Below are 72,089 nucleotides of genomic sequence, written 5' to 3' on the forward strand. Positions count from 1 at the left end.
TTGAACTGTGGTGTTGGAGAAGACTCTTGAGAGTCCCTTGGACTGCAAGGAGATCCAACCAGTCCATCCTGAAGGAGATCGGCCCTGGGGTTTCTTTGGAGGGAATGATGCTGAAGCTGAAAGTCCAGTACTTTGGCCACCTCATGCGAAGAGTTGACTCATTGGAAAAGACCCTGATGCTGGGAGGGATTGGGGCCAGGAGGAGAAGGGGACAACAGAGGATGAGATGGCTGGATGGCATCACTGACTCGATGGACATGAGTCTGAGTGAACTCTAGGAGTTGGTGATGGACAGGGAGGCCTGGCGTGCTGCGATTCATGGGGTCGCAAAGAGTCAGACATGACTGAGTGACTGAACTGAACTGAATTGAACTGATAAGCTTGCTGTTTCTAGAGGAAGCATAAAAGACACCAGGAGAAGGTCAACCTCAGTTCATTTATAGACTTGTGAAAGTGAAGTCGTGACTGACTCTTTGCGACCCCATGAACTGTAGCCTACCAGGCTCTTCCATCCTTGGGATTTTTTCAGGCAAGAGTACAGAAGTAGGTTGCCATTTCCTTCTCCACGGGATCTTCAGAGAGCCAGAAATAAGTATGTATTGTTGTATCCCACTGAGAATATATAGTTATTTGTTAAGCAGAATTACTGTTGTGAAAGTGGCATGGCTTTGCTTTATTATTCTTGGCAGATAATTTTTTTTTCTTTTTTTACAAATTGAAGGCCCATGGCAACCCTACATCAAGCAAGCATATCAGCACCATTTTCCCAACAACATTTGCTCACTGTGTGTCTCTGAGCCTAGTTCTTGTAATGTTTCACACCCTCCATCAGCAAAAAGATAACAACTCACTGAAGGCTCAGGTGATGGCTAGCAATTTTTAGCAATGAAGTATTCTTAATTAAGATATGAACTTTGTTTTTTAGACAATGCTATTGCACACTTAATAGACTATAGAACATTGTAAACACGACTTTCATATGCACTGGGAAACCAAAAAAAAAAAAAAATGTGTTACTCTATTGTGGTAGTCACGTTGTTGCTGTGGTGTGGAACCAAACTGAAAGTATATCTGAGGTATACAAACGTGCAAGGTGAGAGGGAGACTTCCCAGGTGACTCAGTGATAAAGAATCTGCCTGCCAAGCAGGAGATGCAGGTTCCTTGGGCCAGGAAGATCCCCTGGAGAAGGAAATGGCATCCCATTCCAGTATTCTTGCCTGGGAAATCGCATGAACAGAGGAGCCTGCTGGGCTACAGTCCACGGGGTTGCAGAGTTGGTCATGACTTAGTGACAAAACTATAGCAACGTGCATGTATACATATATTTAAAGCAATAAATAGAAACATCTAGAAATTATTGCTTAAATAAATGCAGATATTAGTTTGACGTTCCACGTTGTAAGGGATAAACTCAAAATTTTAAACTGATTATTCAACTATCAAGAAATACTTGCCCTTTGTAATATAGTCGAATAGCAAGCCAATCTGTAGTTAGTCCTGACATTTTAAGAGATTAAGCACTAGGTTATAGTGTATACACCATCTTGTTAATCAGAAGGACTGTTCAGAAAAGTAAAAATGCTCACACACTTAAATATTTTATCTCACTATATTGCCATGTGTAGAATATCTGATTTATAAAACTGCTGTTTTTGTAAATTAAGTACTTTCCCCATAAATTATAAAAATATATATAGTTGAATTTCATTATTTCAGCCACTGCACACCTAGAATTTTACAGAAGAACAGAGAAAGGAAAAGACAAGAAAATCTTTGTTGTTTTCAAGCGAGGTATGTCCCTCAGAAACATTGTGAGTTTGACAAGGTTTTCTCAACTCAGACTTAACCACCTTTCCATCACACGCCTAACATCCTGCTTTCTTCTCAAAATCTTCTCTCAGTTCTTTGCTTCTCATTCACATTTCATTAACTGATAAAACTTGAAATTCCATCTTGAACAATTTTCAATGCGTGCTCAGTCACTTCAGTCGTGTCCGAATCTTTGCGACACTATGGACTGTAACCCACCAGGCTTCTCTGTGCATGGGATTCTCCAAGCAGGAATGCTGGAGTGGGTTGCCATGCCCTCCTCCAGGGGATCTTCCCAACCCAGGGATCGACGAGTCTCTCACGTCTCCTGCACTGGCAGGCAGGCTCTTTACCACTAGCGCCACCTGGGAAGCCCCGTTATTTCAATATTCTTCCCTATGTCTTTGAATCCTCTCAAGAGTGGCCCATCAAAGACTCCTGAAGCTAAGAATCTTGACACTTATTACTAAATCTCCAATCTTAGCACCATTTTATACCAATAACCTTCATTTACTGAGTACCTACTGAATGTCAGGATCTGCCCTAAACCTTTTATGCATTCTTTCACATTTAATCGTCACAACTGCTATCATGTGGATATTACCATGTGGTATGTAGACACTGTCTCTACATCTCTGACTATCTCTGCTTCATAGACAAGGTTTGAAAGTGTGTCAGTCTGTCATGTCCATCTCTTTGCAACCTCATGGACTGTGTAACCTGCACCGCTCCTCTGTCCAAGGGGTTCTCCAGGCAAGAATGCTGGAGTGGGCAGCCATTCCCTTCTCCAGTGGATCTTCCTGACCCAGGGATCAAACCTAGGTCTCCTCTATTACAGGTGGGTTCTTTATCATCCGAGCCACCAGGGAAGCCCAAGATAAGGTTTAGGAGGCACCAAACAGGTTTTCCTCTCAAGCTCACAACTTTTAAGCCACCGCCTCTAGAAAATATTATTCACAATCTGTGCATAGTTATTTTATTTGGTGGGAATGCTAGGGACTACAAGCCCGGGAGGCAGTATTTTAGTAGCTCTGAGAAAATTGTTCCAAGTAGGCAGGAGATGGGCTCAGGCTACACACAAGTTTGTATCAAAGGGGACAGACAGTCTGAACATCAAAGACTATTGTTAAGTAGTAAAGAAAAAACAGATATCAAGCTAAGGAATGTAGTGTTCTTCGGTGTATGGGAAGATGCAAGCCTCTGCACTCACTGAATTTGTTCCTTTCAGAAGCACCTCAGCGACCTGGAGCCGAATCCTGTTTCTTGATTGCTCACATCCTTAATTCCTTGTTCATCATAAGGGATGACGGGTGCAGTGGATGACTGCTTGTTGCATCCCCCTTCCCAGCTCCTCAGCAATCACCATTGGGGATGGGGTGGCATTTGCTGGAATGCAGGCATTGTGTTCCCTTTTGGGAGCCCTCATTCACATTTGGAGGCCAGAAATCACTGATAGCTGTGACATTTCTTGCCAACCAATATGGCAGGAAATATTTGATTTCACACCACTGAGCTAGTAAAGATGTGTTTACTGTGAGAGATAATGCACTTAAATTCTGTGCTGTTTTGTGGTCTTAAAAAGGCATCCAACACATGTTTGTTTAATACATCTATTCTAATATCAATTCAGTTCATCTTAATGAGAAATCTGTGGAAACTTTTGGCTTGAAAAGAGTCTCTGTTCCATCAAGACCTGTATTTCTCTTCTTTATTCCAGTTGTTTTTGCAAGGAAGAGACAATGTACCTTGTAAGCCAAAGGACTAATTGTGAAACTTCTCTTGATCATGATTTTATAGGCAGTATCATTCTTATCAAGTAGGTTTGAAATATGGCTGTACTTTAAACTGTCTGTCTTAATCAAATCTTTCTTTTAAATATATGCTCTTCTCTAGTATTTAAAGAGCACATATTGCTGTGGTTCTTAAGCTTATCAAAAGGTCACACTGAGATAAATTCAAGTAGAAGGGAGAAATGGCAAGGGGAAGGAGTGGGGATTTGTGAGAGAAGGAAACAGCAGACCCAGTGGGAAGACATCTGACTCAATGGGGGAGAGTCAGGGTTGATAAATGTAAGGAAGAAAGGAATCCAACGCCCATCAATGTCCACATTTGAAGGATGGAAAAGGGCAGGTCCAAAGCACAGGCCCTCCAAAGAAGGTTTTCTTAGGGTCCAGGAAAAGATCCTGCCTGAAAAGGGTCTGAATCCTTTGAGTACTGTCACTTACTAGATGAGATCTTGCCTTGGGGGAAGTATACTTCCAATAAATCACCCACGAATCCCCATGGCAGGCTTTACTTTAAAAACAACAACAACAACAAACCCTATTTAAGATTCCTTCTCAAAAGCTTTGGGCTTCCCTGGTGGCTCAGATGGTAAAGAACCTGCCTGGAATGCAGGGGACCTGGGTTCAATCCCTGGATCAGGAAGATCCCCTGGAGAAGGAAATGGCTATCCACTGCAGTATTCTTGCCTGGAGAATCCTATGGACAGAAGAGCCTGGCAGACTAGAGTCCAGAGGGTTGCAAAGAGTTGGACATGACTGAGCAACTTTCACTCACACACTCAGAGGTTTTCTTGACAGCTAGACACCTTCCCACCATTCTCCATCTCATTACCCTCCTTAATTTTGGCCCTAACTCATGCCATTCTTAAAGTATCTTTTTTTAAATTCATTTACTTAGAAAAATCTGGTCACCTAGACATGTAACAAACTCCATGGCATACCTACCTATGTTTGGAACAATATCTGCTGGTGTGTGGCCACATAGTCAATATTTGTTGAATAAATGGAATTCAGGCATTTAGACTTAAATGAAGAGGGAAATGCTTTATCTTTCTGGACTTTGATCTCTCGAACCTGGCTTCTGAGATGGGTAGATGCTTTTAAGAAGTTGAAGGGAAAAGGTGATCTTTGCATAGGGACATCAGCTAAGAGGAAGCCAAGGAGTTATTCTTAGCTATTGCCAGCAAATCAGGCTTCTAATGAGTGTGGGGCACCCTAGAAGATGCCTGAGGAATTTCTGAGCCATGTAGCCTCTAATAAAACTATGAGCCCAGAAATTTCCAACTAGGATCCTGAGGGCCAAATTGATCTGGAGATATTTTGCTGAGCTAACATTGATTGTTAAGCTGCCATTATGAATGCCAACATTAGAAAAAATTATGAGATTTCTGAGAAATGGAACATTTCCAGTCACAGCAGTAAACAAAGGATGGTCACAGTCATCAGCAGTTACAGCCACCGTGGAAGGTAATCTGATGAGCCCCGAGGAACTCAGGAAGGAAAAGAATACCTGTCCTCCAGCAGCTATCAGACTGCAACTACTCCCCAAGGTTGAACCCTGAGGAAACTCAGAATGCGGAAGCACAGGATACTGGCCCCAGCTGAGGTACATATAAAAGGAATGAATTCAGTGATCCCAGACTCTTGCATCTTCTCATACAGAAAAAAAAAAAAGCCCTAATTCCTTTACTTGATATTTGGTTTTCTTTAATTTACAGTGATCTTTTAACATTCAGACCACCTGTTCTTTGTTGCAAAACTTCTGTATAAACTGGCTCCTTCCCTTGCCTCCTAGGGGCAGTTCTCTCAGGTTTATTTGAGGTACCTGCCTTCTAGACGTAAGTCCTCCAAGTTTCTGCCAAATAAAATATAACTCTCAACTTTTAGGTTGCACTTTTTTTTTTCAATTGACACGTCACAAAAATATCAGGATTTTCAGCCTCTTGAAAAAAAAAATGGCATCATTCCCACGTGACCACTGTCTACTGGAACTAAGGATCTGCTACCCCTTTTCGGGGGGGCATGAGTTTTCCCTGTCACTGTATCCACACTAGGATATGGTCTTTCTTTTGCATTATATGCTTGGTCCCTATTTAGTTTCTAATCCCAGTAGTGGGCAGTTGATAATCTCTGTACTGAAAACTTCATCTATAATCTTGGATCCTTTCTGGGATGAATCTTTGCATAACAAAATCTTTAGTTGTCTTGTGGTGTGCTGTGAATGACTGTATGGAGGATTAGAGTGGTAAATAGGAGCTTGTAGAACCATCTCATAACTTCATGCAAGGTATAGCCTGCACAAAGGCCAGACTCCTGTGTGCCAAGCAATCTATCCTGCCATCTAAACTGGTAGGAACAATGTCCCTTTCAAATCTCATCTGCCGTTCTGTAATCCATTCGCCATGGGCAAGCCATAGATAGAAGCTATGTGTGAAGGAGAGCCATACCCCGTCAGGTCAGCATGGGATAGCACGCTGAAACTTCCAGAAGAAGCACTACCAGTGACCCATGGGTGGATTAGCTCCCTGGTACCAAAAACAGTAGAGGTCCTTTCAGTGACTCAAATACATATGGGAGCTAAAGAGAAGCTCCCCTCAAAAAAGTTGGATGCTGAGTCAGAAGGGAACTTCAGGTTTAACTGTTAGGTAACCTCATTCGACCCCAGAAAGAGAACGACCTATAGGTATTCTGGTTTTATTTGATTTTCAGGTAGCTTTTCAGTTTCATATATCCTGGATGTCTCACACTGAGATATACACAGGTGTTGATTCTTAAATAAATACTTGCACCAAATAATTACTCCACTCCTGCAGTGACTGCTGTTGCCATTGAGTAGCTGTACTGAATTTTCTGAGCGAGGTTAAGCATAGAGTAAGACACATACTGCCAAATGGAAGAAACCAGCGTCTCGAGTGATTTGAAATCCCAGTCACACAGCCAAGTACACTGGTTTCGTGCCCTTGTCTTCGGCGCTCATTTTATTTCTTGCTCTTTCATCTAGGATGTCTGCCATCTGATCCTTGAGGGGATTGACAACATGTCTTGTCAGACGGATTCCTTGTCAGCAGAATGGCCACGCGGTGTCTCTGTGATGTTTTCCTCGCTGTCCAGGATGAGCGTTCACCCTCCCATTTCTGACCATTGTAGCGGTGGGATCAGATGGTCATAGTCCTGCATGTCTTGAAGAAAATGTTGGGAAATCAATGACCACAAGAAGCCAATGGTAACAACATTTTGCAAGAGACATGTTACCCATAGGAAACAGAGTATTAAAAATAACTGCTTTGTGATCACTAATTGAACAAGCTCTGAAAAACAGAGAGCCTGGTAGACTCTCTTAAGACCAGAGGGAGGCTGTTATAGATTGAATTCATAGGCAAAAGTCCTAGCCTCTGGTACTTCAGAATGTGAGTTTATTGGGAAATAGGACCATTGCTGATGTCACTAGTTGAATAAAGATGAAATCATGCTGGACTAGGGTGGGTCTCTAATCTGATGTGACTGGTATCTTTAGAAAAGGAATTCCCACGAAGAGACAAACACACAGGGAAAAGAATGCCATGTGAAGACTGGAGTTATACTGCCATTAAGCACAGGAAATACCCCAGATTGGGAGAGAAGCCTGGAAACGATCATCCCCTAGTGCCTTCAGGAAGCACATGGTCCTGTTGACTTCAAAAACACCTTGATTTCAGATTTCTGACCTCCAGAACTGTGAGCCAATCTGCTGTTCTGAGCCACCCAGCTTGTGGTACTTCATTACAAGAGCCCAAAGAAACTAGCACAGAGGTGTTCTGAGCTCCCTGCATCTCAATTCTGAATTCATTAGGTGGGAGGCAGAGTTTTGCATAATGTGGGAATATATGAAAAGAAATAAAACATGATTCTTACCTTCAGTGAGTTCACTGAGGAACACTCAGTTAGGCACAGACAATGAGACAATGATAAATAAGGGCTATATGGAAATAAAAGTAACTTGCCAGTGGGCAGAGGAAAGCGTGACACACCAGCCCAATTCCCTTCCTTCTCAGGGCTCCTTTTCTCCTCACTCCACACGAGGATCCCAGGCAGTCACGTGGCTGCTCCTGCCCACCCCCACTCAAGGGTCTCCCTACTGAATCTACCTTTCCTGGAGAGCAGCTCTTCCCAATTACCACCCCTCCTGGAACTTATTTCACTTGAATCTGTCCCATCTAAGAATGAGTACTGTGGCATATCTGAATTAGTACTAGTCCAAGGTTCTAATCCTGGATGGATAAATCAAATACTCTCTGAGTCTTAATTTCTTTTTTTTAATTTGGAAAGAAAGTGGGGAAGGGGGATAACGATCCTTCTCCATTCTACCTTACATCACTGGAGTGAGGATCAATAAGAGAGAATATCTGGAGACACTTGGAACACCTGTTAATATACCATAAAATATTCATAGTTACTAGTGGTATGATATATTTGCATCCAGTTAATACTTCCCTTTTACTGGGAGCCCCTGGGTGTTACCATCATTCAAATGGAGAAACTTGAAATTCCTGCCTTTGCTTGACACCTCATAAAAAGATACAAAATATGCAAATCAAACCACCTCTCATTATATTTATTAGGGTTCATGAAATATGCATTGTGATACCCGTTTTGCAAATGAGGATACTGAGTTCAGAGAAATGAAGTGGTTTGGTTATATGTGATTAGAGGTATGATGTGGCGGCAAGTTCAATACTTGTCTTGTAGTTGGCAACCCCTAGTAAGGGGGATATTTTGGATCACCCAGCCCTTTCTATGTTGTTTTTTTTTTTTTTAAGTAAATCCCAATACAGGCAACAATAATGTCCACTGTTACTGATGAAGAAATGTGATTTTGACCTTGAAAGCTCTCTAGTGATACATCAAGTTTTCATTTATGTTTCTAGACACATCATAAATAACTGTGCTTTATCAAGAGAGAAAGGAAGAAATATGATGGGGAAAAAAGCACAACAAAATGATGGGGATACAGCCAAAGCTTAAGGTGAATCTACCCTTAAAGCGAGTGAGTCTATCGTTCCCCTGGTTGAATGCATCAATTTCCTTGAGGAAAGAGACTAACTTGAGAAACTTCTGGAATAAATATGCCCCTTGACATGAGAGAGAATGGGTATAAACCTTTAGTTTCATACAGAATTCTGAAAAAGAACAACAGAGTATTTTCTCAAAAATTATTGTGCATGCTTCTTTCTATCTAAAGTTGTGGGAGCCAGGGACAAGTGGATCACCCTGGCCTGAAAACATCATTCGAGGTGCAGAAAGCGTGAATTGTGTTATTTGTTAATATATTTTCATTATCCACCTCTTGCTCTGTGGTTTGAGTTGTGAGTGGATAGATATGGAGATGAATATACCAGACTTTTGTCTTGATATCTGTAACTATGCCACAATCCCCAGGTCATGCCATCTCTCCACACCTTCTCCCTCCCATATCTTCCTTGGCATTCTTGTACGGAACCTGCTTCCAGTCTCTCCCCTCTCCTCTGCAACATCTTGCCAGATGGAGTAACCACTAATCACTCAGGCCCCACTTAAAATTCCCTCACCTATAAGACAGCATCTGAACACCATACCCTGGCATCTATGGCACTGCAGAGCCAGCTAGCTTAATGCCCTATCTATCTTATCTCCTATGCACACTTGATAGTCCAATCATACTCATTCCTCCAGACACATGCTGTGGTAGATACAACCCCAGCATCTGCTAATGTTGGGGCCTCTGCTTCTGTGCCTGTTCTCCACTTATAAGGTTGTGTCTATGTGTTCAGTCACTCAGTCATGTCCAACTCTTTGTGATGCCACAAACTGTAGCCTGCTAGGCTCCTCTGTCCAAATTACTTGGACTTTCCCAGGCAAGAATACTGGAGTGGGTAGCCATTTCCTACTCCAGGGCATTTTCCGGAATCAGGGGTCAAACCCACGTCTCTTGCATCTCCTGTGTTGGCAGGCAACATTTTTACCACTGAACCACCTGGGAAGCCCCTTATAAGGTGGGCAAATAACTATTGCACTTTCAAAATCCAGTTCTATGTCTCCTCTCCCCAACTTCCTTTCTGGAAAGGAGAATTAATTTAATGAGCCCAATAATCTGCCTACCTATATGATTTTCTGTGCATATCAAATATGATCATTCATTTTTCCATTCATTATTAGGTGAGTTCTTTACTTATGTTAGACCTTGGATATAGTATAGAGAACTAAAGATATACTTCATAGCATTAATGGCTTAGTAGACATACATACTAAAGTTATAAACAAACACATGTCTAAGAGCAAATTGTCATAAATCATATGTAAAAGTGTTCTGAAAACTATAAATGGTATAAGGAATAATTGTGAATACCTTTTGTTATGCAGGATTTGATGCCCAAATGAAAGATTATTTATACACAAGTTCTCTTTCATTTGCTCTGAAGACATTCTGTACCTATTTCTATGTGTATCATTCTTCACCTCTAAACCATGAATTTCTCAAGAGCAGAGACCATGTTTAATTTATTCTTGTGTCCTCATAGTGTAATATAGGCCTGTACATAGCTTAATAGATGTTGGATGATGTAATGCATAGGCAATGAATAGGCACTGTAGCTCTTGAAAAAACATGTTTTAGCATGCTAGATTTAACCTTTAGTTGATTAGCATTTCTACATATTAGTTAAATTCCAGGTACACTCATTAACATTTGGGGAGTGCTAACACTAAATATTAAAATACTTACCAAGATCTTTCCTTCTTGGAGTCTTTGCACATACCAATTCTTCTTTTTGAATCTCTCTTCCAGTACTGCTCTGCCAGGCTAACTTCATCCCACCTCTGATGTCTCACACTGCATGTGACATCGCTAAAGAAGTTTTCCTCAACGCATTGACTAGACAGATCAAGCCCCTCATTTGAAACTCTCAGAGCACCTATACTTCTATCTCATAACATCTATCACAATTCTAATAGGTTTTCCTGTTCATCTTTTTTAGCATCTGTCACCCACTGTATTAGGTTCTATGAAGGCAGGATTCATTTAGTCATTTTCCCCCACCCTCTATATTCCTAGGACCAGCCATGTAGCGCATTATCAATATATGTATTGCTTGAAATATTAACTTAATGAAAGAGTGGTTTTTTAATCTCAAGAGCCCAGTTATGAGTCCAAGATATGACTCCAAGTTACCCTTCTACCACTACCTAGTTAGATAGACTTGAGCCTTTCTTTTTATTTTTCTGCTCCCAACTTCCCTAACTATAGAAAGAAGGGGTTTGAACATGCATTTCCATCTTTCCAGTGTCAAGACTCTATAACATATTCCATTAAACCAGTAAAAGGTGAGTATGACCTCTTATGGGAACTTCAACTCATGTTTTTCAAACAAATATTTCAGCTCACTGCAGGGCTTTTGGTTAATAAGTGGTTTCATGAGATTCTCAAATCTCAGGTCAGGATGAAAGAAGAACCACAGACTCAAGGCCACCAGGATGAAGCAAACTTTCAGTAGTGTCCCTTCTTTTGGCTATTGAGATGGATGGATAATTTTTTTTAAAAGTCACTAGAAAAGTAAGCAGGAAGTAAACATTTAGTCTTCTATTTAGCAGAATTTTGAGAACAATTATAATATTTCACCAAGTTAATTTGAGGAACTCAGCTGTTTATCAGTGAGAATGAAGTCAGAAAATTTCAGAGCTGGGAGGATCTTCAAAACCCATTTAAGATAACCAATCCCTTTATCCTCCAGATGAGAAAGTCCAAGCTCATTGAACCAACATGACTTGCCTTGGATTATATAAAGGGGGCAGTGGTAAAGAGTTTGAATCCAAACAACTGTGGGTTTTTTGATTGTTTTGTTTTCTGTGATCCCATTGCAGCTGGAATTGAAAGGGTTAATGAATCTTTTGAATAAGATCAAGTGGTGGCTCAGACTGAAAGCGTCTGTCTACAATGTGGGAGACCTGGGTTCAATCCCTGGGTCGGGAATTTCCCTGGAGAAGGAAACGGCAACCCACTCCAGTACTCTTGCCTAGAAAATCCCATGGACGGAGGAGCCTGGTGTCCATGGGGTCGCAAAGAGTTGGACACAACTGAAGGACTTCACTTTTTTTTTTTTCATACTAATTTCCACCCTGAATTCATGAAGAGAGACATGCTCCTCCACCCACCACACTCCTTTTTTTAATCTTCGACAAGCAGTCCAGTAGAATATGATGAGATCCGTCAGAATGATGGCTTTCATCTGTGACATTTATTCTCATGCACATTTCTGTTGGCTTTGTGCAGAAGAACTTCATTTGGATTCATAAATCTGTTCATAAATGTGTATAATTCTACCTTTACCTTGACTTTATAAAATAAAAACATTCTCTCAAAGCTATTGTATTAAATTCTGTGGCTTCAGAAAATTGTCAAATGCTCTTGAAGATCATGACAATATCTTCATTGGCAGCTCAGATATGAGGAAAAAAAAATCTGGAGAGAAATAAGACTAGTGTTCTCTGGGAATTATATCTTATCTGCTTTTCTTGCTTTAGTACTTCAAAATAAAGAAAATTACCATGAAAAATATAATAAAAAGCCACACATGAATTCTGAAAATAAGCAGTTATTCATATTTTCTCATATATGCTTCAGATCTTCTTTGACATTAAAAGATGACAATTATAAATTTCTTTCATTCTTTTCCCAGATCCATTTTCTTTCTTGCTCTCCAGATACAGCCTTAATGAATACTTTTGTATCTTTCCAATCTATGTATTTAACCTTTTACTATACACAGTATATAGTTTCTTAAATTTGTATAAGTATGCATTATATTTTACATAAATAGCAATGGTGCTTAGTTTTCTGCACTTGTTTTGTGTCACATAATTGATAAATACAAATACAAAAAAAATAATTTAGCGAACAAGTCTGAGTAATTTAGTTATGATCAAAAAAATTTTTCTCTAGAGATAGTTTCCAAAATGGTCCATTTTGATGAAGCTGGCATTGAAGTTACACTTGAAGCGTTAATATCTAGTATTTACTTAGTATAATGAGGAAGGGGAAAGGACATTTGTTAAACTCTTTACATGTGTGGCTTGCTGTACTAATAAGCTGTTATTTGATTAGATTGCAAAACCAGCTACTAATAAGGTATTAGATTGTCGTTTTACAAATGAAAAATTGAGCCTCAGAGGAGTCAAGTAACTTCCCAAAGTCATACAACTCTTCAGAGGCAATGGACAATAGTGATGAAGAGCACAAATCTAGAGCCATATGGCTTGAGTTCACTTTCCAACTTCACTCCATTAGTTGTATGACCACAGATAAGTCACCTAACTTCTCTGTGCCAAAGTTCCCTCATTTATATATGGGGTAGATAGTAGTATTTACCACAAAAGGGTATTGTGAACAGGGTTTTAATACATAAACCCCTGAGATTAGTGTCTGGTGTTTCATGAACTATAAATAATTCCTATTACAATTATTGGGCTTCCCAGGTGGCACAGGGATTAAGAATCCACCTGCCAGTACAGGAGATGCAAGAGACAGGGTTCAGTCCCTGAGTTGGGAAGATCCCCTGGAGTAGGAAATGGCAACCGGCTCCAGTATTCGTGCCTGAAAAATTTCATGGACAGAAGAGCCTGGCGAGCTACAGTCCATGGGGTTGGGAAGAGTCAGACATAGCTGAGCATGAAGGCATGCGTATCATAATTATTATATTTGATCACTCATTCACCCCCTCCTTCAAAATAAAATCAAAGGTAATAACACCAAAACAAACCAACAAACAGTAAAAGATGATTAACAAATGAAATGTCTTTAAGTTCCTTGAGAAGCAGACAAAAGTGCCATGGGGGTGCGAAGAGAGATCCCAGGTTCTTTCCTATCTAAGTGTTGACAGTGCTCTAATGCATCAGGAAAGGAATCCCTCAAACTCTTCGAAATGCAAGGATCTTTATCTAAAGCATGTTAAGCAGGGTAATAAAAACGAGAAAGGGATTTAACAAAACTGGAGAGGTTTCTTCACTTTGCTCTTGGTGATAGTCTAGGATTTTATTCAATAAAAGCTGCTGAATTTGGACAAGGGTCAGGGTGACAGTCCAGGTGATGTGGCTTTCAGATGCCTGCTGTACTCAGGGGAAAGCTTGGAGAAGCTGGAGCATTTTAAAGGACTGTATAGCATCGACCAACCTTCACAAATAAAGTGCTTTGGACAGCTGCTGAACGAAAATTGAGGTTTGAGGTTTTGCATGAGGATGGAGAGAAAAGCAGAAAAACCTGCTAATTATAACACCTACAGCAGAATTAAATGTCAATAGTCACTGTGCAGTTAAAAATTAGAGAAGCACTATGTTAATGAAGAGAAAAAAAAGTGAAAGAATAAAATACATAGGTCCTTAGAAACCCAGGGGAGAAGCACAAACAGAAAGAAATTTAGAGAACAAAAGGATGAGAAAAATCTTTCTTACCGGAAACTTAAAAAAAAAAAAAAATGACATGGGGAGCACATTGAAAGCAGCTCACTTTAGGTCTTTGGGAGTTTAAGAAAAAACCTTTCAGAGGGAGGTTAGTGAGTTTCTGGTATCCAGGAGCTTCTGTGTGGTCAGACTGGGCAACTGGGGTACCACCAATACCTCCAGAAGGGAAAAGGGATTCTAGGGTCCAAGAGAGAGGTCCACTTTTCTCTCCATCGTATCCTACCCTGACTGCACAGTGTAGTTGCTTAATAGATATTTATTGACTAAATAAGTGAACTAGTAAATGAACCCCAGAAAAGCTAATTGCCAGTAGCTCTAGGAACAATATCTTTATTGTTATTTCTATATCTATATCTAGACACAAAACAATATCACACTTATAGAAGTGAAAGGTCTTAATACAGGTGTATAGTATTTCATGTTCCCCCAAAATACCACTGGAGCAGGGAGACAAAGGTAAAGAGATGCAAAAATGAAATATTCATAATAATGAAGGCATAAACAGAGTAAGTATAGCCCATGTTATGTAATAGAATATTAACTATAGAACTCTAGTATTCAAATAGGAAAATATGCATGCCATACAATTAAATGAAAAAAATAGTTGGCAACAGCAGATCAAGTATGACTTCAAATTTGCAAATCACAAAGTATATGGGTGTTTCCTATGCATGTTTCACAGAAAATAGCCTAAAATGTTAACAGTGCTTTGATTACTCTTATTTTCACTGTTTTTAATACTGTTCTTCCTTTAATGAAGATCCCCTCCCCTTATCCTATATTCATAATCAGAAGAGTAATAAGACTTAAGAGCAAAAAGTAAATTACTCTCCTGCTATAGTCAGATAGTATGTATTCTTGTTCTAATTCTGCCTGGGGACTCTTTAGGAAGTTAATTATACAGCTTAGACCTAGTTACCTTACTTGGAGAACAGAAATACTAATACGGTTATGTGGCCTTTCAATTTTACAAAGCAGATGTGTGGATGGAATGAGAGAATGCATGGAAAACCATTTTGCAAATTGCAAAATACTAGATGCATAGAACAGTATAGATGGGGAAGGGCATTGGGATGAGGAAGAAAATGAAAAGGAAGATGACTTCAAATGTTTAAGATCAAAGTAAATGAGTGTAGCCCATGGTAACATTTAGAGGCATCATGAGAACAATTTTCTTATGGGAACTGAAAAAATTATATAGAGTGTTAGATTATGACATTTTCATTCCTGCTATCAAGTTGTATAAAGATGGCATGTGGGCCTCCTTAAAAATTAAACTAGGTCTCTGTTGTTTCATTATATACAAGATTACAGGAAGAGAAAATACACTCCCTCACCTCCCACTCAGAGGTTATGTGAGTAGTGAATACAAGGTAGTGGTTGAACCAGTAAATTTAATTCCTTAAATAAAAACCTGCCTGAAAAATAAAGGCAAAAGCATAACTAATCATACCAACTTCTTTCCAAATCCATAATATCCTCTGTGTCCTCTTGATCAAGTCCGTTTCCCTTGTTGACCTTCAGGGTTCTCATTTGTTAAATAAGAGGTATCAGCTAAGTCATCCCATAAGTCTCTTTAAATAGTAAGTTCTATGAGTCTCAGTTACCAATCTTATGTAATGATGATCACCCCCTCCTACATATCTGTAAAAAATGAGGGTCTCCCCTTCCTACATATCTGCAAAATAGGGAATCAGAGCAAATGATCATCTTTCCAGTGACACAGACATTCCTCTGGCTTCACTGAGAAATCCTGCTCAGTGTTTGCTGATTTGGCTGACACACTATACTAACATGTCATGACTCAATTTAACTTTGGGAAAGTTATTTAAACTTTTTGAGTTTTGGTTCCTTCCTTTGTAATCTGGGAACAAAAAGAGTACCCAGTTTGGAGGGTCCTTGTGGCGTTACATAAAATACTCAACACAAAATGATTAAAGCAGTTCAAGCACAAGGTACATGTCCCATGAAAATTCAGTAGTATCATTGATCTGACAAGTTTTGAGTTTTTTTCCTAATGTTTTAAAGCTTAGCACTAGTTATGAGAAACCAGGCACTGAAAGATAGAATTTGACTTAGAGACCTATTTCTTGATATAAAACTCTCTTTGCAGAATCCCACACAATCTAAAGAATGCCATATTCTTCCATTAAATCTCAAGCGGCTGAAAAGGCTAATCTTCTTGAGCCTACATTTGACTTCACTGGACTGTACGCAAGCTAAACTATACAAAGTTAAGCTACAACAACAACAAAATGACCCCAAATTAATGTACTGTTTTTGTGCAAAAGGATAAATAGAGCATTTTATTAACACTTTTTTTTTGCAGCAACAAAATGATAGTCCATATCTTTTCATTCAACACAGTAAAAGCGATGATCACATTACATCACTTTGAGACACAAAGCAAAAGATATTTTTATTATCTTAAGGTCAAGAATGGTTTGCGTTTTTAAAACAAACTTTATGTTTTATATTTGCAGTAGCAGGGCCTCCAGTCACTAGCACAATACAATGAACAGATCAAATATCCAGAATAGACAATTAAACACACCAATAATATTTTAAGTTGAATTGGGAAATGTATCATTGTCATTTTCAAACATTATAAAGAGGTCTGATGTTAACTTTTTAAAGGAAGAAAATCATTCCAATCACCCGAACAGCCACCGCAAGCAAAATGAAGATAATATACAGCAGGAAATTTTATGCATTCCACTTATTGCTCGGTACACAAATGTTGCAATTTCTGTTGAGTTATATTAAGAAATGACAAGCAAAATGCCTCTGCCCCATCTAAAATCTATGACTCTATGAAAGTAGAAATTGCAGTCCCCTAACCCAACATTAGGTGTATGCTATTTTTGGTTTTTTTGTGAAGATCGTTTATTATGTATATGTGTATGGATATGTATAAGATATACAGATATATATAGATATAGTTTTAATATAATTTATTGTCCTATATATTTAAGACAAATATTTTAATGGGAATTTAAATAATAAAATCATCTACTTACAATATCTCTATTAAGTTTACCTTTTCATATTATATATAGCTCTGTGGCACAAGTTTCATATATGTTTAATCAGTAAGGAAGAAAGATACTTCTATCATGTCTATTTCTTTTGCTGTTAATATTGCATTTTAAGGGCTATATCTCCATAGTAAATTTCTTATTAGATTCTTTATGGTGTATGCATCTTTTTTTTTTCCTAATGCAAGTTACAACCAGTACAAAGTTGTAATAAAAAATACATTGAATTCCATTTATTTTTAATATTTTTGCAAAAAAGTTATGTGATATGCTACATGAAAAGTCAGATTTTATTGAAGTGTGAAGTGTTTTATACTGTTAGGTAAATGAATGGAAGAACATGAAGCATACCCCTCACTCTACAACTTATTTTTCACAGATGAAAGTGTTTGTGCCCAAGCATTTCATATAAAACACTGCAAGATATTCCTCTTGAGAATCAACAAAATAGTCTACATTGTGTAATAACAATAATTATTTAGTACACCTTGCTAGTTGCTAGCCCACAACATTCTTCTCTACATGAGAGATATCTCAACTCTATGATTCATACTCAATAAATGTTGCCAACACCTGATGCAACCAACATGGCAACTTCAGCTTTTTTCAACAGGACTTCTGCACAATATCTTGCAACACAGTGTAACAAATATGTAAGTGCATTTTGCATGATCAAGTAGCTTTGGCTTCCGAACCTCTGTAGGATGGGATGTGCCAATTGTTTTAGTTGTGCTTTATTAAATGGTGATGAGTTTTAACTCATATGAATCTAATGAGTAACTACTTGCTTCTACAATTTTGACCAGTCAACCTTTAAATCACAAATGCAAAAATGGATGACTTGAATGGAAATGGTGGGATTTCACAACGTCTATAGATTGCACTTGATGGTAACTTCATGAGTTTGTTTTGATTTCATTTTTACAGCAAGACTTGCCTGGTTGATATGTGTACATGTTTACACCACATGTTTTAAAACTTTTGTGCAATCACAATTAATTTAATCACAAACACTAAAAATAAATCCAGCAGTTAGCTTTGTTATGAATAATCATCTCGGTCCTTATAGTTGTATGAGTCTTGTACTTCTTCTTGTACAAATTCCTCTTTCTTTTCCCAACCATTAGGCCAACCTCCATTGGCCTGTGTTGTGGCACCATAAGACTTAGTGGTACCATAATTTATATAATTTTGAGTAATGTCCCCTGTTTCTTCATCGAGCTCATCTTCATGGATAAATCCACATTTTTCTTCACTTGTTTCCTCAGGGTCTGCCCAGGGTTGCTTCTCTCCTGAGGCGAATATTGCATAAAATATAACTCCACCGTAGTGGACTAGGGCAGCGATCAGGAAGACATACTGCCACTCTTCACGAGACTGCAGTGACAAAAGTGGCACAGTGAGAACAAACCCCCTGGGTCTGAAAAGCCTAACATCTTCTCTGAATGTTCTACCGTTAAGCATTTCCTAAAATGCTACCTTCAGGGGAAACCCTTGTTCTGATTGTATTAAACAAACACTGTGAGAGAAACGTTCTATATTACTGTGACTCTCATTATTCAAAACTTTTTAGTCTAAAGTTCTGAAATAGAACTCCAAAGATGTCTATGGTCTGCTAATTTTTTTAAATTCCTAATCTCTCTTTAAATTCCATCGAGTTACTTAGTTTTTTCTCCCACTTCTTTTATTTCCTTTTGGTAAACCATAATTTAAAAGGTCTATCTATAAAGAGAAGTACTGATAACAATATGCTTGTCACCAGAGAAGCCCTAATTTAGAAACTCTACCTATAAAAACAAATACTGATAGCAATATTCGTCCATCAATTACTACAGAAAAGTTTAAATTGATGTTTACAAATAAAGCTGAGAAGATTTCCATTTGTCTGCTCAAATGAGTTAGGATGTTGTTTTGCCATACCAGGGATACCAGAAGTATTAGAAGGTGTTGAAAGTATAACCTTTATCAGCTGGAGAAGCAAACTCCCTCAGAGTTCTGAAAGAGATTTTCTTCTGAGCCTCAGTTATCTCCCCTACTCAGAGATGTGGTGACTGGACCACAAGCAGAATGCCACAGAGAACATACAGATGCTTTTCCTAATCATGAGAGAGAATATTCTACAAATGAACATCTCTTGCTCTGTCTTACCTTATTCTTTGTCATTGCACCAACAATGATAGGGCAAACCATTCCTGACAATGTGCCAACACCGTTCGAAATGCCCATTAAGATACTGGCATATCTTGGAGCAATATCCAAGTGGTTGACATTGAAACCTGAAATACACACAGAAGGTGTGACTCAGAGAATCCCAAACCTTACAGAAGTAGATGACTACAGAATATCCTCCACCACCCTCACCTTAAAAGACACCAGGTTCATAGCATGTGCTTAATAACTATTTTTGATAATTTAGCTCAGGGATATAATGAGAATAGAAAGAGGTATGATTTGTTATCCAATACTTAACACATGCTATTTACTCCATAGAGAAGAGGAGATGCTCATTAAAAAAAAAAAGGGAAGGGGGGGATAAGCAGGGGATAAATAAGTAGTGAATAGTAACGAATCCCAATGTGTTAGTCACTCAGTCGTGTACGACTCTTTGCGACCCCATAGACGATAGCCCACCAGGCTCCTCTGTCCATGGAATTCTCTAGGCAAGAATACTGGAGTGGGTTGCCATCTCCTTCTCCAGGGGATCTTCCCGACCCAGGGATCAAACCGAGGTCTCCTGCGTTGCACACAAATGCTTTACCGTCGGAGCTACTTTCATCGTTGTTATTTTCTAGTGGAAATACGTTGAGTAAACTTTCTCAACAGTCAAAATGTTAGAGGAAAGTAGAATATAAATTTCTTTTTATCACTAGCAAAAATCAGAATGTTACAAGTACAGTTTTTTAAAAAGTATCTTACCAGAAATAGCAAATCCACTGAATCCCACTGCAAGTACCAAGAATGAGATTGCTACCCCTCTAGTATGAGAATAACCAACAACCAGAAGCAGCGTTGCCTCCATGCCAAAACCTTCAGAAACAGACATATGAAAATACTTCAGAAATTTATGTAAATGTTTCCAGTGTCAAAACTATTAAAAATGATCACACTTATTTGACCTAGCAAAACACTTCAGGGATTCTATCTTCAAAATAATAATAACAGTAATTTATTCACAGAAGTTACTGAAGCCTTCTTTGTGTTTTAAGAAAAACAACAAAGACAACCTTAAGTTTAAATAGTGGGAAGGGTCAAGTTAGTTATGGAATTATCTAAAACTAGAAGTTATGAATATTTGAAGATGGGAGAATGATTCTGAATGAACATTGAAGGTGCAAATTTAATAGCATATGTGATATGCATAGAAAAAGCTGATTCATGTCGATTCGGACTTTGTTAAGTAAAAACATATTCTTAACATACTTACCACCACAATTCATGATCTTCCTTACTGTCGTAGTTGAAAGAATTTGCTTGCTTCTTAGAAAATCTGCAATCTGCCCTCCAATAGGTACAATAATGGTCATTACTAAGTGTGGCACAGCAGAGAGCATGCCAACCTGATGAAAAACAAAAAGGAGAGAAATACAGAAGGAGAAAAACAAAAAGGAGAGAAATAAGTAATGTGGGCAATTTATTGGCCTTGTAAGCTCTTTATGGACAAAGGAAGGAAAAACTACTGTCAGTAAATGACCACTTACTCATTCTCAGAGTAGGCAATAACTTCCACAGAATAAATGAGAAAAGTTAAGGAAATTTACTTTCTTTTTTCTCTTCTAGACGATAACACTTCTTTTCTGCTATGAGTCAGTAAATCTTGAGTTTCTGAGTAAACTATCCTGAATTTTATCACAGAATGATTCACATTTATGTGCCTATTTTATAGTCTTAAATACATTTGTAGAAATTCATCATTAGCAACAGAGGAAAAGAGAAAGAGAGACAGAATCAGAGAGAAGAGAAATACATTTGACAAACCTTGAAGAGACTATTTTAAAATTTGTTTTTAATTCACAATAAAGATAAAATCTTAATTGCATGCTAAATATATAGCTCTTATGAGTTTTATATTTAGTTTCTATAGATTAAGAGCTCAAAAAATACAGATTGATTCTCAGTTTTAGGCATTTTCCATGTCAAATACCAATATTTGGTTACACTGTCACATAGCATTCTTAGTTTCTGAACTAATTTCATACTAAATGGCCCAATCTAAAACCTAACCTGCCAGCATCAGTTCAACATACATTTTTTGATCAGCAATTACATGTAAAACACTGTCCTCTGGGCATCATGCAGGCAGAAATTGTGAATAAAATGTATTTCAATTGTGTATTACCACACATATGGACTTAGTAAATTTCATATACATCAATATATAAGGAAGATTTTTACTAAGCATACTTTGAAGAACAATTCCTAGAAAATAGTAAATACTAGATAAATGTTCATTATTTGTATAAATGTGTCCTTCCAAACTAGATTACTAAAGGATTAAGAAAAGATTCTGTTTTATTTTACAGTGCTGTATACTGTGGTGTTGCGACCATGGGTTTGGGATGATTAGTGACTAATTGAGATATTAAACGACTCTAAATAGCTTAAATATCCAAGCAATTTTTTTTCTTTCACTCCAGACAGAAACTTTTAATATTATTATCTTCATTGCAATGATGAAGAAACTATGACTTAAAAGGATTATGCCATTCTCAAGAGGTTGGGAAGTTTCATATATGAGTATAGGCTGAGACTCTGTATGTGTGTCTGTGTGTGTATGTATACACACATACAAAAAAGTCATTGCATTTGTGGTTTTATCTGTAGGATACTCAGTTTAACTAAGGTTGATTAAAACAATACTCTGTATAAATACTTTAGTTCACTTAAATTTTCCTGTGCTTCTGAAGCATGGTCTCTTTTAAAAATTAATTTTTATTGGGGTATAGTTGCTTTACAATATTGTGTTACTGTATAGCACAGGAATTCTACTTAATGTACTGTGGTGAAAGTCTTAATATTGTTATTTACAGATCAGAAAACTGAGGAGACTACTATTCAAGAACAGGACCAAGGTTATTTATCAATATTCTCTTGTGGAGCTTGGATTTAGGACCATGTCAGCCTGGATCCAAACCTCGTGTTTTATTGCCTCCATCATCTCCTTTTCACATACTTTAGATAAGTCAGTAATTTTTAAAAAGCCAGTATAATCAAAATCTTCAGGCCTATTTGTGTGTGTAGAATTTATCAAAATTGTAATTAAAATATAATAAGTGAATTAGATCAACATAAATGGTGATTACATTTAGGTTTTGCAAAATATCGTTTACTCAGGCATTTTCTGTTAATTGGAGCTAAGGGCCAGAATGACCACACAGTTTCATTAACATCAGTTGGTTCCCTCACTCTCCCCGATGAGACTAGACTTTATTAATAGCCTCTCAGTGTCATACTTGTCCTAGATTGTGAAAATGGACTCACACCTCCCAGCAGCCTTTGTTGAGACGTATAACACCTCTCAGAGCTCCCAAAGGCTACCCTGCAATGTTTGATCAGCTCCAGAGAGAAGAGCCCTGTCTAAAGCAGTCATTCTTCTCAGGCATGGAGGAAGCAGTTTCCTTAGAAACGGGGATTACAAAAGAGCTCTTAGAATAGCTACTCCTAAACTCGGGTTTTCTTCAGTTTCAGGCCTCAGATAGTCATTCAAAGAGGCATAATATGAATAGCGAGCCCAGCTGGACTTATGTAATGATATGAGAGAAATGGCAAGTCCATGACCAATGCAGACAAATGTATTCAGCAAAGCACTTGTCACAGAGATGGCATTGAGCAAATACTTGCTTCATGTTTAAATGAATTATGGTTTACCTGAATTTGAATGACATAGTAAAGGGAACTGAAACATAAACCGAAGGATATGGGCTTAAACTTAATTCTGCCGCTTATTGTTAGCTTGCCCTTTGATAATTTAAACACTTTCCCTAGCTTCTGTTTCTCCATCATTTCAGTAGAGATGATGATAGTTACTCAGTTGGTGGACAATACAGGTTATTCATGAATATGAGAAGAGCTTGTAAATTTCAATATATTGTAGTATTTTATGTTCATTTAATCCTTACAAGAATCTTAAAATGATTATATTTTCATACCTACAAATAAATGTCTGTAGCACTGAGCATCCTATGCTGTAGTTGGAAATGTTTTATTTTTGTCTACACCACCAAGCTGTGAACACTTGAGGAACCACATTTTTATTTCTCAATATAACACATAAATCTTCACATATCATGTTCAACAAATGCTTGCCAAATGATTAAACTGGATAAATAAGACACAAGATTGTTTTCAGATATTTTTGCTATCCTCAAATCTTTTAGCCAGATAGATTTCTGAGGGTGCTGAAGCAGAGTTAAATTGATAATTGTATAAATACAATTCCATTTACATGAAATATTTTTTTGTTCACTGATGTATTGCCTTTGGCCTGAAACTTAAAGGGAATTATGCTTGTTTACAAGAAAAAGGCTATGTTGTTGCCTGTCCCAACCAAGAGGTAAACTCTGTGAGGGCAAAGACTCGGTCTGTTCTGTTTATCCCAGCAACAGTTTTTAGCAGGCATTTAAATGCAGTAGGCACTCAGATGCCTAATTTAGTCTTGGTTTACTAGAATTCATTTGTAATTCTAATTTGCAAGATAAAATTTAGGAGATAAAATATTGGCAAAGGAACTTAATAGTCACTAAAGTACAAAAATAATGCTCTATTTAAAGAAGGATAATTTTTACATACCTTGCTGATTTCAAATCCAAAGACTTCCTCAAAATATGCTGGCTGACTAATGAGCAATAAATAAAAAGTCCAGCTTCTGCAGAAGTTTGCAACAATTATTGCATAGACTGGCATAGATGTAAAAAATTTTCTCCACGGAGTCTTGAATTTCTGAAATTCCAAAAGCAGAGCCATTCTGATCATTTGAAATATTTCCCAACTTAAATGAGAATCATAGATGCTTTTGCATTTTCATGATGTGTATGCTGAAGCATGAGTAGGAGATAGGCAGGAGGTAGTGAGTCATTAATTACAACAGTCCAGTTAACCTTAGCTGCGTAAATAATTCTTGGAAGAAGAAAAGACGATACGGTTCTCCTTCTGATTCAATTGTTTCAGTTTTCGAAATATTTAAGATTCTATTTTTCTCAAAAAGTAATTCCAAATGCACAGACCCTAGTTTCCAAGATTTTTGTTTTATTTTGTTTTGGCAGTAATAGATCAGGCCTCAGCTAAAACTCGCTGCCAAATCAATGACCTTGTTGGTATCTGACATATTTTATATAAAATGTTGAAAATTCAACGCAGTTAGGAGAAGAAAAATAAGAAAAATGTGCAGCATTCTAGACCCCATCAAGAGTTAATGACAACATTACCTAACTACAAATTCTCTTGGTAGCCAGTGGATATCAGTATAAATTCTATGACACTGGAGTGCAAAAGTCTTTAAAATTCACATGGTATACATCTGGGGTAAGCATTTGGCCACCCAGCACACCATAACTAGCCATTTAAGATATGCAAGACATTCGAAATTAACTTAAATATGATTGGCTTTACTTATGACACTCATTAAAAAATTACACTTGATATATTTAAAGATGCTGTGTATGCCCAACGCAATTATCTTCCCTCAAGATTAATATTTTTAGACCTTAAAAAATCTCTCATAGTTCAAACACTTTCTCAACTCTTTATTTTGAACACAGAAATACTCTTTAATGTTTATCACTAGTTTTGGAATTTTTTTAGTATTATTTATTTATTTTGGCTTTATTTATTTTAATATTATTTGTTTATTTAGGCTGTGCTGGGTCTTCGTTGTTGTGCAGGCTTTTCTCTAGTTGTGACGAGTAGGGGCTACTCTCTAGTTGTAATGTATAGGCTTCTTGTTGAGACGGCTTCTCTTAGTGAGGAGTAGGAGCTTAGCTGCTCCCCAGCATGCAGGATCTTCCCGGGATTAGGGATCGAAAACGTGTCTCCTGCATTGGCAAGTGAATTCTTCCCTTCTGAGCCACCAGGGAAGCCCTGTCGTGGATTCTCAAGCTGATAAGTTAGTAAAAGAGTTGGCAACCAGTTTTTTACAAGATTTAGTCATTATTGCTGAGTGTAGAGCCTCATAATTACTAGCAGTGGTTGTGAATCTAATGAAACTTTTTACAGATCACTTTAAAGTGATATAGTAGGAAGATACATTGTGGTGATCACAGGGAACAAATCAAAAAACAGAAACCTGTCCTAATAATAAATAGTGAGTATTTTGGCTTTAGGTAAAAGTTTCTAGTGACACCATCATAGATGGATTCAAAAAGTGCAAATTTAAAAGAATTTTTTCCTGATAAGTTCTAGAAAAATGGTGCCAAATAAATATACTTATTTCAAAGATAATAAAAATGACCAAATACAGGAACATCTATTATAGCATTGCATTTTAATAAGTAATAACTTCAGATGATTTTAAGAAGAAAATATTTTTCTTGACGAGAAGGTGTTGTTTTTAATTTATATCAGGATCATCTTCATTAAGTACTTTTTCTTCAGGCCACAAAGTACTCCATCAAATGTAAGAGAGAGTGTCTAGTCATCTCTCTTAAAAAATTGTTGGTGGCTGTAGGGGGACTTATGATATTTTGATAACATTCTATTTAATGAACTGGTTGTTTGCTTCATAGGTGTGTTTAATTTGTAAAAATTCAGCAAGCTATTTGCTTATGTTTGTACATTTTTCTTTTCACATATTTAATTATTTTGTAGAGAAAAATAACAGATTTAAAAGACATAAGAATCAACTATAATATGTGATCCTTAATTTGATCCAAACTCCACAAACAATGGCTACAAAAGACATGAATATTGATTAGATATCGATTGAACTGGCTGTCTGAAATTTCAACATGATCTAGTATTGGATAATGTTAGAGAATTACTTTTAGTTGTGTTAGGTATGATGCTAGTACTTAAATTATAAAGGAGAATATTATTCTTCTAGAGAAGCATGTATTTGTGGGTAAAGTATTATGACATCTCATTTACTTTAAAATTGCTCAACAAAAGGAAAAGTGAAGTAAATAAGGCAAGATGTTAAAAACTTTTGTTTCTATGCAGTGGATATACAGATATTCCTGTTACTTATTCTTTCTATTAAATGTTGAACTTGATCACAATAAAAAGTTAAAAATAACTAAAATACAAGTTATATTCCCACTTGATCTCATTTTTAAATTGACTTCAGGAGAGTAAAAAAAAAATCAGTAAGAAGTAAAATATTGTGTTTAGAAAAATAGTAAAGTCTAAGAAATGGAGAGTTTGAGTTTACCTATACTGTTTTGTCAATCTACTGATTACTCTCTTTTGACTCATTTCCAGAAATTGGTTTTCACTTAGACTAAATTTCTTGCTGTTTTAAAATATATATACCTCACCGCAACACCACACAATCTCTCAAGAACTGGTAAATAAAAGAAGCATATTTTGTCAGTGATGATATGGGCTAATCAGAATATTTTGGACTAGAACAGGAAGCTAAGTATGAACCTGCCCCGACATCATCATTTGTTTCTTGAGTAGCTACCATCAGAAAAAAAAAATTATCAGTTTATTTACAGAAGAAAACAGGAAGGAGTGCATTCTAATGCCAACCTATTTAGCTAATGGAACAAATACAATGTAAGATTTTTTTTTAAAGTACCGGCTTAATTTCCTATGTTACCCAATATGGCATTTTCTTATTCATTAAAGACCAAGATGCCCTCAGCAACAATGGGTGACAGACATTTTTTCCTAGAATGAGATGCCAAGGACAAGCCTTCCCTAACAAATAAAGTAGAGAATCAGAGCTGAAATCAAATACAAAATTGAGGGAAGCATAATGCATAAGAGTCATTGGTTAAATGCACAGTAACTTTCAACTCCTAGCAAAAAGAAATTGAGTTGATTAGGTCCTGAATTACTGAGACTGTCTACAATATTTTTGCTTAAGGGTTTTATTTTATTTTTATAGCATCAGATGGGTATTCATTAGTTGCTATTTATGATGTATTAATATGTGTACTAAAATATTCGTATTACTGATATAAAACTGCATTTCTTTCTCTATCAGCAAATCCTGCCCAAGAAACTAAATTATAATCAGAAAAAGGCTTTACAAGATTATAACACTTGATCTTCATATGATAATCCTAAAAATGGTAATATTTTATCAATAAGAGGGTTATATTAAGAATATTTTTCAGATTAGCTACCTATGGTTGGCATGCTAATGTTTTAGTATTTACTAAATTATATAGAAATACACATGTATAAAACTTAGATTTAGAATATTCAATGAATAAAAATATCTCCTTTCACGACTGTGTTAGGTGATTTGACATTTCTTGTAATCTAAATTTAACAACTATTGGTTGAATTTTGTTTCAGTTAGCTATGTTGAGCTATTTTTAAAAATTTACTGAGGTTTACAGCTACAGTATTAAAGCTATAATCCAGTTAAAATTTGAAGGTGCTTAAGAAAAGTTAAAGAAAAAAAGAAATCATAGATGGAAGAAGGAGCAATCATTTCTAAGTCAGGGAATATGCATGGAGTTAAAAAAAAAAAAAAAGGAATCATGACTGATACCAAATTAGTTTTGCTGAATAGGGACACATAAAACAATCTGCTTGGTCGAAGAGAGGTGAGATGGAGAACAAGAATAGGAATATACACCATAATAAAGTTCTTACTTCCATTGCACCTAAAAGATTTGCACTCTCTCCAATGCTTTCTTCTATGTACCTACGTTCTTCATCTGTAATAGTAGGATGCTTTGCAGGACTCTCATAGGACACCAAAAGCCAAAACATGTACCAGATCATTCCAAAGCTTCCTGAAAGTAAGAGTTCAAAAGGAGGAAGTCAAGGAAAGGCATACTCCCCTAACTATTTCCATTTAACAGTCAGTAGCTGGGATAAAACTACAGTAACCTTGTGACAGGATTATAAAATGTGAATTTGAGCTTATGCTTCTCCAAATGAACCTAGACATCTCTACTTGTCTTTTGCCACTAGACTTCATGCAATCTGAAGACTGGTGCTGTAATTTAATCTTTATCACTGTTAAACAATGGTGAAACACAGGAAACTCACAATAAATAATTATTGAATGCTATAGTTTGAAACATGTTCGTACATTCAACAAATATTTACTGAACAGTTACTTTTCCGGGTACTCTGCTGAACGAGAGAAATATGATAAACAAGAAAAAATTCCTGTCCTCAAAAAACTTTGCTGGGTGTAAATCCTTTTATTTGTGTCGGTCTTGAATATGGGTGGTCTGCATTTCCAGGGAAAAGAAATGCTTCTTCCCCTCTCCTGTTGGCACGTGCAGATCTAGTAACGTGTGTGTGTTAGTCACTCAGTCGTGTCTGACTCTTTGCAACCCCATAGATGAGAGCCCACTAGGCTGCTCTGTCCATGGAATTCCCAGATCTAGTAAACAGACTATTAAATAAAATCTAAAAGAATATTCTTGGGCTTCTCTCATAGCTCAGCTGGTAAAGAATTGGCCCGCAATTCAGGAGCCCCCAGTTCAGTTCCTGGATTGGGAAGATCCCCTGGAGAAGGGATAGACTACCCACTCCAATATAGGTGGGCTTCCTTTGTGATTCAGCTGGTAAAGAATCCGCTGGCCATGTGGCAGACCTGGGTTGGATCCTTGGGTTGGGAAGATCCCCTGGAGAAGGGAATGGCTACCCACTTCAGTATTCTGGCCTGGAGAAGTCCATGGACTAGTCCATGGGGTCACAAAGAGTTGGACACAACTGAGCGACTTTCACTTTCAATTTTCAGAAGAATATTTTAGCCTGAATAGATACCGTACATGAAAAATGGGCTTCTGTAACTAATGTGGTAATACTTAACAGTTTATGTGACTGTATACCACAGCATATTCTATTGCCTATTGATCACTATTTGGACAGATGAAAGTTATAAATTCTAATACAATAAACATGCTACTGCAAGCTCTATTTCATCCCTTTATTTAGCATTTTCACCATTAAAATATGCCCTTATTGTGCAATATAAAACTGCAGCATCAATAACAGAAAAAATTCACATAATGTATCCTGATTCTCATCAACTGGCCATTTCATTTTTTCCTCATACTGTTCTATTTCTCCCCTGGGTAACAATCTAATCCCTGATCACTATAATACTGTTTTGTTTTGTTTTTTTTCTGGTGGGGGGCTAGTCAGTCTCTGCTGCTGCTGCTGCTAAGTCACCTCAGTCGTGTCCAACTCTGTGCGACCCCACAGACGGCAGCCCACCAGGCTCCCCCGTCCCTGAGATTCACCAGGCAAGAACACTGGAGTGGGTTGCCATTTCCTTCTCCAGTGCGTGAAAGTGAAAAGTGAAAGTGAAGTCGCTCAGTCATGTTGGACTCTTCGAGACCCCATGGACTGCAGCCTACCAGGCTCCCCCATCCATGGGATTTGCCAGGCAAGAGTACTGGAGTGGGGTGCCATTGCCTTCTCCGAGTCAATCTGTAAGTGCTTCTTAATATCATAACTTCTGATATACTGTGCCCTTTTAAATACTGAATGTGATAGGAAACACAATTTGGAATCAGATGGTGTGTGACAGTTTGGTAGAGTGTAGTGGTTGTGGAATATGGTTCTCCCCTATTCAAATTGCAACTGTGTCACTCATTAGCTACATCTTCTAATCAGTAACTAAATCTCTGAAAATCTCTACTACCAAATGAGATAATTCATTTTTAATAAGATTTTTGCAAACAGAAGTTAAAGAAGGCAATACATTAAGAAACTAGCATAGTAGATGGCACAAAATAAGCACTCAATAAATGAGAACTCCTGTAATTGAGTAATAATTATAATTTCCACTAACTGAATACATCTGAAGTGCTAGACACTCAGCTAATTGCTATATATGCATTATCTTTTTAAAACTTAAGCTGCCATATGGGTCTTATCTCATTAACTTAAAAAAAATGAATATCATGTGGCTCAAAGACCAAGCTTTTGTCATATACAGCAAGTAAGTAAGTACTATTATTATGATATTTTCAGATTGCGCACGCATGTTAAGTCACTTCAGTCATCGTGTATGACTCTGCGACACTATGGACTGTAGCCCACCAGCCTCCACTGTCCATGGGATTCTTCAGGCAAGAATGCTGGAGTGGGTTGCCATGCCCTCCTGCGGAGGATCTTCCTGACTCAGGGATTGAACCGGCATCTCTTAGGTCTCCTGCATTAACAGGCGGATTCTTTACCACAGTGCCACTTGGGAAGGCATTCAATGATAAGTATTAAATGAGATATAACTTGAAATAATGAGGTAGGTTTTCTTGGGTCCTTTGTGGAAAATTCATCTTCTTCAAGTCACATCACATCTTCAGTTAAATAATGGACTAAGGCACAAATCAGAGAATTTAATGGATGGCCATACCAACTTTTGGAGAAGGCAATGGCAACCCACTCCAGTGCTCTTGCCTGGAAAATCCCATGGGCGGAGGAGCCTGGTAGGCTGCAGTCCATGGGTGGCTAAGAGTTGGACAGGACCGAGCGACTTCACTTTCACTTTTCACTTTCACGCATTGGAGAAGGAAATGGCAACCCACTCCAGTGTTCTTGCTTGGCGAATCCCAGGGACGGGGGAGCCTGGTGGGCTGCCGTGTACGCGGTCGCACAGAGCCAGAAATGACTGAAGCGACTTAGCAGCAGCAGCAGCAGCATACCAACTTTACTATATACCTTGTAAGTAAGTGCTTTAAATATCTTATAATCATGGGCTTTAAAATAAAATCAAACAAAAGCTATGGATTAAAATCTGTTAAAAAATTTCCCTAGAAAACAAAAATATGTTCAACTGTATATATAGCTCACCATTTAGGATATTCATGAATCCAAAACCCAACCATGGCTTTTAAACCAGGATAAGATCCTCCACTATTTATATTCTACAAATATAAGAATTTGCTTTGATGAGAGCATTTCAAAATGAAAATGGATCATAGCACATTTGGAAGCAGCCAAATTCTGTTCTGTTCTCCCACATGACTTCATTAATCTTTCAGATTCTCCTGCCCACGTCCAAAACTGGTATTAATCAGTGACAACATCAGTTGGAATCCAGATCTCTTATCTTTCTTCTTTTCTCTTTATTAAAAAAGTGTGTCTTAGCGAGAGACTATGGGATACTTTCAAGAGGTAAGATTCCATATTCTGGTTAGAAAGTGAATAGAAAAGGAGTTTGGATTTTGGGCTTCCTGTCATTTTTATTTCCACTTGGGGGCTTAATCTTTAATCCTGGGGAAATGTGGACTAAAATGTACTGCCCTTGCAGCGACTACTAATATTTCATCACAAGATTGAATGTTTGCATTAACACTAATATGACATTTCAGCTTCCTATCCCATTGAGTCTCAAGGAAATAGAATCAGGGAAATGACTGAGAAAGCAAGAATCAAAAGAGAAGTTGGTGCTGCCTAGCTTCTTCCGTTTAATCAGCTTTGAATCAAGAGCTAAATTAAATTTTTCATAATCAAGGGCAACACACACTGTACATTACAAAGTTTCCATCAGCAATGTGATTGCTTTTAAAAATAATAAAACATTGCAGAGAAAATCATAGATATAGAATATTACCCTTGATCTTAGATTATAAAGAAAAGAATCAATGAAAAAACAATAATGAGTAAACACAGAAGTATATTCATTGATCTATCACACTGCTTTAGTTTATGCACATTTCTTTTAATTCTATTGTACAGAAATGCTACATACCATAGACATAGAATACAGAAGACCAGCCAGTATACTGCACAAGAATGCCAGCTAAAGGCATTGCAATCACAGCTCCAGCATAGGAACCTAAAGTAGAAGAGAAAATGAGAGAAAGGTAAGTGAAATCAATAGAAATTCTTGACTTCATCTCATTTTCCTTGACTGGATCTTACAAACACAGCCTTGCACACTTGGATGTATATACACTCTCATCCTCATACTTCAAACACATATCCAGGAGTACAAGACTACACAAGTGAATATAATCTACACGCCCAAGTCAGAGATATAAAACTAGTACAACACTATAATAAAATACAAATTTAAAAAACTATAATAAAAATAATTAATGAATATATTTGAAAATTCAGAAGAAATGAATAAACTCCGAGAAAAATACAAAGTGTAAGAGGGAGTTGAATATTTCAGTAGACCAATAATAATTAAAGAAATCGAATGGTGGGTCAAAAACCTTTCCTCATGTACACATACAGACACACCTCAAGTGTTTTTACAGATGAGTTTTACCAACTTTCAATTCTTACAAAAGTTGTTCCTAAGCTTTTATGCACATAACTGTATCTGCACATAATACTCACCACAAAAGGAGGTGGTTGCCAATCGACTCCTCTCTAAAGGCGGAGCCCATTTGCTCCATATCCCATGACATGCTGGGTAGGTGACACCCTGTGATGGAAAGAGATATATCAGCACTGTTTAGAACCTTGGATCACAGGAAAATAAGTATATTCACTTCTCTGATGTGATGCTGTTTTCTTAGAATGGGCACAGGGTCTCCAGCTGCCATGTGAGGGCCTTTCTTTACTGATTCCATAAAATTCCATTTTAAAAACTTTCAGCCCAGACCAGATAAGACATGACCTCTTTTTAGTCACGTGTTCAAATTATTCCCACCCCTTAAGACTTCCTTCTACCTCAGTTTTCTTCTGATTAAGGCCAGAGAAAAGATCCCCTATTATTCAGTTCATCTGCAATTCTGAACAATTTGAGTGACAATTTTGTAAGGAGTTAAACTTAGTGATTCCCAAATTAAAGGAATCCCTACAGAAGAAAGTGCAGCTTAGATCCTTAACTTCTTGAAATGAGTGTCTAAAACTTAAAATCTTTAAAATATTCTTTTTTGTATTGTTTTGATCCTATCATTTTTTCTTTCTTTTTGGAAAGACAGGAAACTGTTTTCAGTGCCTTAATACTTTATCTGATTTATCTACTCTCACTGTAGTTCATGGAAAGAGAAAGGGCAATAAGTATGCCATTTTCAAGTTTTTAAGTGATATTCCTTCAAAGACTACAGGTTAATGAGCAAAAGTCAATCATTAGAGTTGATGCCCAAAGAATACATTCAATGAAATGTTTTTTGTGTTTTTTTAGTGAAAATTCAGATCACGATGTAAAGCCAACAGGGACTTGTTATAAAACTCTCCAAACATATTAATTCAGAGGATAGACTCAAAATTTTTTATCATGGCACATTAACAAAACTGTCTGTTCTTTTTTTAATTTTTTTTTTATGTCATTCACGAAACACTTCATCATCACTCAATTCCAGAGAAGTGGGAGTAAACAGCCACAGTGGTAGTCTATCATCATTTAAAGATATCTGGTTTATAACTTTTCCAATTTTTTAGCACTGTGTAGACACAACCTAATACAATATATTTATCTGTAGGTCAAAACACAGATAATCTTCTGATTCTTATTAGCATGCCAACCTTAAAATGATGTCATGCTATAGTTCCATACCTCAACAAGTCCCTGCAGTATCCTAACAAAGATGACACACCCATAATGCACTCTGGCTGCTGATGGGATTAGCATATTCAGGGTAGAGGTAAGAAGTATGGCAGCTCCGAAAACCCTGAAAAATAAAAGGAGTTAACAGATCTACATTTCTCAGATCAAGTTAATTACAAGCAATTTCAAGATAGAATTTTTTTTTTTTCTAAAAGAACAAGAATGTTCTGAACTGGATTGGCTAGCCATTGCAAATAGATATTGGACTATCTTGAATTGCTACATCATTTGAAGCATAAAACTCAACATTCAGAAAACAAAGATCATGGCATCTGGTCCCATCACTCCATGGCAAATAGATGGGAAAACAATGGAAACAGTGACAAACTTTACTTTGGGTGGGGCTCCAAAATCACTGCAGATGGTGACTGCAGCCATGAAATTAAAAGACATTTGCTCCTTGGATGAAAAACTATGACCAACCTAGATAGCATATTAAAAAATAGAGACATTACTTTGTCGACAAAGTTCTGTCTAGTCAAAGCGATGGTTTTTCCAGTAATCATGTATGGATGTGAGAGTTAGACTATAAAGAAAGCTGAGTACTGAAGAATTGATGCTTTTGAACTGTGGTGTTGGAGAAGACTCTTGAGAGTCCCTTGGACTGCAAGGAGATCCAACCAGTCCATCCTAAAGGAAATCAGTCCTGCATATTCACTGGAAAGGCTGATGCTGAAGCTGAAACTCCAATACTTTGGCCAACTGATGCAAAGAATTGACTTCTTGGAAAAGACCCTGATGCTGGGAAAGATTGAAGGCAGGAAGAGAAGGGGATGACAGAGGATGAGATGGTTGGATGGCATCACCAACTCAATGGACATGAGTTTGAGCAAGCTCTGGGAGTTTGTGATGGACAGGGAAGCATGGTCACAAAGAGTCAGACACAACTGAGCAACTGAACTAAACTGAATAAATCTGTTTATACATAATTTTAGTCACTTTCTTCATAGATATAATTACAAATTCTAAATAGTTAATTAAACACTGTATATGGTTTGAGTCTATATATCATCTACAATGTAAGCTGCTGAAGGGCAAGAGCTTGCTTTTCAGATACACTGCTGTATCCCTAATGCCTAGCACAGTGCCTGATACATAGGAGATACTCACTGAAGAGCTGCTGAAGAAATAGTAAGTGCCTAAATGGAGTTGTGTCTAGTTGTGTCTGATACCTTGAAGTATGGAAATTATAACTCCATTCATAAAATTTTATGAAGGGAATCATATGTAAATGCTCCCCAGATCTAATGATCAGCTCCCACAGGACATATTTTTAAAATAGAAAAAATTAGTACTTCATATATCTGCCTCAGGTTTGTCTTTCTGTGTAGTGGTTAAGTGGAGGGGTTTTGGGTACCCCTCTTTTTGCATGCATATAAACAATGCAAAATAGAATTGCTAACACCTTTATCCATCTACAAGTAAAAATTATATTCCATTATTAACAAAAAAAAATCTTTCCTAATGTAAAACTAAGCAGGAAATATATCCCCTTAACCAGGTAACTTTGGAAACTTCTCTTGCAGAGAAATCTGGGGACACATTGTCTCTAGTGAGTTAAGCTGTGTGTTCTCAGTAAATTTTTTCAAGGCAAACATTGAACCTTGAGTTCAGTCAAAATTGGCTGCCTCATAGAAGTTCTCATTTTTCCAGGAGCACGTTTAAATGTAACTGTTAAAGACGTGAGTTTCTGAAAGAGCCTTGATCATTATTAATCTGCGACTGAAATTTGAGAAATGACTTTATGAAAGGATGAAGTAGATCAGCTTTTTTCTATGAATCATAGACTGGGACACAAACATTTGTTTACTTGCTATAGCCTAATAATCCACCTGTCTTCAGTGGCTTCTCTTCACAGAGTTAAATAGTCACTTAAGAGGTGAATATTCTCTTCTGTTCTTCCTGTGTCCTATTTCCTGAATTAGGTATCTTTGGCTCTGAGTCAGAGTAACTTATGTCCTAAATGTTTGGCACAAAATAGAAACTTTTTATTTCTAGAAATGATTATCCCCATTAAAATGCCCAGTGATATTAAACTTCTGCCAACTATGGATTTATTTTCCAGAAATTAAATGCAAAAATCCCATATCCTATCTTTAAAATATAAAAACTTAAAATCATTATTCAATTCAGTTCAGTTCAGTTCAGTTCAGTCGCTCAGTCGTGTCCAACTCTTTGTGACCCCATGAATCGCAGCACGCCAGGCCTCCCTGTCCATCACCAACCCCCAGAGTTCACTCAGACTCACACCCATCGAGTCAGTGATGCCATCCAGCCATCTCATCCTCTGCCGTCCCCTTCTCCTCCTGCCCCCAAAATTGTTTAAAAATGTATTTTCATGCTTGATTATTTTCAGTTGACTTTTCACCTGTCTCAAGCCTGAAATCCACATGCTCTTATGTGCAAACTCCAGAATATTTTGGAGGTTTCCTTTAGGGCTGAGAAGAACTAGATACAAGGGAGTGCGTGAAGCAAGCTTCCTGGACCTAGTGGAAATGGTACCTGATCCCAAAGGCCAATGTCTTTCTCCTGTTCTGGGAGTTTGAATATTGAACCTGTGCACCAGAAAGGGTGAAAGCAGAGAGAGAAGATGACACAGGAGTTTTGGGCTTATGGGTAGGTTTCTGTATACTGAAAACTACTGTTGTCTCTGTAGATCCATCTTACTGTATTTCTTATGCTCAATAAAAATGAGACTGAGGCTACTTACAACATCAAGGATAAAGAGAACCAGAGCTACATAATGCTAAAGGAGTTTCAAAAGTGTTTATATGAGTTATACATCCAACTACTCCATTCAGCTCTTTGGAAGAATTCCTTCAAATTGTTGTCCATGAACCAGATGCATTAGAATTCCCTGGAGTGCTTATTAAAAATGCAGACTTCTTACTCCAGACTTTCCAAATCAGACTGTGCTAAGAGTGAAGCCTGGAAATTTGTTGTAATAAGCAGTCCAGGTGATAATTTTGCATGTGCATGCTAAGGTTTGCAAATACATATATGTATATAATGGTTTTTAAACAGATTTATCTAATAAGTGTCTTCTTTTCTAACACTTATTTTGAACGAATGATCATGACATTTATTTTATATCTTTCAATCATGAATATCTTTCTGCCTATTTGAAAGCATTGCTATCTCTAGATAAACTGGAGAGAGATTAATTTTATCTTTTTATAGTTTAGGGTTTCTCAACCCCCACACTGTTGATATTTTGAGATGAACAAAATTCTTTATTGTGGGATGTAGTACTGTGCGCTGTATGATGATGTAAACAGCACCTCAACCTTTATGCACTAGATGCCAGTAGCCCATGCCTGCAAATGGTGACAACCAATAATGTCCCCAGAAATCACAACATATCCCTTGGGGAACAAAATCATCTGCCAGTAAAGCCGAATCAATCATGAACTATTTGTTACTCAACTCATATTGTAGTCAGAACTAAATTTAATGAGTGACTATTCAACTGGTAACACATCACGCTTATACTTCACATACCAAAAATCTACCAACCCAATGACATGACATTATTAATATACCTATTTTCTAGATGAAGAAACTAAGCCTGAAGTAAGTGATATCACTTGCCCAAGTTGTTAAGCAGCTCTAAGTAGAGGAATCTTGTTTCAAATCTAGTCTATATAATTCCAAGGTCGGTGGGTTTTATTGCTGGGATTTACATCTAATTGTGCACATAATATGTAGTCAGTAATGTGTTTCAGAATTAAAACTGAAAATTTAAATACTCATTTTTCACAAAGTTACTTGAAATCACACTACTCCTGAGATTTAAAATGTCAGTAGATTACTTTCAATGTTTACTTTCCATTCTTACCCTGAATAGTGTTTCTAATTATATAATCTGTGACATTTCCAAATGCTTCCTAGTTTTAACTTTCTTAATTTGTTTAGCTATCCTCTTTATTACTAGTGGCAACTGCATTATAAAAATGGATTGACTTTTTCCAACTATTTAAGAATATAATTCATAAAACGTTTCAGAATCTAGTTTTTTCTAATTTTATGAAAATGATATCTAAATCAATATCCAAGTAATTAAAATGATGATGATCAAAATTCTTGGCCAATAGGAACGTCGTTACATTTTTCTTAATGTACTACAGATAGTCAAAATTGAGACAGCCACTTCATTCAACACTGATTTATGCTTTCACACTTCAAACCTCTATGAGACTATATTTAGGGTACTGTGATGAGGAGGAAAAGGGAGCCAAAATTTACTCGCTATACTTTCTCCACCTACATTAATTCATTTAATCCTCACAACAACTCTGAATTACACTTTCCTTTCATTTTACAAATCAGAGACTAGAGACAGACTGTGTAAGAGAAAAAAGCAAGTGATAGAGCTGGTATCTGAATTCCAAACTCTCTGACATGGAAATCTGTAAATCTATGCTCTTTTATCTACAAGATGTAACTTGTTGTTATGGCTGTTTAGTGGCTAAATCATGTCTGACTCTGTGACCCCATGGCCTGCAGCCCACTCGGCTCCTCTGTCCTTGAGATTTCCCAGGCAAGAATTCTGGAGTGGGTTACCATTTCCTTCTCCAGGGGATCTACCCAACCCAAGGATCAAATCTGCGTCTCCTGCATTGGCAGGTAGATTCTTTACTGCTGACCCACCAGGGGAGCCCACATGCTGCAACTAGACACCTAGAAAAAGACAAGGATGCTCTGTGTGTAGTAGAGGAGCAAAAGAAAGACAACTGGCCAAAAAACAGCTTATGCTGAAGGCCATAACCAGAGTGCACACGGAAAGCAAAGGAGGGGAAAGTCCATTTCAGCTGGCGTGACAAGGAAACAAGTCCTTCAGGGGGAACATTTAAAGTTGGGCTTTGGAAGATTAATTTGAAAAAGGATGAAGAAATTCCAAAGAAGAAATGAATCAGCAAAGTTTCAAAACATGGAAGAGATTACGTTACATATCCAAAACAAAGGCAGAATTGAAAATGGCTGAACATAGTGACACACGTGAGTAGAAGAACATCAGGAGTGAGATGAACAGGGAAATTGTAAGGAGGGTTTAAGTAGGTGTAGGGAAGGCAAGAGAAGAAATCAAAAGTTCATGGCATCTTGGAGCTGATAGAGTTTAGGGTGACCACAGAGGGAACGCAATTATGCCCCTAAAGTTAAGTAAACATGAAAAGCTTACTGAAATTGAGGGGGTAGGAAATGATGAAGTCAGGAAGTCAGAAGGTGAGAAGCATACTTGTGAGTTCAGATAAGAGGAAGGCTTGCAAGGGAGTAAAGTGGTCAAAGTCACTAAAGTGGGAGAGGCAAAAAAAGATGACATCAGTATTGTACAGAAATGTTTGTAAGATTCTAGCTTTGTTGGTTAATAACTATGTGACTGGAAAGCTACCTAGCCTCATTTGGCTTCTGATTTCTTGTCTAGAAAAAGGAATGTAATGGTCTCGATCATGTTTACTAGGACCAGACATCTGTGATTGAAAGTCCATTCCTGTCACTTACTACTTGAGTGATCTTGAACAGGGTACTTTACTCTCTATGCTTCTTTCCTCATCTACAAAACAGGGATATTTATAGAATCTATGATTTATTACCAGTTAAGGACCCAGAAGAATGTCTGACATATCCTAAGCCTTTAAAAGGTGTTAGGAGTTGGTCAATGATTGTATTAGTCTATTACACTTCATAGGATTGTTGTGAGGCTAAAAGAAACAATATGCCTAAAAGGCTTAGACTGGTGCCTGGCACATAAAAATAAATCCATAAATGTGAGTCAGTCAGGGAGAAATAATCACACCCAATGGTACTGTGCTAGTTGTGTGTCAGTCACTGTTCCAGATTTTCATTTTAAACTAAAAACTATATTGGAGGGCTACTACTACCATTCTTATTTCATGGATAAAATAACCAAGTCCTGGTGAGTTAAATAACTTGCTGAAGTCACATAGACACTTTAAATGGAGAATGTCTTATAATGACTCAGTCTGGTTGTAGATTCTAAATACTTAACCCCTAAGCTATATTGTACTTTAACAGAGGCAGAACTAATACCAGCCCTAACAGTGCCAGCAGCAGCAGATAAAATAACAAAAACTCTGAAAGACCAAAATGTTATTGAAAGATGAATGGTCACAGCAGTGGGGAGTGGGAGAAGAATTCTATTCTGTCCCTCCTATGGTTTGTCTGCTTATTTATTTTGTGTAGTTGGCTTACAACATTATACTAGTTTCAGGTGCACAACACAGTGATTAAATATCTTTATAGATTAAAATTCATGCAAAGTCATTATAAACGAATGCCCATATTTCCTGTGATGTGTTTTCCATCTTTGTAACATTTAATGTATACCGAGTAGTTTGATTTGAAGTAAGTAGTTAAATAGAGAGCTCATTTGAGGAGGGTTTTGTCCTTTTATGAACAAAATCTAAGCTTCAGAAAAGAAGTCAAAGAAATAGGAAAACTGAGGATGGAAAAAAAGTTCTGGAATGTAACGTAGTTTAGCACTGTGATTTCCAGAGTTCCTCATGTATGAACATCACCTTAAGGAGCATGTTCAAACAGAGGGCTGGACCAGAGCTTCTGATTTCCTAGCTTAGTACGGTGCCTGAGAGTTTGTATTTCTAACAAGTACCCTGGTGGTGTTGATGTTGTTTTCCTGATATGAGAATAACTGATTTAGCAGTATTATGCTAGATATTCCCCCCAGCCTTCACAAAAGAGACAGATCTGGGGCAAGGGAAAGGCCCAGAGAGAATGGAGCTTGTCATAGCTGAAATAAGAGCCTTGCTGTTTATTATAGAGGGGAGCAGCAAGGGTGAAGTGGAAACACCTACTGAAAAGGACAATCTCCTTGACAAAATACAGATTATACGTAGATCATTCAATCAAGGCCAAAAGAGAAGTCCTCTGACCTTGTTTTGACTGTCCTCATTAACTAAATGGGGGCTTCCCTGAAAGCTCAGTTGGTAAAGAATCCGCCTGCAACGCAGGAGTCCCTGGTTCAATTCCTGGGTCAGGAAGATCCTCTGGAGAAAGAATAGACTACTACTCCGGTATTCCTGGGCTTCCCTTTTGGCTCAGCTGGTAAAGAATCTACCTCCAGTGCAGGAGACCTGGGTTTGATCCCTGGGTTGGGAAGATCCCCTGGAGAAGGGAACGGCTACCCACTCCATTATTCTGGCCTAGAGAATTCCCTGGTCTGTATAGTCCATGGGGTCGCAAAGAGTCAGACGTGACAGCAATTTTCACTTCAGTTCATTAGCCAAACTGATTGAGTGCCGGCATATTTTTCCTTGGGACATATAAACAGTAGAACATAACATTAGTTAAGAATACATGTTCTATGGTTACACTGTATGAATTCAACTTCCAACTCTAATTTCTTACTAGATCTGATCTTGTGCAGTTGTTACTACTTGAATTCTCTAAGCTGTACCTTCTCCATTTGTTAAGTGGAAATAATGTGTCTTCATACTTTAAGGGATTATCATGAAGATTAAATGAATCAGTTATGAAAGGAGACAGTATCTGGTTAACAGTAAGTGGTTTGTAATAATATCAGCTATCATGATATAGAAACTCCCTAACATTCAACAGAGTTCTCCAGAGAACTGTTATTGTCTATCTTTTTTCTCCAGAATGTTTTTGCTCTAATTAATAATGCTATTTCTGTGACCATGGATTCGAAGTTGTCCTGTATCATCCTGAAATTCTGGAAACTTAAAGTGCCTAAATCTTGGTTCCCATTCCGAGGGTACATAGTATGGACTGAAATACATCAGTACATCAATCTGTGCCTCAACAGTCTATTTAAAATATCTGACAGGAAACAAGCAGACAAAAATTGACAGTCTTCTTCAGATCACTTTTACTTAGCTTGGTATCCCCTACACACTTGCCTTCAATACCTACCCACCACACACACACACATGCACACACATACACCGTCTTCTTTTCCAGCTGTCTCTCTCAGATATTTCTAAAGCACTGTAGATCACTTTCAAAAGACTTAACCCAAGATCCTCCATGTTATTTGTGTCTCTTGGACAACACAGTCTAGGTCTTTCATTTCTTCCAATTCCTAGATGGTAGCAGAATACTTTGCATGTGGCACGTGCTTAAGAAACCACCACCAGCTCCTTTTGTATAAAGATTTTAAATCTGGGGAAGTGATATCTTCCCTTCCCTATGTGTAGGTGATGACAGGTCTTTCTTCCTTGAGCCTTCTTTATCCCAATAGCCTTTAAGATCAGTTGACCATTTATTTGTTCTTGAGTCTTTAATGGGGACAAACCACTGTTCTGGGTATTCTAACAATCCTAGAAATCTGAGTTACTCCCTAGAATAACTGTAGGATAGTAGTTCTGGACTAACAGAATTGAGCATATTCCTGTGGATAAATCTGCACTTGAAATAGCAAGTGTGTGGCCCAGTTTGACCTCACCCTTAAGTCTTCGAAACAACACTGTGGGATATACTAAAATCAACTGCCATTACACTTTCTACTCAGCACATCTTCATCAGCTTCTGAAATGACTCTCTTTAAGCTCTGCTTTCAAAATCAAATTAGGTGGTAATGTTTCAGAGGTGATATACTGTCCTCCTAAAGAATTTCTCCACTTATCAGTATTTAATGTAGTTGTGCTTGTTGTATTATGCTTGACAGTCATCACTTTTGTTTGGCCTGATGTTACAGAAACCAACAAATATAAGCATTGAACATAAAGAAGTTGAAGAAATAGTAAATAGATTATGTACTAAGAAACATTTGCTACTCACGTGTGTTTTATTTCCCTAGCACTAGTCTCGACTTTGACACACAACTGCATTTGAAAATAACACCCACCATCATCTGTTTTTCAAGTTTATCCTCTGATCAAAAGACTTCTCTTCCTTTTACCAGGTAGTGATTTTGGGGAAAGTTACTCTGCTATTCTGTTCAGTTCTCTGATCAGTAGCACAATGGCTTTGAATATATAAGAATGTCTGCCTTACAGAGTTGCTATAAGGAAGAAAGATGATATATAAAAAGTTTAGTGATATGTCTATTTATTAATTTAATTCTAATTGCAATTGCATCTGCCTCCTGAAATGGAGAACTAAGAAAATTATGAAGACAATTTATATTTCATATCCTCTCTCTTCCCACCCCCAATACAAATGTACTGTTTGCACTGCTTAGGGAGAAGAAGAAATTTTATACCTGAATGATCTCCCTCACATTGATTGAAAAGCTCTTCTGATATTCACTCACCCCCTCTCCACTCTACATGATTGGAGTGTCTCTTCTGTGTTGCTATGCAATAGAGCTGGCTTTCTATTTTCCCCTATTTTAATATAAGAGCTAGATTTCTGGATTCATTTTATCTATGGGTTAGGAGAAGGTTGTACTCTACAATATCATATGAGTTAAACAGCCATGCTACTGCTTGACTTCAGGAGTTCAAAGGAAATATTTATTTTTCAGGTTCATTTTTATAACACCTTTGTCTTTTGAAATTCCACTGTAGCTTTTTTGCAGGTGGGTTTTCAGTGTCTCACCATAGGTTAAATGTTAAACTGTAAACTATAAATAGTAATGTATTTTATCTGAGAATATTTTAATGAATTGATGATTATAGAATATACATTTAAGATATTATTCAATATAATTAATCAATTACACATTTGTAAAATTAATCCAATTACAGATCCATAGCCTGAGTTTTCCATTTGGTTTTTTTTTTTTTGCTTTATAATCCATTTCAATTAAGAAACTCATGTAAGGTCTGATCACAGCTTCTTCCAAATAAAGGTGAATAATGAGAAGAAAAGTAAATATTGTATTTTACATAAAATATTTTGTAGAAATAAATTTCCCCAAATAAATATTTTCATTTTAAAATAACTTGCTTAATTTTCTGACTTGTAAATGTACATTATCAATAATATCAGACAATATTTATATCAGTATATGTAATATCAGGTAGTATATTTATGTCAGTATATTTATATTAGTATTATATATAAAAACAAGCAATCAATGCAAATTCTACTAATTTTTTAGCAATGAAATAAACTAAAATATTGCTTTATCTGAACAATAGTCAATATATGTAATCATTAATTAGATAAATATTGATGAACTTGAAGTTCCAAGTAATAAGAGGAACCGCAACTAAAATTATATTTTATTCTGTTTAAAGCCTTTGTCCTTATAATTGACAACTAAGGCGCTACCTAAAAAAAATCCACTCCTAGTATAAATTTTGGCTGAGGGAAAAAAGCAAAGAAATATGCAAAAGTAAATATAAAAAAATCTTAACTTTTCTATGCCTGAAGAACAGGATTAGAAACTAATTCAGGCTCTAAATGTATCAAAGAGCATCATTACAATATCTGTGAAATGAAATAACAGCCATTTGCTTATTAAGATTGCTTTTCAAAATGATGAACTACTTGAAAGCTACTTAAAATTGTTTTCCTCATGATTTCCTTTGCAGTAAATGACATACTAAGATGAATTTGATTTGCTTATTTTCAAGTTAAAACCTCATTTTACTTGTTTCTCCTCTGTTATACACACATGTACACACACACACCCTCCAGTATTTTCTTAAAGTGATTATATGTAAGAGAATATAAATCACTTCATACTGTAAGACAAAAAAAAGAGGAAAGGTGTGTGTGTCTGTGTGTGTGTGTCTGTGTAAGTGTGAGTGAGAGAGAGAGGATGTTCTATATTATAAACGGATTACCAGAACTGAGAAACATACAGTATCCCTGATACAGAAACATCTGAAAAAGCAAATGCAGTTGCTGAAAACCAGCACCACAACCTGCCTGGTGATTAATATTCAGTGTGACCCACAGTGAGTTCGCTGTGAAATTCCCAGTCACCTTCTTTTTTCTATGACCCATAGCCACAAACAACCTCACGTATCAAGCCCACCCGACAAGTATTTGCCTGGAAGAGGTGACAGGAACACTGGTGACTTGTCATTTCTACAGATGATATCTATTTTCCTGGAATCAATCAATCCATTTGGGTAGCGGCTTGTCACTTAACAAGGATCTAGTGTTTCTCACCCCAGGTGGGGCACTAATCCTCTTGGAGAGGATCTGTAGGAATAGACGGAGCCAGGCTGTTTAATGGATTTAATCTCATCAAATCGGGGCTTGGGTGCCTCCCTTTGTCACATCCGATGCTCCCATTCCCAAATTAAAAAAGGAATACACAAGCGCAAGCCAGCCCTCTGCGTCCCTTGGTACCTCATTATGTTGTAAAAATGACTTCATCACTCATGACAGAGAAATTAGACAGCCCCAACAGTGGCATATGGCAGCGGGAGCATCATGCTACCAGCTGCCCACCTGACTCTCCTCCTTCAAAATCATGTCCCTCCCCCCAAGAGGCTGCTCTGCACTGCAGTAGTAGGATGTGGCAGCCGCAGCGGAAGCCAGACCTAGTAAGGGCGGGAGGAGAGGAGACTGGAAGGCGAGAGAAGCCCGTGTCAGCAAACCACGTGCAAACCCTTAGGGACCCCTCCTCCCCAATACATCTATTCATCTCCTGGAAAGGGTATTTCTTTTGTCAGAAGAAAAGAAGGCCTTTTCTGCATTGCCCCAGATACCAAACCTATAGAGCCCACAATGGGGAAATGGCTAGATGCTTGATAGGCAGCCAGACGACTGAAATAGAGATAGTCACCTCTGGCCCTAAAGGACTGGATCACTATGAACCAGTTCCCTCATAGCAAGATGGTGGTATTTTGCAGCAGGCTTTATAGTCACAGTCTGAATTATTTTCTCACCAAAAGGAATTTGTAAATGCTTCTCACTGGAAGAGTTAAGAAACTCCTGCATGCAATCAGGGTTGCAATGGCTAAGTAAGTGTAGAAGACAAAAGATGATAAACAGGTGAGAGACAGAGAAAGAGAGAGTTTGGTGATGAGACTTAAGGATCTATTTCCAATGCTTATTATAATAAATATCTTCATTATTTTATTTTTGTGAAAGAAAATGACAGAATAGTACCAGTAACATTATTTCTCTCTAGGCTTAAAGTATGAAGGCATTGTATTTAAAGTATCTTTGTTCCTCTTTCTGAAAATCATTCTCACAAGAGGAGTTTTCATAATCAGGCAAGCCAGAATATTTACCTAAAGTATATCAAATTCCACTTTTATAAATACAAATGCATGTTAGTAAACATTTCTGTAATCTGTACATTAGAATTTGTTAGTTTTTAAGTATAAATCCTCTCCTCTTTATAGTGGTAGTACAAATTGAGCTGTATCAATTAGAGTTGCAAGCAAGAACCTCTTTCTTCTAGACAGAGAGTCTAAACTATCCCAGTCATGCTCAAATCTCTACAATCTTCTAGAAGCTCAAACTGCCAAAGGGCTGAGTCAGTAGAAAAACTTCCAAATACCACGTTTTTTTCCTCCAGAAAAATCACACTATTTGTCTAAGTCATTATCAGGTATGCATTTTGCCTTTTGCAGGGAAAAGAACAGAATCACTTGGGTTATGGCTAAATCATTTGGGAGCCAGTACACACACACACAGATATAGTATGTTTCTCCTGCCACAAAAATCTAAGAATCCCTGGGGCCTGCTAAAGGCTTCTCTCTCTAATTCATGGATTTCTGTCCCGGATTTAGGGTATGATAGATTGTAGGCACTCATTCAGAGAGTAGAGGGCTCAACTTGCTACTGGAAGTGAATATTGCAATAAACCATATAATATCAGGCAGAGATGTCAACTTTCAATGCAGAGAAAGGTTGTAGTCATGTATTACTGGACACCTGAGTTTTAGCCACAGTCTCTTTGTGACTTTGAACAAGTCACCACCTCCCTGATTTTCTATTTCCTTTCCCAACAGATAAAATGAGAGGATCAAATGAGTTGAACCCTCAGTTCAGTTCAGTTCAGCCACTCAGTTGTGTCTGACTCTCTGCGACCCCATGGACTACAGCACGCCAGGCCTCCCTGTCCATCACCAACTCCCAGAGCTTACTCAAACTCATGTCCATCGCGTCGGTGAAGGGATCCAACCATTTCATCCTCTGTCATCCCCTTCTCCTCCCGCCTGTAATCTTTCCCAACATCTGGGTCTTTTCAAATGAGAGTTCTTTGCATCAGGTGGCCAAAGTATTGGAGCTTCAGCTTCAGCATCAGTCCTTCCAGTGAATATTCAGGACTGATTCCCTTTAGGATGGATTGGTTAGATCTCTTTGAAGTCCAAAGGACTTTCAAGAGTCTTCTCCAACACCATAATTCAAAAGCATCAATTCTTTGGCACTCAGCTTTCTTTATAGTACAATTCTCACGTCCATACACGACTACTGGAAAAACCATGTCAGTAAAGTGATGTCTCTGCTTTTTGATATGCTGTCTAGGTCTGTCATAGCTTTTCTTCCAAGAAGCAAGTGTCCTTTAATTTCATGGCTGAAGTCACCATCTGCTGTGATTTTGGATCCCCCCAAAATAAAGTCTCTCACAGTTTCCATTGTTTCCCTATCTAGTTGTCATGAAGCGATGGGACCAGATGCCATGATCTTAGTTTTCTGAATGTTGAGTTTTAAGCCAATTTTTTCACTCTCCTCTTTCACTTTCATCAAAAGGCTCTTTAGTTCTTCTTCACTTGCTGTTCTTTCTGTTATCAGGAGTTCACTATATGCTACAGAAACATGTGATGGTCAGTTTGTTATCTGAATAAAGAACTGTTTTCTCTTTAGCAAAAGTCAAGTTAGAAACCCAAGAATACCTGAAAAGATAAAATGTTCCACTAGGAACTGAACTCTCTTTGAATAAAGGATAGGGGTGTGGGAAATAATCTTTAATTTTTATCAGAGAAGTCTAACCTCAAACTTATATGGATTTCTCTAAGCACATTTATAATGCCTGGCTAGAATTCAAAGATTCCATATACTGAAATTCTATAATCCCTATACTGTTGGCTAAAAGTATTTTTAAAGACAGCTATTTACAAGCCTTTACATGAGACTTATGGCACTTTCAGCAAACAATAATTTTAACTATGAATAATATATATGGGAAAATAATTTTAAAGGCAGAAATCTGATATGAGAAAAGAGCTATTTTTATCACAAGGGAAATAATCTTTTTGCATTACTAATTCTTAAGGCAAATTTAAACACAAGTGATACTGAATGATCAGGGCCTTTTTCTTTCATTTTTTTCTGAATGTAAAATGCTATGAGAAATAAGTAACAGTCAACAATTATTGAGTTCCAGACATGCTTAAGAATTTTACACATATTCTCTTATTTAGCCGTCATGATACTCCCAGCAGGTAAATAGTTTAACTAACTCCTTTTACAGAAATACAAACCGAGGCTCAGAGAGTTTAAATAATGTTTCATGCCATTCAGTTATTAAGTAGTACATTCAGGAGTCTGAACACAACCCTATTGGCTTTAGAATCTATAGTTAAAGTGTGAAACACTTTGTTGAGATGTTATTTCCTTTACTCAACAAGTATCTATCATGAGCCAGGCACTCTTTGAGATGCTAGAGATATAGTGGTGTTAATATATGACAAAGCTACTTGCCCTCCTGGAGCTCACATTTTACTGTAGAAAGCAGTTATTTCTTAGTTATAGATCACTAAGAAAAATACTGGTATGATAGCTGGCAGTGGTGCTACATAAAAAATTAAAGCAGAGTTGGGAAATCAGGACAGGAGCAGAATAGGGAATGTTTTTAAATAGTGCTTAAGTAATATTTCCACCTAGACAGAGGCAAGAATAGTCTCTGAATACAACATCATCCACTAAAAACATAATGTTGACCAAACTTCCTTTGATAAATCTGACCTTCTTTGGTTATGCCTTTGGAAAAATTTTGTTGTTTCTTCCATTAAGTCATTGACCAGGCTCCTCATCACTCTCTAAATGTAAGATAAAGATAGCTTTTAGTAATTTCACATTTGTAAGTATCTGAGTTACCATAAGCCCTACAGTCTTATTGTTTAAAGACAAAATTAATTTACCCCAATACTTTTTAATCACTGTATTAAATATGTTCTCATCTAAAAACATTACAGATTTTGGAAGAAATCTTCCTTTGATTCCCCACTTTAAAACCCTCTATAGAGGGAGTTGACCAAATTTTCCTATCCAGGGTGTGCAATAGCCCTTTAAGGCAAGGTAAAGAAAATAATGATTCAGGAGCTTTCCTGGAGACCCAGTTTCCTTCCCTCCACAACTCCCCTACCTCCTCTTCTCAATGAGCAGAAAAGCAAGAATTCTGAGAATTGTACCAGAAAAAGAACCAAGAAATCTGTATTCTGACCAAGAGTGGAGCTGTTTTTTGCTTAATTCATAAAATGGAGAAAGCCAAATCATTGCTGTTTGTTTTTCATTGAGAAATCTGCCAGGAGCTGTAACCAGAAGCCCTTCTCTCTAGGGGAGCTGTCTCCACAGGCGCCAGTTCTTCTACTCCAGATCCACCCACAACAGTGATGGCAAACACTTCCAAAGAGAGCTTTTTTTACACCAAGAGGGAAAGGACTCTGTCCCCAGCATCCCACTCAAGGGAAAGCTTGTTCTATTATTAAATGATCTGTAGGGGAGGCAGAATGGGTGCACAATGCTTGTAGGTGGAAAATTGGTCTTGCTATGTTGCTTTTGCTGTTTTGAAAATGGAAACACACATCTTTCAAGCCAATTCTAAAAATTTCTAAAACTTCATGTTAAAAAAACTCTAAGATAAAATTATATGCAGAATGTACAGGACTAATTGGACATTTACTAACTAGTCAATGAAAGTGTCTCTGGGTGATTAAGTTATGTATGATTTTTATTATCCTTTCTTTTTAGTATACTTTTCCTATTTGATATGTAACACTTTTATAATCAGAAAAGGAAATGTTATGCATTTTTAAACCTGTTTTCACAAGAGCTTTCCAGTGTATATTTTTCATTGTATGCTTTTAATAATATTTTTTAAATATTAAAAATAAAGCAGATAATCAAAATCTTAAAAAGTGAACGGGTTCACTTTCTTATCTGTTCACAATATTTTACAATAAAATTTGACTTTGTTTTCTTTGCCTTGGACAACACAAAACATTGTATATGAAAAATACTGTTTCTCTCTTCTAAATATCTACTTAAAGATAAGGTGGTTTTGGATCCAAATAAAAATTCTAAGTTTCAGGACATTTTCTCTTGAGGAAAATCTTCAAATAAATTAGAACCTGAGTCAGCATCAGCCTTTTCTTTACTAGACATGACACAAGTGATAGCAATGAGCTTTCATTTTTTTTAACCTAGAAAAACCTGTTTACTGACCTCCCAGTGTTAGAAAGAGTGAAATCGAAAGCATCCCTGATGTTTTTTCCTAGCAGGAAAATGTTAGCATTTTAACATTTGGCAAGCTGAAGGTTTTGACTCTGAAAAAAACTTAAAGGCATAGCCATTATATTTTTATTTCACCTTTTATTGAGTTTCCTTGTGTGTGTGTGAATTTATGCATGGTTTTCCACTGAAGTGAAAAATATTTTACATATGTATGTTTGGAGTATCTTTCTGGGAAGTTTATTTTGTTTTGGAAAATATTTTTAGGAAAAAATTATTGACACTGCATTATGGATATAAAAGTCAAAATGTAACATATTTATTGCCAGTAATATTTAATAAAATATTCCTTTAATTTTTTCTGCCTTATGTCAATTTTTAAAATTTATCCCATCCATAAAATAGGGTTCTCTACACAGTTAATAATTTTCAGTTTAAACTGATACTGTTTTTAAAAGTATATATATTTTTAAATCCTGTTGAGCCCGAGTATTAGCCATCACAATGTTAGGGTAAAGACAGTATTCAAGAGGCATAATTTCTATTCTATTGCACTCTCTTCAACATTTTGAGGACAAAAATCCTCACCCTAGGGGCATTAAGCCGAAAATAAATTCCCAAGAATCTCTCCCTAGGTCTTGGAGATGACTGAGAAATTTGGGGCTAGAAAACACCTCTCCTGAATGGGACTGTAGGTGACAAAAGCCAGGGAAGGGGCTTGGGAGATGTCACTGAGGGATGAGAGACCAGTTTAGGGAAGCAGAGGGGAGATCAAGACTAGAGAGGTGCCCAGTTCTAGATTACTTCCCAGAAACACTTAATCTTTGGCTGGGAAGGAGAGAGGTGAAGTCTTAGGTATAGGCTCTGAAAGAAGACCCAAAATCTTTATTGGGGGTCTCTATGCAACAAATGGGCTTCCCTGTTGGCTCAGAGGGTAAAGAATCTGTCTGCAAAATGAGAGACGCGTTTTTGATCCCTGGGTTGGGAAGATCCCCTGGAGAAGGGCATGGCAACCCCCGCCAGTATTCTTGCCTGGGAAATGCCAAGGATGGAGAAGCCTAGCGGGCTATCCCCCACGGAGCTGCAAGAGTCCGACAAGACTTGGCGACTAAACCACCAACCACTATGCAGCAATACCAGGAAAGGCGAGAGCATCTGTTCTTTCTCAGCTTAACACTTAGATTTAAGTGCACGCAATGAGGCAAATGAAGCTGATTCTCACCGTCGGAGGGCCAGGCTATGCTCCTTGACACCCCCACCCCACCCCATCAGTCGTTTTGCCTCGCATTTTGGGGTGCCTCTGCAGATGCCGGCGGGGGCACTCTTGAGGGCTGGCGCTAGGACCCCGGCCGCCGTCACCACCGCAGCCAGGCTGGAGGCCGCTGGACGCGGCTGAGCGCCTGCCCCACCCCGCCCCTACTCCGCGGAGCTCATTAACAGGTGGAATCGCACCCGGGGCGCCTGAAATCCCGCCTGGCTCCATAGAAACAAATCCGGCAGACCCAGAGCACCATCTGGGCGGGCTTTCGATGCGCCCTGCCAGGTCAGCATCACACGGAGCCGTGGTACCCGCGGGATGCGCGGAGCGGCGCGCAGTGACGCCCCCACCCTTTGTGCACCGGGAGGCACGGTCTCAGCTGCCCGGCTCCCCGGCCGGCCTCAGCACCTACCAGGCCTTGGGGCACGTCGACCATTTCATCAGAAGCCGGTTACACCCGCGCTGGGAGGGGGCGGCGGTAACCTGCACCCACATCCTTGAGGGCGCCTTATTCTGGAAGGAGGCACCATGTTCCAGCCCCGAGAGTGTATTCCAGGGGACTAGGAGACCTCGTCCAGAAGTTCCCCAGTCCCGCGGGGCGCTGGCCCCGGCCCCAGCTTCCGCTACCCTTCGGGGGGTATAAATCCCACCTCTCTGCGCCCCGTCGGGCCCCGGAGCTTTACCTGTTGGCTGCCAGCCGAGAAGCGATGTAGCCGCCCGGAATCTGGGTGATGATATAGCCCCAAAAGAAAGAACCGTGGATCATCCCTACGGTTTCCGGGTCCCAGTTGAATTTGGCTTTCTAAGGAACAGGGAAAAAAGAAACAGGTGGAGGAAGATCGTTTAGTCAGGGCTTTGGGCTGAAAATTCAAGATCAGTAGTTCTCTGCCGAACAGCCCTCACCGCCCGAGGTACTCCCTGACTTCTGGTCGTGGGGATGGCTTAATGTTCGTTTCCTAACAATTAAATCTATACCTTCTTACAGAGAAGAAAATCCTCTTTTCACTGAAAAACCGTGCTCGTTTGAAATGGATTCATCGCGAAGCTGGGTGCCTTGACTTTGCTCCCCGACGACTGCCTGGCAGGTCGGATCGCCTCTATGAATAACGAGCCGGCAGGGCTTGAGTTTGGGAAATGAGGACTCTCCGCGAGGAGGTTCTGTTCGCTGGCGGGGGACAGAGACACCTGACGGGGGTCCATGTAGCTCAGGCCGACCTGTTCGGCTGCAGCGGTGGAATCGCTGGAAGAACGGAACCCAGCTGGGAAAAAGCTGGGGCTGGGGAGCTTGGGATGGAACGCGCGGAAGTCGGAGGAGCTAGTGGGAAGGATGGTGGTGCCTGAAAAGTGGGGACGGGTCTGGGCCCAAAAGATTTGAAAAAGCCCAGGGAAACCGGGGGAGTCAGTGGAGACAGAGGTGGCACGCAGGGGTAGTCTGACGAGCAGGAGAGGGGTGTGTCTGAAGGTCGGGGCCTAACTCCGCCCTCGCCAGCGTGGCTTGCCATCCAAGGCGAACCTCACAGTAAACTGGGGCTAACTATCCGCACAGGAAAGGTGAAAGCGCCCTTATTCGGCGTGGGAAACTGGAGACCCTTTTTCTGCCCCTTTGAATAAAATTCTGAAACCAAACGCCCTTCGCAGGATCTCCAAGAATAACCCAGGGCCCATCAGCGCTCACAGTTTCCCATCCACAGCCCATCCCGAATTTATCATCCCAACCCCCAACCCTTGTTCTGCCACTTAAATTCTCTCAGGTCTCTGTACAGGAAGTCTCCGGACCCGCGGGTTTCTGTGCCCTTGACTTTGACACCCCTCCTCCCCCCTCTCTCTAGGCACCACTAAACGCACATTGTACGATTACGGGAAGGCGGCACTGTATTCCCGGTGACCCTGAGCCTGTCAAGCTCCTCTTTGTCCGCCAGTCAGGGAGGCTCCTAAAGACCTCTCGGCTAAAATTGCCAATAAATGTGCACAGTTGCTTTGATTTGTTTTTCGGTTTTGTTTCATTGTGATGATTAAGAATGTTGGGAGAGAATTGCAGGGAGTTGGGGGAAATAATAACTGATCTGCTGCTCTATTCCTCCGGGTAAAAGAAAACTAGTTCGATTTAGATTTTACGGACGGTATTGAGGATCAACTCCTTGTATGACATCTCTGTCCTCAAAAAGCTATTGAGCTTTTTCCACTTTACTATTTTCCACGTTGCTGGGGAGAAAAAGAAGGCCCAGAGAACAGAAGCGGCGTGCTCCAACGTGAACAGGGATCGATAACGTTGCCGCGGCCACATCTAGAAGGGCTAGGGCTAGATGGGGCCTTGAAGGGGCAACCACGCCCTCCGCATTCGGCGGGGAGAGCGAGGCTCAAACAGGTGAAGTGGCTCTGCGGCACCAGCGGGCCAGCCGTCGCGTACCTCCTTGATCACCTTGCCCCCGCGGTGGATGGTGCTGTTGTTGACCATGTCCACGATGGCCACGCCCAGGTTGCAGCGGATGCCGAAGGAGATGCAGAAGCCCAGGCCGCTCATGATGGCGATGATGTAGCGGCGCGGCAGGCCGAAGCACGTGCAGTCGCACAGCGGCGCCTTCTTCCCCGGCACCTCCAGGGGCTTCCCATCCTCCGTCAGCTCGATGGTCTCCCCGGCGTCCTGCTTCTTCTCCAGCACCCTGCGCGGCAAAGCGTGGGGAGGCAAGGACGCGGGGGGTTAGGCACCCCGCCTACGCCGGGACCATTCCCAGTTCCCGGAACCCGGCCGAGCTGGGGGAGGGGGGCCCGGCCGGCCTTCCCCGCCCTCAGGAGCTGGGGAGCTGGGGCCACACCAGACTTCAGGGGCTCCCGGGCTCCCTCCCCGCGGCCGCATCTCTTCAACTTTCAATGTTTCATCTTCTCTGGCAGCCAATCCCCCTTTCCTCGGGAATTCACCCCACAGTGCCTTGACCCACATCCATCGCCTGGGCCTGACTTTCCTGTGGGGTCTGCAGTTTGGAAAAGGGTGACCCGAACGGCGCCTTCTCAGCACCTGTGTAGACGCCTCCCACCCGCAGCGCTCTACCCGAGTCGCTTTCATACAGCCTCCAGTCTCCCGAGGGCTGCTCCGCGGCGGCGGGCCCAGGCACACTCCTGCACCCGCGTACCCCTTCCTTTCCGGCTAAGTTAACCCCCCCGGACGCAGGACGCCGGGATACCGCCCCCGGCTGAGCCCGGGAGCCCCCGGGGACCAAGGCCTGTCCCGTCCAGAGCCCCCGCGGAGGTCTGCGAGCGCTCCGTGAGCGTCACGCCCTCTCCCTTCCCCTTCCTCTAACCCCAGGATGCCAGTTCAACGTTCACTCTCCTGTGACACAGCTTACTCTTTTCCCTCTTTTTACTCGAGTTTGAAACAAAGGCCTCCGCCGCATATGGCCGACACCAAAGCTTCCTACTGCCAGAACATGAATAATTAATTATTCACAATCTTGCGTCATTACTATCTCAGTTACAAACACCGAAAAATGTCCTGGGCCCATTTCCAAAGACAATGCGACTCCCAGATACACGAACGCGCCCCCAAATCAACTCTGGGAAGATGTCCCACGTCAAGGTAGAAAATACCAGATTTATGTTCTTTTTTTTTTTTTTTAAACTTGTGTAGTGTTTCACAAGATTTCACCTCTCTGATTCAATCGCTCTGGGCTTTGTCCTTGGGGGTAGGGGAAAGTAGAGTGATGGAATGGTTTAACTAGAAGCTGATAGTGCTGTTCTGGTCCACAGTATATCCGTGAAATTTCTATTAAAAAGAAGAAGAATGTGAAGGGTAGCATATCGTGAACCTTTGAGATGGATATTTAAACAAAGAACCTCTCAGTTTACAATTTGCAGATGTTTTCCAATCCACCATGTATCTTGCCACACAGAATCATTTTCATACACATAGAGAAAGCAAAATAGATCAATTTCAAGAATACCTAGCTTGGGAGACAGCTGTTAAGCAATTTGAGGCTACTAGGAAAAAAGTCAGACTCGCAAATTCTACAAACTATAAACGTGGGGAATAGATCATAAAGCTAAGTGTAGCTATGTTAGTACTTATTCCTAAAGTCTAATTCCAGCATTAGAGCATATGGCAATGTATTTTTTTTAGGAGAGTAAAATTCCATTAATGAGATTTTTTTCACATTGGCTTCATCTGCTCATATATGCAAAGTTAAACTCTGCACCTGAACTCCCCACTGATGGCAGTTGAGCTGGGAAAGAATAGCTCTTTCCAGGGCATCTGTGGAACTGCAGGGCCCTTGCAGTATTTACTGCCGCATAGGTGCCTGATGGTGCCTACAAGAAGCCCACCAGAGCTGGAGAGATTGGGAAAATTGGGACGTGCATTAGTCATTTTCTTTACATTTCCTATACATTTCCATAGGCTTCAATTTACCAAGTTTGAAGATTAGCACTCTCTTAGAATCGTTTCTCCTTTTGTTTCTGCCCTTTCTTCTTGATTTTGCTCCTGTTATTAAGAAAGGGTGCATTTGTGTCATATTCTTGAACAGATTTAAAGTTGTAAAATTTACAGAATAGTACAGTGACTACAGAGAGGATTTAAAATTTTAAATCGTTTCTAATACTTCCAAAGTCATTTGGCTGATTACTATTATGGCTCTTCTTAAAAGCACTGTGATATTTCCCACACAAGAAATAGACATCTAAGAGAGATCAAATAATTTTAAATATATATACATTGTTTCAGATTTAAAAAGAGGAACTGCTTCTGCTATCAATTATTGATATATTTTGATTATTCTTTCAGTACAGAAGGAAGATTCCACTGGGGATTCTCTACTCAAGTGGTTTTGAAACTAAAACCCAGCTTTCTTTCTGCCACTACTCTTCAGAATTTTATTAATTTTTTAGGTGGCTGTGTTATTTTTTCCTTTTTCTGCATTAAAGGAATTTAATTTGGTGTCACTATAAGCAACAAAAGAAAGGCTCTTTGAACAGGTGCAAGTCATTTCTCAATTGTAAAAAGGATAAATCCTCAGTAGGAAAGGATAAGAATCTGCAGGTACCAAAGCAAAAATCACACACACATGCACACACACACACACACAAACAGCAGACAGGTTAATTTAGTGCAACATTCCTGAATTAATAAGTAGGTTTCCAGAGCAGCCTCACTTCAGCAATGAGCAAAAAGAAAGATTTTCCGATCGTATTACAATCTCTAAGCAACCAGGGTTTAAGGAAATAGCTCTGCAGATTTTTTTTCATGCTGAGTCCCAGGCAAACACAGGTTTGCTTTCCCTTACCTGTAGATCTGGCCGAGGGATTTTCCAGCAAAATTCTTTAGCCCCTCTTTTCCTGGTGTCAAAATCCTTTGTTTTACCGACTCCATTCTTGCAAAGCTTGGTGTCGGCTCTTGCCAGATTTAAATAGAGATCGCTATGAAAGGCGAGAGTTGCGCATATTGTCTTAATCGTTAAGGTAGTTGTAGGTGTTTTTTTTTTTTTTTTTTTCCTCCTCAGCAGAATGGTATCGTGTGCCTCTTGCTAGAGTGCGAGTGAGAGAGGGGAGGGAGAGTGAGAACGAGAATACAACAGAATAGCTGCATGCAACCCACGGGTTTCCTAATAGGAGAGTTGGTAGACACAATCAGAAAGTCTCATTGGAAGGGGAGGATCCGGTGGCAAAGGGCGCACGCAGTGCCATGGTATTTGAGCGGGTGCAGATGACTCCTTGTCCTGGAAGTCAGTCCTCTCGAAAACAATGTAAATCCTCGGTTTTAAAAGCCTTTTTGCTGACAAACCCTCGGCCTTTCTAACGCGGGTGGAAATATCACAGAACTCTTGTGTAAGGACGAAGTCAAAAGAATAGTACTTTTTAAAATGGTGCCTTTGCTGTAAGGAGCAGAGCACTTCTGAAACTCATGGGAGCATCTTAGGTCTCAGGTGAGCGATGCCGCTGTTAGTTTTTCCTTCTTGCCCATGATCTCCTCCCATCACGCCAGCGCAAACTCTGCTCTGCGGTAGAGGCGAATTAAGATGGAGAAAGCTTGCTGCTCTTTGAGGACGTGAGTAAATAACAGATACACTGTTGTGATTTGGGCAGCGTCAGGGAATATTTTTTCAGCACCGCTGACAGCGCCCGTCTGGGCGCTTCTTGGCAAAATGGTTCAGCACCACGGACAGAGTAAGTCTTTGGAAAAGGGGCGGTTTCTTTTGGCTGGTCAGGTTGCCAACTTTCTAGGGGAACTGGAAGGATGGCCCTGACCAAGGACCATACTGGGGATTCAGGAATGGATGCTATGGAAACCAAGTGAGAAGATGTCATCGTCGCCAGGGTTTGCAGGGAGAATGGTGCATTTAGCTCTGCAAGGGAGAAAGATTTTATCAAAAATTGACAAGTTACTTCTAGTTTGCTACATTTTGCCCAGCATGCTGATGCCAACTCTGACTGTTTCAGGGAAGGAAGATTACAACATATTTTACTTATGTTTGTGGGATTTGGGGCACCTGGGCTCCCTTTAATATAAATTATATGTACACAAACTGCATAATTATATTGTTCATGTATTTTGTTTTAACCCCTGATAGGTAAGAGGAAAAAAAAAAAAGGTAAAAAGGAAGAAAGAGAAGGAGGAAGCAAGAAAGAGGAATAATAGAGACAGAAGAAGGCAGAGAGAGGGAGAGAGAAAGAGAGTAGAGAATTTTTTTTTTAAAGAATAGTTGTTCCTCAGTGATCTTGGTTAAATAAAAGACAAGCAGTTTAATATAAATTCCTTGGAATAGTATGCTTCTTCACTTTTTAACTAATTTTCAGCACACACACTACTAAAATATCAATATATTGAGGATATTTGTGGCTACACCTTGTGCTTTTTAACAAATTATTGCTGATGATGTTTTCAAGATTTATTTTAAATTACTTACAATCTTTTCAAATATAAATTTTTTATTTTGTAACATCTTCTTCTAAAGCAGAATTACAGAGACATTCGTGAAAGACATTTGCTCTCAGGTATGTAAGTATGGCACCAATGAATCTATCTCATTAAGCAAAGTGAGGAAACTATGCAAGATTAATGTTAATTATTAATGCATTTGACATGAATCACAAACCTCTTAGAGGTAATTCAGACAAATAGTTACAAAACAGATTGTCCTTGAGCTACATTCTCAAAGTCAAAATCCTTGAATTTCCTTTAAACCAACAGGGGGAGTAGATTTTTCTTAGGGATTCTGGTACCAAATCTCAGAAATATGGATCTGAATACAGAATCATGTAAGAATATTCCCCAAATAGGCCAAATAATACAATGAATATGCATGTACTGAATGGATAGTGGGAAATTTTCAAAAGTAGCTGAGGCCATCTGCTATTATTAAACTTAACATTTATCAAATTATATTTTATTAAGAATATAAAGAAAAGGATACTGGGGGGCATCTTTCTCTTATTTTGATGTGCATTTGTGTGTGTGTGTGTGTGTATATATATATATATTCTATTAGTATACTAAACAAGATTTTCCTAAAACTCTGGAATGCCTCAAAACAGTATCCATCCCCAAAGGTGATCAACCATAAAAATAAGGGGGGAAACATTAAACTACCTTATTCCAAACAACCTTCTTCCAGCTTATCAGGACTTGACTCATCAAGTGCTTTTCAAAGTATCTGTTTTTCAAATCTTTCATGACCAAATTCATTAAATTTAACTCATTTAGGGATTTCAGTGATCTTGAAATTCCAGAAAATTATATACAAAATAGAAGTCAGATAAATATCTGTGAAGTTAAGATGGTGATATAAAAAATGATTTTTCTAAGAATTCCTGCCTAAGTTTCAGCCCAAATAACTAGAGATCTAAATCACTGGCAAACCTGATTGCTCAGTGTCATATATATGAGACACAAATCCAACACAAAAGCATTGTTTGTAGTGTAAAATAATTACATTCACCCTATTGAAATCTTTGTCATTTGGCTCTCTTCTCCATTCTCTTGATCAAAGGGTAAGTGTTTGAATCAGAATTACTGCTAATATTCATTTATTCATTTTAAAAATAATTATTTAGTGCTCAAAATTTCACTAGGTCCTGGGACTGTTCCCTGAAAGATCTCACAAACTGCATGGGAAATAGACACATAAATACAATTACAAATATTTATGGGTGAAATTGGACAAGTAACCCAGCCTGGAAGTGAAAGTGTACAGAAAATATTTCAGGAAGTGATATTTCCTTGTCTGTCTTAATACTTGAAGAGAAATTTAGTCCTATAAAAATGATGACAGTCCAGGAAATTGGGTGGGGAAAGATGATGGCACTTAAAGAGATCCCAGCTGAGGGGATATCTTGAACAAATTCATAAACAAGGGGAAAATATTGTGTGTGAAAAATTACAAGAATTGTTACTAGACTACCATTTAGGCTATTCTTAGGTTAATAGCTACACCCAATATAAGAGACATATATTCAGATATTACTTACTAATCTGACATATTTTCTTCATTCATGCTCCCCAAATCCAAACACTAAATATGTACCTTTGTGATCTTAATATCACCAGCTTTCATTTTATGCAAGGAAATGTTCATAAGTATACAAATAGTATTAATTTAGGAATACTGAAAAAGTCTTCCATTCTCTGGACACCTTCCCTTGCCCTTAATATTACATCCAATTTTAGCCTTGAATTGCGTTATTAGACAATTCTTCTAAGAGAATTGTCCCCTTTCTCCAAGCACTGTTATCAATAAAAGGAGGTTTCATTGACTATAACTAATGTGTGTAGTGTTATAATTTATGAATGACTTTCATTTACATGATCTCATTTACTCTTTATAATGATTTTTCAAACTAATTTCATTCCCAGGTTTTTTTTTTTAATGCATTTCCAGTTTACTGAGGAGGGAAATGAGAGTTAATGATTTGCCTGAAGTCATGAAACCAGTGATGAAGAAGCAGCATGGATTAAAGTAGTTTTTCACCATTTAAGATCTTGTTAAAATACAGATTTTGACTCAATAGTTCTGCAGTGGAGACCAAGGTGCAGCAATTCTAACAAGTTTCCAGGGCTGCACCCCGGATCACAATTTGAATATCAGTGGTGTAGAGTAAAAAATGTGAAATCAGCTGACTGTGTTTGGATCCTGGTTCAGCTGATTATCATCTCCGCAATTTTGAATCAGTTACTTAGTTTTAATAAACTGATTTTCTTATTTGTAAAAAATGAAGGCTTGCACATAATCTCTATCATCCCTTCCACATGTAAAATTCTATGACTTTTTCATTAATTTCATTGATGTAGAACAGTATGTTTTCATTTCTTCTACCCTAAATTTTTTTTATTATATTTGAGTTACATGGCTAATAATGAACTGAAAAAAGTGTCCAATGACATAGAGCAATATATTCCTTTCTGAAAGTTCTATCTTATATTTTAAAGAAGTCAACTTATTGCTTGTGTTTTACTAAGTATTATTGTTTTATAAGAAACTGTTTAAATAATTATTATCATTGTCAAATTTTGTATTCTTCAAAATTACATAAGATATTACCCAATAGCAGTGTTATAAGTTTGCATTTGTGTATATTTTTGTGTTAGGAAATGCTTTTGAGAGATCATTTATATGTCTTGCAAATGTTGCCCTCTAGTGGAAGGATATATTATCATTTTAGAAGCAATTGTCTTTATGTATTAATAATTAAAACTGTTTTCTTTCTTTCCTTCCTTCCTTTTTTCTCTCTGCCTTCTTTTTTTAAAATTATTTATTTGGTTGCACCAGGTCTTAGTGGCAGCATGTCGGATCTAATTCCCTGAAAGAAAAGTAAAAGTGAAGTCACTCAGTTCTGTCAGACTCTTTGCAACCCCATGGATTATAGCCTACCAGGCTCCTCGGTCCATGGGATTTTCCAGGCAAGAGTAGTGGAGTAGGTTGCCATTGCCTTTTCCAGGGGATCTTCCCTACCCAGGGATTGAACCCAGGTCTCCTGCATTGCAGGCGGATGCTTTACTCTCTGAGCCACCAGGAAAACCCTGACCAAGGATCAAACCCCAGCTCCCTGCATTGGGAGCACAAAATCTTAACCTCCAGGGAAGTCCCTTCTTTTCTTCTCTACTCTTCCTTTCCCATTTCCTTCTTCTTCTTCTTTTTTTTGGTACTCATTAAGATCTACACCTAAAAATATGAAGTGTCCTTTGTGGGCAATGTGTTTCCACTTGTGTGACCAGGTACTTAATGTCCTTAGAAATAATTTGGTTGTCTGGGAATCCCTCAGTTAATGAAAGAGTCATTATACTTCACCCTGTTAAGATTTAGAAATGACATGGCAATCATGGGGGTAAAAATGGGCTAATGTTTTTTACTCACAATAGAATAAGTTGTAATAGCTATAAGTTTTTTGAAATAGTAATGTTTGATAAGTTTCCTTTTTATCACAATTAATGTTATTTATCAATCACTGGTAAGGTGTTTCTAAAGCAAATTTATTTTGAAGAATATTTCAACAAGACTAATTCTGAGGCTGTTTTGAATGCAATATTTTCTGTTTACTATCAACAAATATTCACCCAACAAATATTGCACCCACTGTGGGCTAGGGGCTTTCCTGGGGTATAGTAAACTAATGGACTTAGTACAGTTTATAGCTTTCTATACAGGTGGTACAGCTTGCATATTCTTAAAGAGAAAACTGCTTTGAGAAGCTTTTTTATAGTATGACTTTATTTGACTTTGCATTCTTTAATCAGCATTCATTCTAATTACATACTTCTTTCAGGCTGAAGCATTGCAAATAAGCCCTAGAATTCATCTGTGACTTTTTTCTTACTAAGGGTTTTTAAGTGGACAGTTTTTAGTTCAGCTTTATTTGACTTTACTTTGCAGTGTTAGCTTTAGAGAAATTACCAATAAATTATGGTACAATTTCTTGAGAACCAGAGATAGAAGAAATAATTTAGTTTGTCTTACTCACATATAACTCAGTACTCAGCACTTCTATATTTAATGGCCTAATATGAATTATTTTTTGATTTACCTGTGGTCTGTCTGATTAAAAATTTGGAAGTAGAAAGTTTTAAATAAATGTAAACTGTAATCAAGTGTATATATATGTATTAACTACCAAAATACATATTAGTCTTTTCTATGTGCATCTTACTCTCTATAAATAAGTTATCATTAGAAAGATATATACATTTTATGCCATTCCTTTCCCTGTGTACCCAAGGGGAAAAAATCCTTATTCACTTTCACAGCATTGTGCCCTGGAAAAATCCAAGTGTTAAAGTGAATGAAGACCAACTATTGCTCTTCTAATTTCAGAAACATATTCCTTGTTTTGAATCCCATACTATCGGAGAAGGCAATGGCGACCCACTCCAGTATTCTTGCCTGGAGGGTCCCATGGGTGGAGGAGCCTGGTAAGCTGCAGTCCATGGGGTTGCTAAGAGTCAGACAGGAGTAAGCGACTTCACTTTCACTCTTCATTTTCATGCATTGGAAGAGGACATGGCAACCCACTCCAGTGTTCTTGCCTAGAGAATCCCAGGGACGGAGGAGCCTGGTGGGCTGCCATCTATGGGGTCACACAGAGTCGGACACGACTGAAGCGACTTAGCAGCATATATACATAGAGCAATGGGATATATTACAAAAGGATTTTGAAAACATTAGCTTCTTTAAACTCTCAGAAAGTTTTTCTTAAAGTAAAAGGTATGATTAAATTTAAAAAATTGGGAAAAATTAATAAATAAGAGGTGCCACTTGTAAAGAGAATAAAATAAATACTTCAACATGAAGAAGTCTAAAACAGAGAACACCCTGCCTTAATGTATTTTACAGACTAATAAACAAAGTGACAAGTATTATAATATGGAATATTTTTATGGTCTGATGAAATATTACCTAATTGAAATCTCTTTCTCCTATAAGGACGCTATTTTGCTTTCATCATCATTCCAGGTTATGGGATATTATATTCCTCAAAGGAAAGCATATAACATTATTGAAATCTCCCACTTGGCTACACACACCAGAGACTGTCAATTTAACTTCTTCACTCTGCTTTCTAAGTTATGAGAGGCAGAAGGTGAAAAGCTTTCACTTTTAGAATATTTAAAGTGACACTTTCCAAAGTAAATAAATGAATACACAGTCTGTTAATGGTATAGAATATTTAAAATATACGCTATTTAACTGCTGTAAGCATACTCTGGTCAAGTAGTAATTTTGGAGAAGAAACAACAAAAATGTAGTGAAATGCAGTGGCGGCTATTAATGTTTTCTAACTGCTGCCCTCTAGTGCTCAAATAGAGAATTTTCTTTGGGCTAAAAGGGCTAACCTAAGCGCCGAAGAATTGATGCTTTTGAACTGTGGTGTTGGAGAAGACTCTTGAGAGTCCCTTGGACTGCAAGGAGATCCAACCAGTCCATTCTGAAGGAGATCAGCCCTGGGATTTCTTTGGAAGGAATGATGCTAAAGCTGAAACTCCAGTACTTTGGCCACCTCATGCGAAGAGTTGACTCATTGGAAAAGACTCTGATGCTGAGAGGGATTGGGGGCAGGAGGAGAAGGGGACGACCCAGGATGAGATGGCTGGGTGGCATCACTGACTCAATGGACATGAGTCTGAGTGAACTCCGGGAGTTGGTGATGGACAGAGAGGCCTGGCGTGCTGTGATTCATGGGGTCGCAAAGGGTCGGACACGACTGAGCGACTGAACTGAACTGAACTGAATAGCAGGTTGGAGAAGGAAATGGCAACCTATTCTGTTGTAACCACTCATTCCAGGAAACAAACTCACTCAGAAAGACAATCCAGACAGTGGAGTGCAGTTTATTACACCAGCAGGCCCAAGGCAGAGTCTCCCCTTAGCCAAGGACCCCGACCAGTTTTTGTGAAAATCTTATATACCCTAAGTGTACATGCCCAAACCCACCTCCCCAAATTTCCTGAAACTAGTCTGAACAAAGAAAAAGAAAGATATAATCAAAGTTAACCCGTGATTCATATGCTTTAAGCCTAGGTAGTTAACAGTGGACAATTATCAATAGGCCTGTGGTCATACCCCAATAAGCATAATAGAATGCATGATTCTATTCGGTTACACAGATAATTAGGGTATTCTTTTAGGCGATGTCTAGGTAGGAGCCCTGGGGCTCTTCCTTCATGGGACTTGGTTTTCCAGTTGGTATGTCATTTCCATAGATACTGGGCATAGAGCTCAAAGACCACAGTCTGGCCCAAGATGGAGTCCTGCTTTCAAGACAGAGCCTGTTCTGTCTGTTTCCTCCGACTCCAGTATTCTTGCCTGGAAAATCCCGTGGACAGAAGAGCTTGGCAGGCTGCAGTCATGGGGTCTCAGAGAGTCGTACACAACTGAGCAACTAACATACACCAGGAGGTTAATTTTAATTCTCTGAAAGTTGATAGGAAAACATGTTTCAAATAATATTTATATGTGTGGTTTTTCTGTTAGTACAAAGAATAGCAGGGCACTAATAAATCATAGTTGAATAATCCTACACAATTTTTTGTGCCTGCTAGTGGGATTATAATAATAGTAAAAATACCGTTGGTGGCTCAGTGGTAAAGAATCTGCTTGGCAATGAAGGAGACATAAGAGGCACAGGTTCAATCCCTGGGTCGGGAGGATCCCCTGGAGAAGGAAATGACAACCCACTCCAGTCCTCTTGCCTGGGAAATCCCATGGACAGAAGAGCCTGGCAGGCTGCAGCCCATGGGGTTGCAAGGAGTTGGACAACACTTAGAAACTGGACATGACTTAGTGACTGGACATGACTTAACTACTGAGTATGAGCAGGAGATTCACCATTAACAGCATGGTGAGAACCATAATGGGTAGGGTTTACTGTGTAAATTGGAGAGACTGTGATCATTCACTGAGATCCTGAGTGTCAATACCTTCGGTCATTCATTATGCTTTGGTTGCTGCTGCTGCTAAGTCGCTTCAGTCGTGTCCGGCTCTCTGCGACCCCATGGACGGCAGCCCACCAGGCTCCCCAGTCCCTGGGATTCTCCAGGCAGGAACTGACTAGAGTGATTTTCCAAATTTTTGAGTCAATGAATCCTGTAATCAGGAAGGGTTAATTTTCAATTTATGCTAGATCTGTTTCTGTGACTTTACCCTCATCCTGGTGTTTCTTTGTTGTTGTTACTGTAGGCATACATAATGGGCTGCCTCAGGGAGATAAGCTGAGCCTCCCACCCGTGAAGGACTGTAAGGAAATGAACCTAACATCTTCCCCTGCCTGAGGCTTGCCCTTGAATAGTCTTTTGTTTCCTCAGTTCAGTTCAGTTCAGTCGCTCATTCTGTCCAAATCTTTGAGACCCCATGAATCATAGCACGCCAGGCCTCCCTGTCCATCACCAACTCCCGGAGTTCACTCAGACTCACGTCCATTGAGTCAGTGGTGCAATCCAGCCATCTCATCCTGGGTCGTCCCCTTCTCCTCCTGCCTCCAATCCCTCCCAGCATCAGAGTCTTTCCCAATGAGTCAACTCTGCATGAGGTGGCCAAAGTACTGGAGTTTCAGCTTTAGCATCATTCCTTCCAAAGAAATCCCAGGGCTGATCTCCTTCAGAATGGACTGGTTGGATCTCCTTGCAGTCCAAGGGACTCTCAAGAGTCTTCTCCAACACCACAGTACAAAAGCATTAATTCTTCTGCACTCAGCTTTCTTCACAGTCCAACTCTCACATCCATACATGACCACTGGAAAAACCATAGCCTTGACTAGACGGACCTTAGTCGGCAAAGTAATGTCTCTGCTTTTGAATATGCTATTTAGGTTGGTCATAACTTTTCTTCCAAGGAGTAAGCATCTTTTAATTTCATGGCTGCAGTCACCATCTACAATGATTTTGGAGCCCAGAAAAATAAAGTCAGCCACTGTTTCCACTGTTTCCCCATCTATTTCCCATGAAGTGATGGGACCAGATGCCATGATCTTAGTTTTCTGAATGTTGAGCTTTAAGCCAACTTTTTCACTCTCCTCTTCCACTTTCATCAAGAGGCTTTTGAATTCCTCTTCACTTTCTGCCATAAGGGTGGTGTCATCTGCATATCTGAGGTGATTGATATTTCTCCCGGCAATCTTGATTCCAGCTTGTGCTTCTTCCAGCCCAGCGTTTCTCATGATGTACTCTGCATAGAAGTTAAATAAACAGGGTGACAATATACAGCCTTGACATACTCTTTTTCCTATGTGGAACCAGTCTGCTGTTCCATGTCCAGTTCTAACTGTTGCTTCCTGACTTGCATATAGGTTTCTCAAGAGGCAGGTCAGGTGGTCTAGTATTCCCATCTCTTTCAGAATTTTCCACAGTTGATTGTGATCCACACAGTCAAAGGCTTTGGCATAGTCAATAAAGCAGAAATAGATGTTTTTCTGGAACTCTCTTGCTTTTTCCATGATCCAGCGAATGTTGGCAATTTGATCTCTGGTTCCTCTGCCTTTTCTAAAACCAGCTTGAACATTAGGAAGTTCACAGTTCACGTATTGCTGAAGCCTGGCTTGGATAATTTTGAGCATTACTTTACTAGCATGTGAGATGAATGCAATTGTGTGGTAGTTTGAGCATTTTTGGCATTGCCTTTCTTTGGGATTGGAATGAAAACTGACCTTTTCCAGTCCTGTGGCCACTGCTGAGTTTTCCAAATTTGCTGGCATATTGAGTGCAGCACTTTCACAGCATCATCTTTCAGGATTTGAAACAGCTCAACTGGAATTCCATCACCTCCACTGGCTTTGTTCATAGTGATGCTTTCTAAGGCCCACTTGACTTCACATTTCAGGATGTCTGGCTCTAGGTGAATGATCGCACCATCGTGATTATCTTGGTCTTGAAGATCTTTTTTGTACAGTTCTTCTGTGTATTCTTGCCACCTCTTCTTAATATTTTCTGCTTCTGTTAGGTCCAGACCATTTTAGTCCTTTATCGAGCCCTCTTTGCATGAAATGTTCCCTTGGTATCTCTAATTTTCTTGAAGAGATCTCTAGTCTTTCCCATTCTGTTGTTTTCCTCTATTTCTTTGCAATTGATCACTGAGGAAGGCTTTCTTATCTCTTCTTGCTAGTCTTTGGAACTCTGCATTCAGATGCTTATATCTTTCCTTTTCTCCTTTGCTTTTCCCTTCTCTTCTTTTCACAGCTATTTGTAAGGCCTCCCCTGACAGCCATTTTGCTTTTTTGCATTTCTTTTCCATCTCTGACCCATAAAATAACCTGGCAACCCAGCCCCTGCAAGATGGTTATTGTGAGGTGCTAGCTGCCATCTTCTCGGTCAGCCAGTTCCCTTAATGACACCAACACTTCATCTGAGATTCATTGACTTATCTTGAGGTGAGCAGAAGGAGCTTGAACTTGGTAACAATGCCATTTAATTAACACTCAAGCCAATTGGAATTAGATTGTCCGTTACTTGCAACTCAGAGTATTTTGATTTATCATCTTTGAAAATATCTATGAATGGATAAACGGATGATAAAAGGATGGATAGACAAATCTGAAGTTTAAAATACAAATTAAAAACACTAGAAAGAGGGAAGAGTCATATAAGAGTAATTCTAGAACAAAATATTAGAAAAGCAGCTGGGGTAAGACAAAAGAAAGCCTTAAATTTCAAGTTAATTCAATGAAATCTTTGTTAATATTTCTAAGTCTTAATTACATGCTCAATCATTTGCTGGATACTACAGAAGAAGAAAAAAATAAGACACATACTTACCCTCTTACTCTCAGAGACCTCAGATTTTAATTAAGAAGTTTAGATTTTTTTCCTTATGAATAACTGGAAAAAAGTTATGATTTTATCAAGCACAGTAATGTTCTTAGAAGTTTATCAGGCTACAGTATGATGAATTGTATATGGATAGAAGATAAAGCAAAAGGGTCAGAAAGTAACTGCTGTAATAGTTGTGTGTAAGCCAATAAAATATTTAAAAAATAATAGTCTTCTTTTCCCTTTTATCATCAGACTTTTAACTCATTCAGGGATTGAGGGAAAATTACCTATAGACACATAGATATAGTACACAACAGCTATCATTAGAACACTTGCTTAGATCAGTTTGAAAATTGTGGACTCAAATGGCATTGGGAGATTGCTTCTGTAAGATAACTTAATTTCTAAAAAGTATATTCTATTTCTCCCTAGCCCACTCTCCTGTTTCAACCCTGGCATGATCCCAGACATTAAAAAGAAAAATTAGCAGTTTCATTTAGTGAGTGGAGAAAAGGAAAATGTCAAAGTAAAATGCCATCCATTAACAACTCTTACTTTTCTACCCTTGTCAGTTCAGTTTCCGACTCATTGTGACCCCATGGACTGTGCAATGCCAGGCTTTCCTGTCCATCACCAACTCCCGGAACTTGCTCAAACTCGTGCCCATCGAGTCGGTGACGCCATCCAACCAGCTCTCATCCTCTGTCGTCCGCTTCTCCTCCTGCCTTCAATCTTTCCCAGCATCAGGGGCTTTTCCAATGAGTCAGTTCTTCACATCAGGTGGCCAAAGGATTGGAGTTTCAGCTTCAGCATCAGTCCTTCCAATTAATATTCAGGACTGATTTCCTTTAGGATGGACTGGTTGGATCTCCTTGCAGTCCAAGGGACTCTCAAGAGTCTTATCCAAGAGCATACTTCAAAAGCATCAATTCTTAGGTGCTCAGCTTTCTTTATAGTCCAACTCTCACATCCTTACATGACTACTGGAAAAAACATAGCTTTGACTAGGCAGACCTTTATCGGCAAAGTAATGTCTCTGCTTTTTAATATACTGTAGAGGTTGGTCATTGCTTTTCTTCCAAGAAGCAAACGTCTTTAAATTTCATGGCTGCAGTCACCATCTGCAGTAATTTTGGAGCCCAAGACAATAAAGTCTGTCACTGTTTCCATTGTTTCCCCATCTAGTTGCCATGAAGTGATGGGACTGGATGCCATGATCTTAGTTTTTTGAATGTTGAGTTTTAAGCCAACTTTTTCACTCTCCTCTTTCACTTTCATCAAGAGGCTCTTTAGTTCTTCTTCACTTTCTGCCATAAGGGTGGTGTCATCTGTATATCTGAGATTATTGATATTTCTCCTGGCAATCTTGGTTCCAGCTTGGGCTTCATCCAGCCCGACATTTCTCATGATGTACTCTGCATATAATTTAAATAAGCAGGGTGACAATACACAGAATTCATCCTCAGGACAGAAGTAGCTAACAGTGGATCTGAAGTGGCTCATTCCTTTCAGACTGAGATTTCTCGGGAGCAAATGAACCCCCATTCATTGGCCACTTGTTCTTTTTCCTTTGGGCAAGGTCCTCAGGATTGAAATGAATCTTGAAACAATATAAGAACATGCAAGTTGTGTGTTAAAGAAGTTTCCCCCATTTGACTGGAACTCAGCTTTCTTACAGCACTTCCTACCTCAGAGTCTACAGATCAGAAGAGGGTAAGAGGAGAGGTGGTAAGAGGAGAGCAATTTTCAACAGCTCATGATTTCCTATCCTTGTTGTTCAGTTGCTCAATCGTGTCTGACTCTGTGACCCCATGGAAAACAAAATTTTGGTAATAACAGAAATTAAAGCACTTTTCTATCATAGCAAGTAAGACAATATCTGGGTTTGATCCCTGGATTGGGAAGATGCCCTCGAGAAGGAAATGGCAACCCAATCCAGCATTCTTCCTTGGGAAATCCCATGGACATAGAGTCCATGGGGTTGCAATAAGTTGACAAGACTGTGTCATGGAGTATTTCCTGCCAAACTCAGTAAACAAAGACGTCACAGTTATTAGGGATTGCAGCCCTCTGGTGTGAGCTGGTAAGCCCTAAAAGAATTCAGGAAGGAAAATACCTGCTATCTAATAGCCATCAGACCACAGCCACTCCCTGTAGATGGGGATGTCAAAAAGCGGGATGCTGGCCCCAAGAAGCTGATATGCCTATGAAGGAAGTGATTTCAGTGAGCCCAGAAGCTTGGATCTTTCCATACACAAAAGAGTGTTAAATTCCTTGAGATATCTGATTTTCCTTAAGTAACAATAATTTTTGATATTCTTTGATACTGCTTCCCTGGCAGTTCAGATGGTAAAGAATCTGAATGCAATGTAGGAGACCTCAATTCAGTCCCTGAGTCAGGAAGATACCCTGGAGAAGGCAATGGCAACCCACTCCAGTATTCTTGCCAAGAGACTTCCATGGACAGGCCAGGGGGTCACAAAGAGCCGGACACGACTTAGCGACTAACACTTTCTACATTTGATATTGACTATCGGCCCCTTTGTTGCAAACTTCTATATAACCTGACTCCTTCCCTTACCTTCTCAGAGCAGTTTCTCAGGGCTACTTGAGAAGCTATCTCCCAGGCTTAGAGTCCTAAACATTCCTACTGAATAAAACAACTCTCTAACTTTCAGGTTGTGACTATATTTTTTAAATTGGCACAACTTAGCAACTAAACCACCACCACCACCACCTTTGACTCATTTCACCTACTGATGATTCTTGCTACTAGCCGACACCACTTTTTTATGGAGAAGATTAAATGAGTGATTGTGTGTGTGTTAAAGGATAATCCTCATACAGAATAAGTACGCTCTGTATGTGTCAGCTATTAAAATCATTACACTGCTGTTGGCTGATTTTCAACTTTTGACTTGTCCTTTAACATTCTTCTTTGGAAGATGAGGAATTAAATTTAATTTTGCTTCACATCTCTCCCTCTCTCTCCCTCTCACTTGCACACACTTGCAATCCCCCATCCTCTCATTGATATTATTTAAATCAAAATGTAATGTTAACATAACAATCAAAATAATAATAACAAGCAACACTCATATGATCACACAGTTCAATGGCAAAGTTAGAATTTCAACTCAAGCCTTCCACCTCACCCCGCTCACAGCCAAGCCACAGGGCTACTTTGCTTTCATTACCTTTTTCTCTCATACACTAGTTTCTTTTCCCTAGTGTTCAAAACTGTACCCTTCTATGTCTTGACGTTGTTTTATTATGTTTCTATATTCCTGTCATTAATCTATCTCAAAACATGCCAAAAGAACTAATTTCTCTTGATATAATCAAGCTCATGAGGTAATCTATCAATTCTGCTTTTCCATGGATACATTTCTCCTGGAGCTTTCTGTTCTTCTACTTCAACCTACCCTAGATGCTTCCCAGTTTTGTTATATAGATGCCAACCTGGAGTCCTCAGTCACCATCTTCTGAAAGGTCTTTCCAACTCTTTTCTGTGTCACCTTCTTGCTTTCTGGATCCTGCATCCTTCCTGGATTACATACTCCCATGGTTTCCTGAAATACGAGTCTGTTTATATATAAATAGGGGGCCTGCTATTTATTTAATACAAGGCTTGTTATTTGAAACCCTGCAAATATGAAAGTTTACTTTTTCTACCTTCACACTTGATTGATAGTTTTGTTTCTATGAGTTTTAAGTATAACACTTTTTTCCCTGATAATTTTGATCATATTTTCTCATTTGATCATATTGTCTCATTGATTTCCATCTTATAGTGTTCCCATTGGGAAGATTAATTCCATTATGACTCCTGAAGAAGTGTGTGTGCATGTGTGTGTTTTGTTTTTTAATCTTTCTATGGAAACATTATGGTACTCTATCTTTATTGTTTGGAAAATTTAATAAGGGACATTTTGTATTCTTAGTGCTTGTCACTAAGAGACAGAGTCTTTCATGTCCTCAAATCAGGAAACATTCTTATTTAATCTTCCTAATGATTTCCCCTCCTTCTTATCTACATTGGAGTCCTCTAAGATTTTTCCTGGAGAAGAT

At 38.7% G+C, this 72,089-nt stretch overlaps 1 protein-coding gene across 1 annotated transcript; it reads right to left on the reverse strand.

Annotated features, from left to right (window-relative positions):
- Positions 1-16,324: 16,324 nt before the first annotated feature.
- On the reverse strand, positions 16,325-57,432 carry SLC17A6 (solute carrier family 17 member 6). Its single transcript, XM_040255647.1, has 12 exons — positions 56,575-57,432; positions 53,712-53,964; positions 51,988-52,106; positions 33,691-33,805; positions 32,526-32,613; positions 31,927-32,013; positions 27,861-28,003; positions 23,883-24,032; positions 20,521-20,653; positions 20,013-20,123; positions 19,245-19,372; positions 16,325-18,473 (listed from the first exon to the last, which is right to left on the reverse strand). The coding sequence occupies exons 1-12, from the start codon at positions 56,658-56,660 to the stop codon at positions 18,138-18,140; spliced, it is 1,749 nt and encodes a 582-aa protein (XP_040111581.1). The 5' UTR covers positions 56,661-57,432; the 3' UTR covers positions 16,325-18,137.
- Between the last annotated feature and the right edge of the window lie 14,657 nt (positions 57,433-72,089).

This window comes from Oryx dammah, unplaced genomic scaffold (assembly GCF_014754425.2).
Source record: "Oryx dammah isolate SB20612 unplaced genomic scaffold, SCBI_Odam_1.1 HiC_scaffold_15, whole genome shotgun sequence".
Classification (NCBI taxonomy): Eukaryota; Metazoa; Chordata; class Mammalia; order Artiodactyla; family Bovidae; genus Oryx; species Oryx dammah.

Coding starts and splice junctions, on each gene's coding strand:
- SLC17A6 (XM_040255647.1), bottom strand. CDS start 56,660: ATGGAGTCGGTAAAACAAAGGATTTTGACACCAGGAAAAGAGGGGCTA. Junction 52,107..53,711: donor GGGGCAAGGTGATCAAGGAG/GTACGCGACGGC, acceptor CCTGTTCCTTAG/AAAGCCAAATTCAACTGGGA. Junction 18,474..19,244: donor GTGCAATGACAAAGAATAAG/GTAAGACAGAGC, acceptor TTGTCACTGCAG/TCTCGTGAAGAGTGGCAGTA.